We start from the raw sequence: 72,089 nt of genomic DNA, 5'->3' as shown, positions 1-72,089 counted from the left end.
TTAGGAAAATGAGAAATTCCCTCCAATGCCTGGACAGAAAACATGTACTCCAGAATGCGCTTCTCAACAAGGTTTTGATGGCACCCTTGAGCACCACTAAAAAGCATCTGGAAATACACAGGAACAGTGGGCAAAGAGAGTACCAGATGTAGGCAAATTAACAAAATATAAATTCTACACTACTGAAAATTCCAATCCCCCCCAAAAAGAAAAAAAAAGGTAAAACTAGATCCTAGAAATATTGAAAGAAGTGGAACAACGCAAGATGACAACTCACGCAAGCACATCAGGGGAAAGCAGTAACTCCAGAATGTGAAAAATAGCAGCATGAAGAAAGAAAAGTATCACCCAAGGAATTTTCCACGCTCCCTACAGGCAGGGACAAAGTGATCACACCACACCGCGATGATCGCCCCATTTCAAAAGTTATAAGAGAGAAAACAGATTTCAGAAAGAAGGTATGATTGTACTTTTTACAATTTTTCCAATGCCATTGGCAAATGTTTCAATAAAACAAACGTAAGTATGGAGAATTTCTGAACCACTGTGTTCTTGGTTGTATCTAACTTTTTATACTTGACAATAGTATGAACTCTCATTTTTCGTTCTGTTAGCTGCAGTGATCTCTTGTGTTTGTTTCTGGCTTGATACATTTTTTTTTAATGTTCATACCCTTTGGAAAAATCAATCCTAGTGAACTCAGTTTTGCCATCCAAACAGTGCTGAGTGTCTCGGACACTCAGTTTGTCTCTGAAGCCAGATGAGTGGCTCATTGGTGAAATAAGATAACAGCTTGATTGCATGTACAGTACTTTTCAAGGTTTCTGAGCATTTCTATAATTAAATGTGTGTGAGAAATTGCATCTTTTTCCAATTGTGTTTGCTTTTTCCATCAGACCATTGAGTGTAACTTTCAAGCAATGAAAAAATTCATGGACTTGGGGAAAAAGGTTTTCCAAATAAACCATTACACAGCTGGTGTTATCATGATTGGAAAAAGAGAGCTCATAGCTAGACAATGTTTGTCCAAGTATATAAAACACACATTTTGATGGATTACATTAGTGAGGGGCAAACATTATCTTACGCAAACAGATAAGTTGTATCAATAAAGCAACAAGGAGACCTACAAGTAATCAAAACAGCTCACAACTCTGCCCATGGTGCTGCATTAAAAAAAATAACTTCATAGTTATTTGTCAGGTCAACTTTGACAACCCACTTCCAATTCAGCTTGACGTTGTCTTCTGGCTCCCACAAGTGGGAGATACACCCCGGATGGGACACCAATCCATTGCAGGGCAGGCACAAACAGACCACAGCCAATTTTCCCAGAAGCTAACTAGCCCTTTGGACTATGGGAGGAAACACATGTGAACATACAAAATCCACGCACATAGCTTTTCAGATCCAGTACTGAACCCAGGGCGCCAATGCTAACCACCTTGTCACTATACTGCCCCATTGGTACAGTATCTGCACTTCATTTCCATTTAACAGTAGTTCAAAAGATAGAAAGCATTTTTTTTATTTCTCATTTCTCAGATGTTCCATATTTACTTCACAAAGTAACACAATGTGATCCCAACCACAGCAGCTGCGGAATGAAGAATGTTTAATTTCATCAGCAGGAGAGCCATTTCAGAAGACTGCACACAAAGTAAACCAAATATTAACTCTAGTGGGACTCTGGTGGTCTGTGGCTTGGAAACAATGTAAATGCTGTGTTTTGTAGGTATCACCACCAGCCAGGAGTGCATTTGAGCAGCTCCAAAGGAGCAAACAGATGGACAGAAGAGCATTGCCACTGATTATCTAGCCCACTTGAATGTTACAGCAGTGAAACACTACAGGATGCCAATACATGACATCTACTCAACCATTGAAATAATTGAAGGCTTCGCAGTAGAAGGACCTCAGTGTCACTATTATCTTAAACTTATGCAAGCATCTGAACATATTACTCAAACTAATTTTGCATTAGAATCGCTAAGCTGCGTTAACTATTATACATAGGGAACAAGAGGGTATTAAAGCCAAGGAATTTTGAACAGTCTACCGTTCTAGTGTTGGTGATGGTGTTGCTTCATACAATGGACTCATTTTCTGTACCAATGTTTAAAAACCCTGGAGTGGTTTAGAGCACCACTTCACATGCCATTTCTATTTCCACACTTTGTGTATGAATGGTCTCCCCAACTGCTTCCAAACACCAGATCTGTTTTGGGGTTTGAGTGTAAAGAAGTTGCATACATTTCATTTTAATGAGTTTTGTAAACTCCTCTTTGGTGCTTGAGATCTGACCATCAGACACTGGAGGGGAGATTCCCACAGAATTGTTCAGACAGCCAGTGTGAAACCTGTTTTCAGCTCAAACACAAACACCCTTGGTCTGCAAAGCTGTAACCAGCCCCTCCACATCACCAAAGCTTCCCAACAAATCTTTAGGAACATATAAATATAAACAGAGGAATTAGCCGAGTAAAATAACTCTTTGTGGCTTGGACAGGTCTGAATCAAACTGGCCCCCTGCGGCATGAAAAATAGGGCCTTCAGTCTGGAAGTTATAAAACCGAACTTGGGGACTTGTGGGACAAGGAATTTGTGAAATGACGCTGTAACATATGAGGGGAGTTTCCCCCCATTGCTTCATAAACAAAATGTTTCATGATTCACATATCTATCCTCTGACCACTTTCAAGTGATCCATTGATGTAAGCAGTAGTCCACATCTAAGGTGTCGAGGCCTTACAGCAGTCTTCATTTACATATATACATTTTAATAATTTCAAGTTAGCCACATACAAGTATGTGATTCAGACAAGGGTTGCAGTTTTGGGTCATGTCAGGGAAGTGAGTGGAGAATGCAGATGGCATAGCAAATTTTGTATCTTAAGTAAAATATCCAAGCAATCATACAGGTTCTCCAGTTCTTAAATTTGTGATCTTCACTACAGCCCCTTGTAGTTATCTAGAGAACCAGTGTTTGCCAGTTATCACAGCCGAAGTCCAGGAATGATCTGAAAGCCACTTGGCAAATCAGCCTCTCGCCCAACCCCCCCCTGACCTCATCTCATGGTTTCTTAGAAGCAAGACCAAGTATTCCACTGAAGTAAGCACCCTGAAGTCAAGGTGTTCAAGCCTTAATTTAGATCTTGTAAACCACTACAGATATCAATTGTGGAGATCACAGCAATCTTAACATGTAGGATTTTCTTGTGTGCGGGACAGCAACTATAATCATAAAAGAACCTGGCAGCTCAACTGAAACAAGGCGCACCCTTGAAGTGTGCGAGAAGGATCAAAAGTTTGACTTTAAATAAACTGATCCTATCATGCATGCTTCTCCAAATGGTAATTAGGAGGGGTGGCTTAAAGTTAGTTATCACTGCCGAAATCCAGGAATGATCAGCCTCTAGCCTAATCCACACTGACCTCATCTCATGGTTTCTTAGAAGCATGACCAATTAGGTAACAGTAATTAAGAGGGGTGGTTATCAAGTATTAAAGAGGCTTTTGAACTATGGAAAACAGAGAAAACTACTGTCAGTCTGATTTCCATAAGACCTCTAGGTGACAGAATATACATCATTTCAAATTTTTACTGAACTGCATTGCAACTTCTTACATCTGTACAATTTGTTCTTCAGATTACACCTTTACAAGGTCCTTTATGTTAGTCAAAAGTATTTTAACAAACCAGAACTCATTTTGAGCAATTCATGCAGAAACTTAAGTTTATACACACTTGTAAGTATTGAGTAGACAGCAGTAGCTAGGGCTCTGGACTGGAGTTCACAACCATTTTACATAGAACCATTGAGGCTTAGCTCTTTTAACTTGGATACCTGCATTTCTGAAAGTTAATATTGTGATATTAAATAACATCCTGCTGACAGGGGAATCATAGAGTCTCAGCTGGCTCACAATGCAGGAACAGGGATATAAGATTTACTATTTAGCCTAAACATTGATTTGCTTCCCCCCATGGAGCTAAAACACAAGAAGGCTCACAGTCTCAGCCATGTGAAAAGTTCATTATTAAAACTGCTGTACTCCTTAGGGTATGAATAAAGATAGCAGAACTTTCTATAGTCTTGGAACAGAACAGAAAAGCATAGATCTACTGTTTACAGCATATTATGAAGCAAAAAAAAAAGCCTAGCCAACTCACTTCCTACTTAACTCAACAGAACTCACAGATCAGCAGAGCTTTAAATATTTTGTATGCTTCTTCTGATCTGTTTTTTTTTAAATAGTTAACCCCTGACTTGCTTTGAAAAAGATTATAGCTTAAACATTGCTTGTTATCCACTACCTAACAGAAAAAATGATTTCTGAACAAGTAACATGAAACAATCCACAGACACCCCATTGCAATTGTACATTGAATTAGCTCAAGCCATATTTACTTCCTATGCACACAGCAGGTTACATTAATTAAGTTATACTTTTAAGTGTAAAACAAGCTATAAAACAGCATACAGGATATTTCTGCAAACCTCTAATTCTTGAGAACTGCTGTTGAGACAAAAGGCTACCTTTAATTAATACTTGTTTCTTCCCTACAAAAAGAGACAAAATCCCTAAACACCATTGTTTTTATTTTTAAGGTTTTTCCCTACTATTTACTCTTGACTCTCAAACTAGAGTAGCACTAAGTCTTGGAGCAGGCCTTATATACCCATAGAGGGGAACGCCCTACACGTTTTCACGTGAAATTACCGGGTTAAATTGGTTTGCTTCTACTGGGCCATTTGTCTCCCTCTGGTGGCTAGAATTGGAACTGCGTCTGTTTATACAATTGGCTTTCTATGAAGCTAGAACTTTTTCATTTTGTGCTTCGAAATGCAGTACATAATTGTACATGAATGTAGTACAAAACGTATAACCTTCAGTAGGTGATAAAAACATCCTACATCTTTTTCTCACAGTACTTTAATTTTAATTTTGTTGTTTATTATGTAATGCTTTGCATTGATTTATGTAATATAATTTCAGCCATATCTGCAGTATCAAAAGCACATACAAATATTTTAATATCAATAAAAAAAACAAGCCCTCAACTAGTGTGCTACAGTTTCAAAAAGTCTAAGAAAATTACTTTGTCTTTAAAATATGTGTTCCCCAATGCAGAACAGCAATTAGGCACATTTGTTTCAGGGTAAATGTGAAGGAGACAATTTTGATAACAATGACTATTTTCATGGTTTTTTAAGTATTGAAAATGTTAAATTACTGATGAATAATGAATAGAGGGTGATTTGCAGAATTTGGGAAATGATTATTATCCTCCTGTTACCTCTAATACAGTTATAGAGTATCGTGATGAATGGAACCAAACAAAGCTCTCAACTAATGTGTTGTATTTCCAGAAAATTCAAAGAAAATTACTTAATTAATCTGTGAAGGAGCAGCAATTCTGCACATTTGTATCAGAGTAAATGTGAAAGAGACAATTTTGATTATTAAGGGGTCTTTCAATAAAATATTGAAAATGTTAAATTTCTGACTTCTTCAAGAATAGAAGGTGATTTGTAGGAGATATTGTCTTCCTTTGAACAATAGACTCAGGTCTTATAAAAATATTTTCATAACATAAGGCAAAGAATTCCAGGAAGTGGAATTTCTAAACGTGGTACATGGTAAACATTTTTATTCATTTTAAATGATCAACAACAGGATAAAGCAAAAAGACAGCAGTTTAACAGAATAAAGAAGGTGGTAAATTAAGGAATGTGGTTATACAGAACTATTACTGGCAATGTACAGATGCCATTCAAAGCGCGTGAGGTACACCACGGTACCACGCAGTGGGCGTGTCGCACCCTAACATGGCATGACGCAGTATCACACGTCATATGACGTCATATCGGAAAATATCCGGAATCACCTTGCAAACCGCCAGGAGGAGCCAATAAAGCTTAACCTCTCATGTACAGCATTTGAGCTTTTAAATTTAAACTGTGTATTACAGCATGTTAATCATCAGTCATTAAAAAGTTGGTATATTTTATGAAAGCATTACTGCTCAGTTGGGCAAAAGTGCACAACCTACCTTTATCATAAATATTTTAATTATGCAGAAATATTTTATGCATCAAAGCCTTTACCGAAGATATTACTAATAGTATTAATAATGAATGACCTTGGACAAGCATTGCGCTTTTCCACATTATTTGTAATCGTCATTTTAAATGAAAAGACTTTATTTTTTCATCGACAAAAAGTAACACCACAGCATTTTGTTGATCTAACTAACAAGGATGGGACATTAGCTAGACAATAGGATAAAGGAATAACTTACTTTTTTTGTTTATTTCTTTAGCACATTTATTTGAACATTTCCATCGATTGGACAAGCACTGAAAAACTGTCCAGTCTCTAGTTCATCGGGCATTTTCTTTTAGTATAACAGACATAAAAACTCCTTTGCTTTAATCATTCAACCAGAGCTCAAAACATCACAAGGATCCTCAAGAGCACAACAAAGACTGTATTAAAAGATGCTTGTATCAGATACGTTAGAATCCAAGCTTTTTTATCTACGCTTTCTTATCTACGCTAAGAATTAGTCTTTAAAATTTATCACACAGTAAAAAGTCAAATTTCAGGGGCGTCCGTATACCAGAGATTATGGTACCGCTTCAGAACTGTGTCAGCTAGTCAGATTCCAGGACCAGAATTATCTGTTTTATAATCGAGAATATGTAATCACGTATCTAAGGAAATTAATAATGATATTAATTTAAGGATCTAAATATCTAAATATATGTATCTATATAGCTGGTAGTATTACTGTATTTCACTTTCTTTGTCAACACGTTTTGTTAACACCTGAATCGCAGGTGGATTCTGTTTTTTGGTCTGTTATGGTCTGTAGCTCAAATCCTGCTTAACTAAAAATTAGACACAAGAAGAGTATTATTGGACAATGTTGTGAGGCTCTGGCGGAATTTCTCTGTAAACTGAAGAGTTATAGAGGAGACAGGTTGTGTATCGCTTCTTTTGATACTTGTAAAAAAAACATTCCAATGTTAATGCGACACGGAAGATAATGTGGTGTATTGGTCGTTAGTGAAAAGATTTTATCATTTAATCTCTTTACTGTGCACATTTTAATCTGCTTAGTATTGAATATTTATATGGAATTTTACCACTAAAGGGAAATTTTAGTAGTTAAGCATAAAATGCAGAGGAGCATAACGAAGATTATAAAGGTCATAAACGATATTAATTTAGGAACATAAACATATTATGTAAACAATATGTTGCTGTTATTAGTATTTTAAAGAAAAAATACACACCAATACTCAATTTTGACATTTTTAATATTTCAAAATAACACGTTTGTACTGTACTGTATGTACAGTACACAGCAGTACCGCAGGTTGAACTGTAGGGCGCAAATCCACCCGAACCCAAAAGCCCAACATATTAATGTGCATTCGCCTGGCGCTGCGCGGTTTTCATCACTCTCTGCGGGAGTGCTGGCTGTGACTATTTAAACCGGTTTCACAGGTATTTTCAAAGAAGAAGGCGGCGAGTCTTCCAGCGAAAGACACCTCCCCCCCTCCAAAACTCCTTTTTTTTGCTTACAGTACTAGTACTTAAGTACAGTACAGTAAGTACAGTAAGTACTTACTGTACAGTACTTACGGTAGTACTTCTCGCATTAAGAAAGCTAGGTGTTAGCATAAACTGTTAGTAATCAATAATATTAAATTTAGCACTGTTATAAATTGTGCTAATAATAAATTCTATTCTTCTCTGAGAATCTAGGGGGGAGGAAGAATGCCCGTGGTCTTTTCACTGGTAAACTTGTGTCAAACTGTCAACAAAAACCAGCTGTCAGTTTTTGTTGAAAGTTTTTTTTTTTAAAGTCAAATGTGTGTCCATAATATTGCTATTTTGATATTGCTAATTGCTATTGCTACTGAGTCTCTGTGTAATGTAAATACATTTTGTCTCCAAATCCACCACCACTTGTTTGAATCATAGCCCTGCCAAACTATGCAAATTCCGCTGCAATGGTTGTGTGCAGGAATTATTCAGTATGGCATCTCCATGTTCAAGTAAACACTGCTCTGTGTGCAATGCAAATGCATTTAAAAAAAGTTTTTTTTTAAAAAAAGCTACCTTTAAAGGCTCTATGTAAAATAAAGTTTATTATTATTATTAATATCGATGATATTCTTCCTCCTAGGACTTGTAAAATTGTTGTTGTTATTGTTTTTATCCCGTAAAGCACTTTGAGAAGCATACTGTCCAGCATATTGTATTTCATTGCACTTTGACAGATCGTCTTATAATCACTTGTTGTTAGAATATCCCCCAAGAGGATATTCCCCCCAAGAGGATATAGATGATATCCCCCAAGAGGTATCCAGGTAACAGTGAAACGGGCGTACAGTCTGGGGAGATCGCCCGTTTTCCATGTAAATAGTTCCCTGGTTACGCACCCCTTGGTGTCTCTCTCTCTCTGTCTCTCTCTCTCTGTCTTTCTCTGTCTGTCTCTCTCTGTCTGTCTCTCTCTCTCGGGCCTGCGCTCTCGGCGGGCTTGTCTTGTGTCTCTCTTTCGTCTGGGCGCGGGAGTGCTGCTGGCGGGTGGTGACGGAGAAGAAATAAAGTGCAGTTTTTAACTCCACAAGTCTGAGTCTCTGTGTTCGTCCTCAACGAACCCAAATTCATTATATTGGTGTCAGAAGCGGGAGGATGGACAGCGAACGGCCGATGATGTCGGAATCAGAGAACTGCCGGTTCCCCCAGCCCCGGGGACTCCTGAGGCCGTCAGGAAATGGGAGCGGTGCGGCCTAAAGGGGGGAAGGCCGCCCTTGAACGATGTTACCCCCACTCCTGAAAGCCAGAAGGAGCGCTTCACCCCGCCTGCTGCTGTGGGAAGGGTTGGCCACAGCAGGGGCTTATTCCTTCCCTGCCTCACCGAGGGCAGACCCTGCCAGGCCCTCGTCGACACCAGTTCGACCATCACCCTGCTGCGGCCTGGTGTCCTGCGGGGCACAGAGGCAGCCGGACCCCCAGGGCGCTCACCATGCACTTTGGGGCTGCGAGGGTGAAACACCCCTTCTACCTTGCCCCAGTCCGCGAGGACTGTATCCTGGGGTTGGACTGGTTGCAGCAAGTGGGTAGTTGCCTTGACTTGGTCCGGCGAGAGTTGGGCAGAGAGTTGGTGGGGCAGGGGGAATGAATCAGTCTAGCGGTGGGCGGGGCGGGAGGTGTCCGGGGTGTGTGGGTTGACCGGAGCGGGAAGCGGAGGTGGCAGCGGCGGGTGTCACCTGGGCCTGTCGGAGCCGCGGGTGTCGGGGCGAGCATGCCAGAGCTGACTCCCAGGACGGTGAGATAAGCTTGCCCATACCCGAAGTCTGTAAGGCACTCTGTGCACTGTGGGAGGCCTTGGAGGTGAGGGACGGGGTGCTGCACCGGGGGTGGAAGGTGCCCTCCAGCGGCTAGGTCACTGCTTGGCGGCCTTCGGCTGGCCGTGCACTGCTTGGAGAACTGCCCCACGGAGCGACCGCGACACCACAAACTGCCACCTGACCTCACCGCTGGAGGGCACCTGCCACCCCCAGCGCAGCACCCCGTCCCTCACACCCAAGTCAAGGCAGCCACCCACTTGCTGCAACCAGTCCAACCCCAGGATACAGTCCTCGCGGACTGGGGCAAGGTAGAAGGGGTGTTTCACCCTCGCAGCCCCAAAGTGCACAGTGAGCGCCCTGGGGGTCCAGCTGCCTCGGTGCCCGGCAGGACACCAGGCCGCAGCAGGGTGATGGTCGGAACCGGTGTCGACGAGGGCCTGGCAGGATCTGCCAGGCAGGGAAGAAATAAGCCCCGGCTGTGGCCAACCCTTCCCACAGCAGGCGGGGTGAAGCGCTCCTTCTGGCTTTCTGGAGCGGGGGTAGCGTCGCTCAAGGGCGGCCTTCCCCCCTTTAGGCCGCCCCGCTCCCATTTCCTGACGGCCTCCGGAGTCCCCAGGGCTCTGGCGCCTGGCACTCCCAGACGATGTGCCCCCTCTCCCCACAGCGGTGGCAGATGACCCGCCATCGTCACTCCCCCGGTGTCGCCGCGCTGGCCGTCTCCTCCTCCCCATCTGATTCCCCGTGCGGTGACCACCAGTCTCCTCGAATACAGCATCAGCCTGCTCAGCCAGAGCCAGGGCCTGCTGCAAGAGGACTGGCGCGGCCAGCATCACGTGCACCTCGGTTGGCGCCAGGGCCCTGAGGAACGCCTGGAGCGCTATCTCCCGGTGGGCCTCCTCTGAGAGAGTAGGGTAACCCTGGCGGGCTAAGTAGGCCACGTCTGAGGCGACTGGACCCAGTGGCTCTCCCGCTAGGCAGCAGCGTTGGGCCAACCTTGCCCGCAGCAGTCCCGGCGCCTCCTCTCTCCTGCCAAAAAGTCTCCGAAGGGCCGACGCCAACGCCGTATAGTTGTACCGCTGGTCCCCGGGTACATCCAGCAACGCCTGGCAGGCCTTCCCCTCCAGGACGGCGGCGAGGTGGCCCACCATCTCCACCTGAGACCAGCCGTTTGCCCAGTCCGCCATCTGGAACTGGGCCTCAAACATCTGCCATGGGATCTCCCCATTATAACGGCTCGGTCTCACCAGCGCAGGCTGGAGCAGGGGTGGCAGGATGGACCCCGCTGGTCTGGCGTCTCCTTCCTGCCACACGGCCTGAGGTGACCCGGGAAAGGGCCCCCCTTCCGCTGAGTAGGTCACTGTGGGGTAGCCCTGATAAGGGCTGTGGCCACTGGCAGTGCTGAGGGGTCGTCCCGGCCCCTGGCGGCTGCTGCTCGCCCCCAAAAGGCACTTTAGGGGGTCACTCAGCGCTTCTCTGATTCCGACATCATCGGCCGTTCACTGTCCATCCTCCCGCTTCTGACACCAATGTAATGAATTTGGGTTCGTTGAGGACGAACACAGAGACCCAGACTTGTGGAGTTAAAAACTGCGCTTTATTTCTTCTCCGTCACCACCCGCCAGCAGCACTCCCGTGCCCAGACAAGAGAGAGACACAAGACAAGCCTGCCAAGAGTGCAGGCCCGAGAGAGAGAGACAGAGAGATAGAGACAGACAGAGAAAGACAGAGAGAGAGACACCAAGGGGTGCGTAACCAGGGAACTATTTACATGGAAAACGGGCGATCTCCCCAGACTGTACGCCCGTTTCACTGTTACCTGGATACCTCTTGGGGGATATCCTCTATGTCCTCTTGGGGGGAATATCCTCTTGGGGGATATTCTAACAACAAGTGATTATAAGACGATCTGTCAAAGTGCAATGAAATACAATATGCTGGACAGTATGCTTCTCAAAGTGCTTTACGGGATAACAACAATAACAACAACAATTTTACAAGTCCTGGGAGGAAGAATATCATCAATATTAATAATAATAAACTTTATTTTATATAGCGCCTTTAAAGGTGGCTTTTTTTAAAAAAAAACTTTTTTTAAATGCATTTGCATTTGCACACAGAGCAGTGTTTACTTGAACATGGAGATGCCATACTGAATAATTCCTGCACACAACCATTGCAGCGGAATTTGCATTGTTTGGCAAGCTATGATTCATACAAGTGGTGGTGGATTTGGAGACAAAATGTATTTACATTGGGTTGCTGTAAGTGGAGCACTAATAAGCCCAAAGCTCTACTTATTATTTTACAAGAGAATGCACCTGACAAGCTGGACAGTATGCTTCTCAAAGCGCTTTACAGGATAACAACAACAATAACAACAACAATTTACAAGTTCTGACAGGAAAAATATGATCAATATTAATAATAATAATAAACGTTATTTTATATAGCACCTTTAAAGGTGGCTCCTCAAAGCGCTTTACAGGATAACAACCGATGAAACAACAGTGGCTGGGAGTTGAAAATGCCTGTGAAACCGGTTTGTTTAAAATGTACTGTAGACACAGAGTGTTACACCAACGCATTAGCATGTTAAAGCCATTCCATTGAGGAGCCAGGCGCGATAATTGTTTTGTTCCTTGATATCTGATCTGCAAGGCCATTTGGCTGCAGCGAATGTGAATTCTGTCTGAAAAAAATAAAAGTACTTTAATCAAGATTCCCTTATAAAATTAACGTGAAACAAAACAAAAATAATAATTATAATAAGATACAATCTACAGACATTCACAACATAAACATATCTGAAAACATTTACATATATTGTTAAAGTATTACTTTAGATATATACTTTAGGTTACTTGAAACAGCAAGTTAATAAAATTGTTGCAATTTTGTTCTTGTGTGGAGGTGGGGATATTCTGACAACAATTGATTTAAAGACAATCTGTCAAAGTGCAATGAAATACAATATTACGGGGGTACTTTTAAAGCGGAGATGACGAAAATAAAGTTTATTATTAATTTGCTGGACAGAGAGGTGAACATTATTATGCAGAAGACAAAGATAACAATTTACATTGCATTGCCAGATTGTGAATCAATAAAAATATTAAATTAAACACGGGTGTGCGATTTATAGTGGACATAAAAACAAGAGTTTGCTGCGGCGTTATTGGAAACACAATTTTAACACAAATCGCATTATATCCTAGAAGACACAGAAAGAAAATGCAGATGAACTAGGGATTGGACAGTTTCCAAGTGCTTGTACAATCGATGGAAATGTTCGAATAAATGTGCAAAAGAAATTAAAAACATCATTTATTCCTTTATCATATTGGCTAGCTAATGTCCTCTCTTTGCTAGTTACCTGTGGCTATGTTTCTGCGTTGCGTAGCATCGAGTGACTATAATCTCAGGCGGAGGAACGCAAACAGGTTAATTTTCGTGTTAAATATTTTTTTTAATTAAAATTCAATCTATACAGCAATCGCATATGTGGGCACCGTTTCATAAAACTTTGATGCTTAAAATTTTTAGGGAGAAATTGAAGACTGCTGTGTATTTTTTCTTTAAACTACCAAGACCAGCCATATACAGTACAGTTTACATACAGTAATATGTTTATGTTCCTAAATTAATATCGTTTTTGACCTTCAGATGCGTTATGCTCCTCTTCTTTTTATGCTCAGCTACTAAAATTTCCCTTTAGTGGTAAAATTCCATATAAATATTCAATACTAAGCGGATTAAAACGTGCACAGTAAAGAGATTAAATGATTAAATCTTTTCACTACCGACCAATGCACCACGAGTGCCCCTGTCGGTCATTTTGGCCAGCCAATCACTTACTATGGTAGACTACGGTGGCTTGTGGGTAGTTGCCCGCAGTAAGGGTTTGTACCGTGCATTTTGAATGGCTGCATCTGTATTAATCTCCCATATTCTACAAAAGACTTTTCTTGTAGAATATGGGAGATTAACTCTTTGCCAGCACCTGTATTACAGGATGAAATGATCTGTGACAGGGGGAAGGATTTGGACAAAACATGCTGCTTTATAACAACAGATCATGTTTATAATAAAGAGCTGATTATTAACAGTCCTTATGCAAGAAAAGAAAGCTCTGTTAAAACCAGTGAGTAAAAAACAGTTTCAGTATTCAGTCAATATTGTATATACTGTGTGTATGATTTACACAATACTGTTATACAATCAATCATAAAAAACATTGGACTATACTAGCTATTGATCCAGAACTGATTTTATTAGTATCCTCTTTTCAAATATAGTGTAGCGGCAAGGCTTATTAAAAATACAGGAATTAAGTTTGCTGCTCCCTTGCCAGTCTCTCTCTCCCTCATCTCAGTGGTGCTGGATATAGAGAGGCCATTCCATTTGGTTCACATTAAAGGTGTTTTTCTATCTGATAGAGTTTCCTGATAAGAAACAGCTCCCAAAGCTGAGACTCACCAGCCACCCTAATAAATGGTCATCTCTGGCGCCTTACTGTCTGGGAGATTCCAAGGGACAGTCTTATCCCAAGATTTACAACCCTAAAGTCAGAGTGCATTGTTACTCATCATCAGCCAATCAGGAACTGGTAGGGCAGGTTAACCCCACGTGGGTCTCAGATGCCCATGAAACTTTCAACCAATGAACAACCGTAGTTCCTCCAGGTAAAACAGGCAGCACAGGGCTTCCTTGGTGCGCCTCCTGGACATTCTCGACTCAGCGCCTCCTGGACATCCTCAGCCTCAGCTCAGACCACCACGTAACGGCCAGTGTGTCCGAGTGCCAGGACTTTCCTTTGTTCTAAGAGTCGAGAACGGAGGTCGCCAGCGCGTAACCAAAGGATCCACCCGAGGTTAGCCCAGCAGCAAGCCTCGTGAACCCACCGCGAAAGCTCACCTGATCAACGGGTGAACTTTGGTTGGAACTGTCGATAGCTGATTCTCAGTATTCAGGACTAGCGCTACATCGGGAACGAACCGGTCTTCTTCCCGTCTAAAGAATGGGACTTGCTTGGACCCGCAGTCACTTTCCATGTGCATAAACTCTCACTAGTTCAGCCAGGACTAAATAGCCGGTCTTTAGAGAGCCCACTGCCAGCGCATCGCAGCAGAAATCTCTCCCTCCTTCTCCCCCACTCCACGCCGAACCAGGACTGCCTGGCACCGGGCCAGAGGACGCCAATTGGACGCAGCAACAGCCTGTCTCTGTTCCCTTGTGTCCACGGGAGATCTGAATCCACACAGATTGGATGAGTATTCAACATTCTGCATTACAGCTCGAGAATTCAATTATTACCTCAACCTCAGTTGATATCAATTTAATTCCTATGAGTGATGTACTTGCCTTTGAGTATCTAGTGTAGTTGGAATCAAAGTTCATTTACGAAACAGTATAAATGAATGGTATACTGAATGTATGTCCCTCTTGGTTTGTAACTCTTCGTGATTGAATATATACCTTTTGTATTCTGCTAACCCTCACTCTTAAGATCTGTAATGTTTATATGCACATTTTATGTATTAATAAATGTATTCTCGTGTATTAGTATCCGTGCGTGTGCGTTTCTGAGTTATCCCGCAAGGTCAGTTTTCTAAAAGCCATCAAAGAATCATTTTGTGACTTACTGCTACAATTAATAATTGTCCCAGTAAATGCACAAAACCCCTACAATAGTAATTTGAGGGAATAACGACTTCATGGTAATTTGATCCATGAACTGTAAATTGAATTTACTATACAGTAATATTGTTCTTTTGTGTAGTTCAGGCAAAACAAACAACAGCATTCAAATAAATTCAGCTGTGAAATGCCTTAGTGCATTAAAATGGAAAAATCATATGGTTTAAAGCCAGTTCCATTTAAACTGTTCTCTATGTTTGTGTCACTATGTCAGTGGAAATACACACAAGAGAAAGCAATAATAGTCTAAATGCCCTGATCAAATGTATATACATATATTCTGCATTTTAAGTAAACCTCATATGCTTTTTCAATAAAGTAAATTGAAAGGAAACCAATAACTAAATGTGTGGCCTACACCTGTCATATTGACAATATTTAGGCACCTAAGAGGTCTAGACGAGATTTTTAATTCATCATATCCCACTGAAGAAAACAGGTTGTGTGCATAACACACAGATTTCGGTTGTTCAGATTCATCAGCAAACTTGCCCATGTTCAGTGTCTGTATGAAATGCCACCAGGTCAAGCAAAAGGAGACTAGAAAGCCTGCAGAACTGCACAGCTTCTCAAACTGTATGTGCTGGAACAGACAGAACAGAAGAGAAAGTATATATAGTTCTCATTTCCCCTGTTAGCATCACTGAGTCAGGGGAGTGTGAAATGCTTGCCAGTTACATAATCTTGGAATGTTCCTGTGTACACTATTACATGCATCACCGAGTCAGGTTATGTAATTAATGTGCCTGTGAAATATGTGCAATGCCAAATAAATTTCCACATTTGAAGTACAGGCTGTCTTTTTAAAATGGCCACAGCATAGTGAAGAAAATATTGTGTTTGGTACTTACAGAACCATTGGAATTTTGTTATAAAATTAGGGAGGGGAAAGTGACCGAGTTCAAGATGTTGATATAGAAAATGTTTATGAAGAAGGTGAAATACTGTACCATGTTTTTTTTATATTTTAGCTACCACTACCTACTATATATGTACATTATTTTTCTTTATTTATTATTCATACATTAATATTATATTGTTAATGATATACAGAGACATTATACTTCTGTTGTTTTGATTTTTATCTACAAAAAAGTCCCTTTAGTTACAAAATTCTATATTAATATTCCAAGTTAAGTGGATTTAAAGATGATCAACAGTAGGGAAACAGATTACACGACGCAATCGTTTCACTAACATCTAACGCACCACAAGGGCCACCTATTGATCGTCTATTGATCTGCCAGTGAATCACACAGCTGATATACACTGCACTGTGCTGCAGAGCCTGTAACACAGCAATGAGTGTTAATAATAACGTAACGCTACGGTGTTCACGTGGGCACCCTCGCCGCTGCCGCATCAGGTCGGCCCCCCACCGTCGGGTACTCGAACCCAGGCCTCCAGCATCACTCAACAGGGACCCAGCCTCTTGAGCCAAAGGGAAATCTCCCGTCAGTCCTGCGGCTGCGGTCCCTGCTATACACAGGGAAGGGCGGTGACGTCACCGCTCTGGTAAGCCGGCTCTCACAAACAATGGTGGCCGTATGCATTACAATAATACCTTACACTTACTGTATATAGCACTTTTCTGGACACTCCACTCAAAACATTTTACAGGTAATGGGGACTCCCCTCAATATAGTATAGTGTCCCTGTCAATATACTGGGGCATTAGGACTCACATGGACTGCAGGGTGAGCACCTCCTGCTGGCCCCATTAACACCTCTTCCAACAGCAACCTTAGCTTTCCCAAGAAGTCTCCCATCCAGGTACTGACCAGGCTCACACCTACTCAGCTTCAGTGGGCTGTCAGGTATGAGTTTCAGGGTGATATAGCTGCTTTTTATTTCTTAAAAGAAAGAATCACTGTTGTCTAATGTTGTTCATTCTGTTAATATATAATTTCCTTAAGGTAAAACCTGCTTTTGTACAAAAATAAAATCTTACAAAATATTCTACCAAAAATTAAGCACTGAATAAAATCAACAGATCTAGGGATCTGTGGTATTTATTTACACATACAGTATTAATGCCAAAGACTTCCTCTGCCATGACAAAGAGCGTTCATGTGTACAAAGCTCCTCAAAAGATTCGTAGCGTTAAAGCATCTTGGTAAAGTGAAATATTTTCATTTCTGAATACGATGAGGAATTCAGGTGGGTAGCTGCGGCAGCATGCGTAGGCTGCAAAGGAACCATGTTGAAAAGAGAAGAAAGAAAAGATTTCTTCGGATGTCCAAAAAAAAGAGCTGTGTTGTTGAAAGGAACCCAATAAAACAGCCACCTAGCAGGGGATGTGTCACAGATGGCAAACCCTAAATACGGGATAATTTTAGCTTTTTTAGCTGACTACATCGCCACCTAGCTATTTCAAGGGTGCTAGGACCTGCAACAGGTTCTTTATATCTCCAAAGGCCACAGATGCACTCAAATAGACAAGAGAGCTCACCTACTGTATATAATTGCCCTTTGTATTCTCTAGCAATGACAACATTCTGCCAATCAAAGAAAACCCACAGTATTCACCAGACACATACCATGTCCCAATTCTCATACTGCACCCTGAGCCCTTCCTCCAAGTCTGCACTTCAGTGATGTAGCTCAGGTGTGGACTTCAAGTGCGCAAGGATTCAAGGTGCATCGTTATAAAAAAGGTAATGAGTCACTCGTTTGTTACACAGCTAAGGATCAAAATGCTGTTTGTTGTCAATGCTTCTTTTCCAGTGGCTAAGTGTATTAAAAAAAAATCATTCTCGCCTCGTAGTTTGATGAAATTGCATTTCATCTCGTCGATCCCTGCACAAAAGTAGTGACACATCCCGTTCTTTCATGTTGACTCCAAACGGGCGAAGTAAACTAAGGAACTTGGCAATACTACTGTGTGTTTATTCTAAACTTTGTACTACTGAATACATTTCATGTCATCTGTCCCAATACCATTGCTGTTCTCCAGAAACCACTCATTGTTTCCTTCCACCACAGCAAAGAAACTCTGTTGTCCTTCAGTGGTCTTAAGGACTTGCTGTCCGAAACAAAGTAGTTGATCTGGTTTTGGGTAGGATGGAGGAAGAAGATGCCGGGGCCTTCCTCCACTACTCTCTGAGGAGTCCCTGGTGCTGGAGTCCTCTCCTGGGTCCATCACAGCTATCTATTTCTCCCTCAATTCTTCCCTCTCAGATCCTTTTCCAAAGCCTCTTGACTGGGGCTTATGAAGGACCCCTAGCTAGGGTTCAGAACCAGTTTTAGTATGTACAGTATGGAGGTGACCCATTGATATTGTGGGTGTGAGCAGCGCTAACTTCTTGATCCTCATTAATAAACTTCTGTATGCAGATGGTCAGGTCTAACAATGCATTGTCTTACTGATCAAGGGGAAGCTTGAAGAACAAAAATGAATGCACCAGACCTAAGGAAACACTGGCCATTCTGTGACTTAAAGTCAGCTGAGTCCCTGACACCTGTTGTGCACACACACTTATGTTTTTTTTAATTCTGTGACCCAGATTTGACCCAGATAATAGATATCAGATATTAGATCAGGTAAGGAAACTCGTTGTGTTTAATGTATTATTACAAAATTCCAGATCACTGGCTCCAGAATTGGCTGCCAATTCAATATGATCACCCACATCCTGAATGTTCAAAATCTCCACGGTTTGAGTTAAATGATGAGAAAGTACTTGCTTTTGTTCCTCACATTGTTTTTCTTATAATGATAAATTATCACAGGCATCCGTTGCCTGTTTCTGCACCGTAATGTCTCTGTAGCAGACTTTTTTATTGTATTAAGTAGCGGAATTTCACATAAATATTGAATTCTCTTAATATATTCATAGATATATTCATATAAGTCAGCTTTGGGTTCATTTTCATATTACAAAATATAATTTTAAACAGTTTTATATAGTTTTCAATAACTTTGAAAAATGAAAAAAATCCCCTCCAGCCATTAGGCTAAAGCAGTTATGTAAGGTTAAATTTATCACCATATTTTTTCTAACACTAAATACATCTTTATGTGTATTTCACTGTTACGTGTTATTTAATATATTGTGTCATTCAGTTTTATATTATTTGTTCATAAAAATGTCTTGACAAATATGACTCCAACTTTACTAGTATTTCTCTAGCACTATGCACAATATTGAAGGACTCACATGCCTCAAAATCAGGTTTATTCATTTCCTGCTGCTCCCTCCTTACATTTGTATCAATATTTTAATGGTAGGTAACAAACACATTTTTTCTTCAATGTGCTGTGACCATTTTCTTCAGAGCTGTTTCAAAAAAGATCAATATGAAAAATATATTAGACATTGATTTTTCAATGGACAAGTCCAACAGAGGGTTAAAGAAACAGAAAAATAATAAATTGCATTACATAAAAACACCTAAATTGCATTGAAAATATACTGTTTTTTTAATTATGTTTGCACTATTTTGGAACTTATGAGAACATATTGGTATATAATCTCGAAGAGATGCAAACACAAAGAGATACACAACAGAGAATATATGTCAATATATATCGTTCGGTTACCAAATCGCTAATCAGTGTTATTACCCACTGTTACTCTAAACTCGGAAGTAAATACATTACTCATGAATTAAATTGATAACAACTTGTGTTGAGGTACAATTGAATTCTCGAGACGCAATGTAGAACATGGGGTTTACTTATCCACTGTGTATGGATTTGGAATTTCCCGGCACGAACACCAAACCAGCTGACAGGCTTTGTTGCAGCCTCTGTTCCAGCGGTTGTCCAATGGGTGCTGTCCCGGCGTCCTCTGGCTACCGGCCAACCAGTCGAGGTCCAGCTCGGAGTAGGACGGGCGGAGGAATCTAACTGCGGCGCGCAGGGCAATCGTTGCTCCTAGGGGATCTACCAGCAGTCTGGCTGGCTAGTAGAAAGTCTCTATGCACAGAGTGTGACCGTGGGTCCTCGCAAGTCACTCTTTTACTCGGGAAGAAGCTGGTTCATTCCCGGTCCAGCGGTGCTTCTGAATAAGCTATTCAGGTTGTCGACGAGGGTCCAACTGTAGGCTGCCGTTGATCAAGCAGAGCATTCATGTTGGTAGAATTCTGAGTACGTATGGGATCCTCGGCCTCGCGCAAAGTCCAAGTCCCAGTGCAGACAACAGCAGTTGTCACGTGATTGTCTCTGAGGATGCGCGAAAATGGCCAAGGAGAGCCCCGATCTGAGCTTGCGCTCCCTTTTTGACCAAGACACAGATGTGTGCTGATTGGTTGAGAGTTTGGCGGGCATTGGAGACCCACGTGGTGTTCTCACGCCCTGCTAGTCCCTGATTGGTTGATCAAGGTGAGATATGAGTCACTTACTCCTGACACTTAGGAATGCAGTCCAGATGTCCATTTGGCACTCCATAGACAGATAGGCGCCAATGGATGACCGTTGATCATGATAGCCAGGCTTAGCTAAGTGCATCCCCGTTTGGGAGCTGTCCCTTATCAAAAGAAAACATCTTAAATCAGCCTGCATGAATACTTTCTCTGTGGCTGCACCACAGAGATGGAGAGTGAGATGGGGCCTCATTTAGGAAAGCACAGCAACGCTTAATTCTGTCTTATTAACAAGCATTGCCGCTACACATGTATTTATTTAAAGCAATATAGTAAGGTTTCCTATTACATCTCCTGCTGCATGGAGTTCTGAAGTTCTGTTTCAGAGGTTATTGTTATTCTGTTCCTGTTCCTGTTGGTAGATCCGTCTATAGCTATTGTGGTGGTTAATGTAGAGAGATATCAAATAGTTGATCCATCCATCATCTAAAAACGTCTTCCAATACGGGGTCATGAGGAAGTTGGACTCTATCCCAGCAATGGGCGTAAGGCGAGATACCCTGGAAGAGATTGAAGTAAGATGTGAAGACGGGGTAAGATTTAAGTACTTTCTGCATGAAGATTAGACTTCTAAGGCTGGAGTTTATGGCAGGAAGGGGGTTAACTGATAAGGATTCCAGATGCAAGCTAGGAGAACTAGGGAACCCCCTGGAAACTAATCCCTGACCATTTGGCCAAAAAGCTGTAAACTGGTCAAACACTTGACTTCCCCCCTTTACCATAATAATGAATGACGAATCAGAGCATCAAGGAAGGACTATATAAACTTAAGTTTGTACCGGCACTTTGAACAATACTTCGGTTTTGTTGTTTCTTGCGGGAAACAAGATTTCGGCTTTATTGTTCCTTGCATGCAATAAACTCATCTGTTTAACTTCATCTCGGGATCCAGAACCTTATTGTTTCTGTTACTACAAGATGCAAGTACATAGTAAGACACACACAGATACAAAGACAGACACACACTCACACCAGGGCCAATTTTCCCAGGAGCCCAATTAAGTAACCAATATGTTTTTGGGTATGGCAGGAAACCAGACTGGGAGCACAAATCCACACAAACAGCACCCCAAGTCTGGAATTGGACCTAGGGTCCCAGCATTGCAAGTCACCAATGTTAACCAGTACACCTCCATTCTGCCCAGTTCAGTGTGCTTGAATTACTCCTCAGGGTGTAAGCAAGCTATGTCTATCATTGTTTAAACTGGATAACTTTTTGTCATAGGGTGACAGATTGGGTGGAGCCAGAGGAATAAAAACAGTGACATCTGTTTCCTCCTAGGTCATTCTTAAGCACTTGTTGAAGGTGAAGGTTGAGGTGAGTTTTGTCTGTGTGTGTGTCCTGTATTCATTATGTATTTACTTCAAAAGTTGGTTCATGAGGAGAGTTTATGCCTTACAAATCTGATTTTTTTTTTTGTAGTTTCTAATGTTTACACACAGATTGTAAAAGATTGTATGTATATTTTAACACACAAGCTCATATGTTTACCACATATACAGTGTGTACACATGAGCTTGTGTGTCCTGATGTACATTCAATCTTTAACAATCTAGTGTTATATTGTTCTAATACATAAGGTAAACTAAAGTTACACACTAATCAGCTAGGGTTTTTATTATCTTTTCTTTGTGTTATCTGAATATATTGCTAAAACACAAACACCTTGCTAGGTGAGCAAAGTTTCTCTTTCTGTTTTTGTGTTTGTGATTTTACAGTGCCTGGTTAAAAACTTGTGTCTGACATACTGCAGGTTCAGTTCAGAGAACTGGCTTTCTGTCATGAAAGACCAGCCTGCTTCTCCACTTGTGACATTTTAGGTTGAGATTTGTTTTTTTTTAATTATCCAAGGCACTCTAGCAAAGAAAGTGGTTGCAGATACACTAGAATTTGAGTCTAAAACATTAACGTAATAAATTTTCTTTTTAACGTTGAAGTTTCCTTTTAATGTTGAACTTATTTTCAGTTCTAGCTTGTAAGAATAATCTTTAATGCTGTCCATATCTGATGTTTAGAGACCAGACTGTAACAAGAGACATGTATATTTTAAAATTTTAAATATTTCCTGTGTTTATGTCAGCACTACTCAAAAGATGAGTCACTTCTTATGTAGTTTGAGTCACCAAAACTAAAGGCTGTAAATCACAATACACACAATACTAAATAGCCTTTAGAGCACAGCCAGTGAATCTACCACATGAAACTGGGTATTACAATACAAATAATTAAATGAAAAAACAGTGGGCACTAAATATAAAAAAAACTAAAAAATAACTAAATGTTTGCATAGTTTCAAAATAACAAATTCACAAATAGATCAACAAAGTATTTTTTTTTATTTTATAAATAATAAAAACAGAGAAACAAATGATTGTAGATCACAAGTGATGTTGCTGAGCATCACAAAACCTGTTGCTGTTATCCTTCTTGGCTATTTTGAAGAATTTTAGTTTTTTTAATTGACACGTTCATTGCCAAAATCCAAGAATGAAATATGTTTTCGTTTTATTTAATTTAATGTTTTTAAAAACATAGTATGTAAATGAAGCAATTTGGGCCTCCAATAAATGAGCGATGGATGACATTTTGTGTAAAAAGTTTAGTTTTTCCTGTTTGCAACTTCACATGAGAACCAAAGAGAGAAACTGCTTTTACTTATGTTGGTGGTATTAATACTTCTGTTGGTTTTTGCTTCTTTTTTTGTTTCTTAATTCAGAAAATGGAGAAAGAGAATGAAAAGACCAAAACTGTACCACCAGACTGGGAGTTAAATCCCTTTGATTTACAGGACAAGCTATCCATGTTTAACATGGACATGTTTAAAGTTGTGCCTGACATGGAAAAAGAATTTGAAGAAATACGAGCCCAGAGGCCCAAGGGCAGTAATCATGAGATGAGGAATGAAATCAAGAGACTGGAAACATTTGACACCTTTAAAACCTACTCATCTTGGTCCCCTGATGAAATGGCCAACAGTGGGTTCTACTTCACAGGTATTAAAAACAGCATTCAGTGCTTTTGCTGTGGGCTGGTAATGTGCACAATCAGTCTCGAAAAAACGCCACACGTCAAACACCAGGAGCTGAAGCCAGAGTGTGACTTTTTGAAAGGAAAGGAAGTGGGCAACATTTCTAAATATGAATTGAAAGTCCAGAGGAATTCCATTATGCTTTCTGAAAGACGAGAATTTTACAAGGCTGAGGAGACACGCCTGGAATCCTTCCATGACTGGCCAACCTATGCCAAAGCTGACGTTGCTGCTCTAGCGAGTGCTGGGTTCTTCTTCACAGGTACAACACCTACTTATTACACAGTCCATAAGAGTCATCCAAGTGTCTTCAATAAATAAGCAGTTGAGTGTGTCTACCTTGCAAAGCTCAAAAGCATCATTATGAAGAAACAGATAATGTCCATTTCATAGTTTTAAGGGTTGGCTGAAATTGGTTGGTTTAGGGAGCATGAGGCATGCCTATGTTATTTTCACTGGGCAGAACAAACCCCTGTTTCTCACGCTACCTAAAACCGGTGGAACCAGTCAAACATGTTGTGCAAGCCCAACATGCCGTCACAACCTAAAAGTGACCTCTTACGAGACAAAAGTGGAGGGCTGAGGCTGCTAAGCATTCCCCGACCTTGTGGAACACATACTATACAGTACCTAGCCTCTTCAGTATGTTTGCTGCTTGCAGAGGCCAGGCACAGTATAAGGTGGAGTAAAAACGAAATGTAAAATTTGCAGGCATAGAAAAGAGATTATAGGAAAAAAAGGATCCATCTAAAGTATGCAAATGTTTTTGTTGGCTGGGTACAAGAATGCTTCTTAACATCCAATACCGGCTTTGTCTCTGACCTCTACAGATGATACATTGATGACTGCATCAGTGCCGCCACATGCTCTAACGACCAACTTGAGCATTTCCTGCAACATTTTCACTAACTTCCACCCATCCCTTAAGTATACAGTTAAAATATCTTCCATTGACATTCCATTTCTGGACATACAGTAAACGTCTCCATTAACCATCCACAACTCCCTACTTCTGTCTATTACAAACCCAATGATTAATACAGTAAATATTAAAAACTCCCTCCCTTTTTCACAGTTCCTCAGGCTCCAGCACTATGCAGTGATGACATGGACTTCCATAAACCCTCATTCATTCTTTTTTCATTGACAGAGGATACCCAACATGAATTGTTGACAGGAACCTCATCTGAACTAAAAATAGCCCTCGGACCATCAACCCAAATATGAACTCCCAACGGATTCACAACTACATTTCATTGGTGCTTCCCTACCACCACAATACCTTTTCTATTCCCAGGACCATTAATGACAACTTACCCATCTTATAAGATGACCCCTCTACTGCAACCTTCATGTGCACACAGAGAGGTTTCAGGACTCCTATTGCAGAAAGACATCTAAAACAAAAACCCTCTTTCCTGACTGTCCCATCATCTTGTTTTACTGACTATCTAATCTACACAACCTTCGTGTTCACAGCTCTTAGCTGCTGATAACAATCATCCACACCAGGCACTTTCCTCTGCAACACAACTCGTTTTCTCACCTGCAGTATATGCAATATTACACACATTCAAGGCAATATCATATCAATATCATACATTAATATCATCATCAATGTCATGCAATATCATACATATCATGTATTTCCAGCAACCTAATTTACTGCATCTCATGTAGGAATGCTCAGCTATTTACATTGCTGAGATTGTGAGACAGGACGTAGACTGGCACACCATTTCAGGGAACATGTCAAAGCTCTCAGAACCGATAGTTCCCCATTTCACCTCTAACAGCCGTGATCTTTCTAATCTCTCCATATGTGTCCTCACAGAGGAGTTTCAGAACTCCTGTTGAAGAAAAATGTCCAAAACCAATATTATCCTTCAACTTTGATCACACCTTCACCTTTCCTTAACAACAGACTCTTCTCCTTCTCAATTCTCTCCATTCATTTGTAGATTTCGGCTTTCCACACCTCTCTGTTTCCTGTTCTCCTTTAGTTTGGATACTTATTCTTACCTGCTTTATTCCCATTTCCTCCTCTGGTCCCAGACTCTTCTTATCTACTCTTACATACTGTGTCTTTTGTTGTCCTAAGCTTTATTTATTACTTTAACTCTCTCACTCACAGCCAAAGAAGTCTCCACAGGAAAAGTGTTTTTTTACCTTTCAGCAAGGGATGAACCTGTTCCTTTGCAGTCTATGCATACTGATGCAGTTCCCTACTTGAACATTTTCCATAAAAAAGATTGCACCGTAGAAAATTGAAGATAAAGCTTGAGAGCTACGAGTGAAAACCTTTTTTAATCTTCCTTTTTATAACTCATTGTCCAGTGAATGTGCTGATGCTGTATTTCAGCCAGGTATAGCCTTCATTTATCAATATTAATTCCGTTACAGTTTTTCAAGGAAACTGAAAAACACGTAATGTTTCTGAAATGTCGTTCTAACACTTAACCCATTTTGAATGACACTGCACACTGCACATTTTGAACTGTTACTCTATTTAGTCAATCCAGCGATGACTTCTGTATTCTCTCTTTGTGCAGGTGAGAAGGATATTGTGCAGTGTTTCTGCTGTGCAGGGAGTCTTGCTTTTTGGGAAACAGAAGATGATCCTTGGAAAGAACATGCCAAATGGTTTCCAGAGTAAGAAGAAATAATCCCTGTACACATTGGAAAGCACCTTGTTTACTTTAGAAGACAAAAAAATCTAAAAAAATGAGCAAATTAAAAAAAAAAAAATATAAGGTCAAGTGGGGCAGCATGGTGGTGTGGTGGTTAGCATTTCTGCCATGCAGCACTGGAGCCCTGGGTTCAGTTCCTGGGCTGCTATCCGCATGGAATTTGTACATTCATCCTGTGTTCACATGGGTTCACAAAGTTCTTGCTCCCGGATGAGAGGCTTTATTAAATGCGTACAAGGATCATCACAATAGTACGGATGTTCAGAGAATACAAAGCAAGCAGTTACCTTTATACAGCTCGGTAACGTCAAGATTTCCATGGTTACAAAGAATTTGACAGGGTATATGGTTAAGATCATGTTCAGAACAATCAGCTATTAAAAGAAGTTTGTAGTTAGCTGACTGACCAGAATTCCAGAGATCACTGTCACGGAAGCCGGGTCAGACTCCCATGGGGTTTGTTGTAAAGGCCCTATGCATGACGGTATAATCCGGAACAGACTGGAAAACGGACCTCAGGAAAAGTCACAGCAGGGTTAGTTCAGGTTGACAGATAGGGGGCAGTAATCCAGTGCTCGAGGGAAAAGCGCAGGCAACCAATCCAGGCAAGTCCAAAACAGGAAGTCAGGGTGCAGTCCGAAATCCAAAAGCTGGGAGATCCATCCAAGACAAAGACAGTTGAAAACCAGGGAAGGGTGAACTAGGACCAGGAACATGAGCCCCAGGCTCAGAGGCCAGAAGTCAGGGGATAAGGCCAATGTCCTCAATGTACTCCTGAGCCTAGTGATCGGCGGGCCTTCAGACGTCCATAATTCAATGCTGAGCCCAGAACTATGGAGACGTCAGGCTTACATAACAAAAAAGGGAGGAAACACAGCTTACAGTACTAAACTAAAATCAATACAAAAAAGGTAGGAGCGTCCTCTAGAGGAGGGATGACGACCGTGACAATCACGGTGCCTTCCCTCCCTTACAGCCTTGAGATAAGCTAAAGTTTCAAAGATAAACAAAATTCCACAGGATTAACAAAAAGTTTTATCAAGTCCAAAGACTTACAGGATGGTTAGTTGGCCTTGTGAGAAAATTATCCCTTGTGTGAGTGCATCCGTGTTTATGTCTGTGTCTACCCTGTGATTGACTGGCAACCCCACACCTTGTGTCCATTGTGTATCCCTGCCATGCGCCTGTTACTTGCTGGGATAGGCTCAGGCACCCCTGCTAACCTGCATTGGATAAAGAGGTACTGAAATCCTGAGGGTGGGGGTTGGGGTTGCACACTGAAAGCTCAGGTTAGAGTTACCTACAAAACAATTATTATTATATTATAGTGGTACCGTAGCCAGTCTGAGTGGTTGAGCATCCAGCTCATGATCTGCCAAGCTGAAACATCAGAATGTGAGCCACAGTCTGTTGGACCTCCAGAGCTCCTTAGTTATTGCAAAAGCACACAGGATATTAGCTTATCCTGTCTCACTATAATACTGTTCTCTCAGATTTGCTGTTCTAACTTTGACAAAAAGTGCAAAACATTTTTTTTTCCTTTTTAGCTATGAAGCTTTCCATTCTTTTGTACAAGAAATGCATAAAGGAATGAAATGGAACCAAGATATTGTGGCATGATTTCTTCATGCATCATATGAGTGACAATAATGATGTTTGCTGAGGGGACATGTTTTTAATGTTGTCAAGAAATTGATCCAACTCTGTCTTTAATGCTGAAAGCAGACTCCAACCACCTTACTGTACTTCTAATACTAGACATTTATTTCCCAATTTGATATCAGTCAGCTACTTTGACTTGTCTTCTCCTCAGTTTGTGTCATTTATGAAAGATGCACGTATCTGCGTGGCAAGAAATCGAGTCAGGAAATTGCAAAATATGCAGAGAGCTACAATGGATTTCCAGGTGTCACGGTAAAGGATTCTTAACTTACTTTCCATTTATTTGAACTGTGCTTGTACAGTACTTCCACTGTTATATTTTGTTTTAAAAGCAGTTGCACTATAGCTGAGAGGAGTATTGTAACCTAATAATGTGCTGCACAAATGGTTTTCCAGGCTACACATTACTTCTCAGATTATTGGAAGGATGATGAAAAGCTGATCCAAGCCTCCAAAGCATCAGGTAAATACTATAATAATAACAATAATACTAATAATAATCAATTATTATTATTATTATCATTATTATTAAAATGCCACTATCTAACTTATTGTATAATCCAGTGTGGAATATCCATTATGATTCAGCCAGACTCATTGTTTAATCATTTGAAATCACTCACTTGTTGCTAGGTCTCACCTCTTGGGAATCCAGCATGTCCATATTCCCATTAAATATACACACTCTGAGCTGTACAAGTCACATGTCACCCAGCATTTCTTAGTGGTCACTGTTCTGCATCATGGTGAGGAAACCCCCGGGGGACCCAAGCTTTCTCAATGACAGTGATACTTGGAAAACTGTGGACTGACACTTCTGGTATCTGACCAGAATTCTGGCCAAAGTTGTCTAACGGCATGGCCTTGGGCTCAAACTATTAGTCTGGATCTGAGTGATTCATCAGCTCTTTGGGCAGATGTGCTTAATGGATACATTGCTTGGTCCGTTGCTTTTAAATCTTTGTTCCTAGCACTGTAGAACACTTGCAACTTGCAAACAATATTGTTTTTTTTCTCTCATTAGATAAAAGAAGGCAGCACACAGCATTGCAGTTTGTTACTATAAAAGGGCAACTTGGATCGTAATTAAAAATTATTTAAAAATTAATTTAAAAATATTTAATGGCAGGTCCCCTTATGCTTGACAAAACCTTTCTTTTCTTTGGTATGACCTGCTTTTGCACTTCCCAAGAACTGAAGATGTAATCAGGTTCTCTTCGAGCTCAGTAAAACTTTCCTGAAATGTTTATGGAAAACATACACTCCTTTTTCCCATCTGGAATAGTCTACTGCTTAATAATGTAGCCCAACCAGCATCAGAGCCTTCAAACTTCAGGACCTTGTACATCTGCCTTAAAATGTCAATTTGTCCAAAGCAAGCTAGAGCACAGTGACACCGGTGATAATACTGGTGTTCTGCAGATGATCGGCTGGCCATAGTGGCTGCAGATTACTGGATGGCAAACCAAGGCTGACTTGGGTGAACACTTGCATGCTGACACTAGGGGCATCACGGGTAAAGCTTGCTAAAGATGAAGCTCAGATTGTTGGGCTTATAGGGCTTAGCCTGTACTTTGAATATCACTAAGGCACTAGGATCCTCTTGAAAGTTAAAGTGTATGCACAACTCTCATGTTTTTGGATACCATAGCAGGATACAGTAAAGCACTTGAATACTTGCTTTTCCAAAGATGCCCTTGGTTTGTTGAATAACAAATCTTGTCTACCCATATTTGTTAAGTGTCAATAAAAACTACAGAGAGAAGGCCTTCTGCCCATGTAAGGAACTCCTCCAGCTATTTCTGGAAGGATGTCTGAGCAGGAAATCTGAGTATCCTATCCTAAATCTCATATACCCTCCCTGTGTGTTTGTCTGTGTCCTCTGGTTAGTGTTCCGTTTTAACAGTTTGGATTAACACATGTATCCTTATGGGCCTCCCCACTTATGACTGTGAAGCAGTGAAGGCAGGATGGCCTAAAGTGTCTTTCTGCATGAATAATCTAAAATAATATCCTCTGGAAATACCAGGAAGAATTGAAGATATAGGATTATAGTATGAGACTTCAGCCACCATTATATCAGACAGCCTGTGTGTGTCTGTGCAGTACATCTTAAGTGTGATGTATTATTATGCTGCATCAGGGACTTCTTCTGAAGTTACAACCACCATTTTCCAATATGAAGACTGCCGACTGGATTCGTTTCAAAAGTGGCCTGATGGGACAAACACAGAGCCCCAAATGCTTGCAGAAGCAGGATTTTTCTACACAGGTAACCTTGTTTTTTTTTTAAGAAAAACAACATGACAATCACTAGCAGGAAAGATCTTTGATACCAAAGAAAACTCAGTGTTCATTATTTTTCAAGAAGATCCCAAAACAAATAATATTTTACTAATTTGTTTGTCTAATGCTGTTATCCAAAGCACCTTATATTTGCATCATATACAACGAAATTGGAGCCATTCAGGTGAAGTACCTCTTTCAGGGATAGAGCAGGAGTATTTTACTTGGGATTTAAACGGACAATCCTCTTGTTACAAGTCCATAAGACTAGCCACTGCACCACACTACTACTCTTTATATGAGCCATTTATCTCAACAGTATCTTATTACTTTATTTAAGAAGCATTCTGATGTAGTGCCCAACTATCTCATTATTCAGTGCTCATGCAGTACCTTTCTTTGAAGTATTATTACAGATGCAGCCATTCAAAGTGCGCGTTACAGACACATACTGCAGGTGGCGTCGCGCATTGTGACGCAAGATGACGCGAGGCACCGCAGTACGTGATTGGTTGACCAACAGGGGCACTCGTGGTCCGTTGGTCTGTCGTAGAAAGACTTACAGTAAACGTCTTTGCTGTGCCCGTTGTAGATATTGAATTTTACCACTGAAAGGAAATCTTAGTAGCTGAGCATAAAAAGAATAGGAGCATACTGTAACGCGTGTGAAGGCCATAAACGATATTAATTTTGGAACATAAACATACAGTATATAGCTGGTCTTGGTACTTTAAAGAAAAAATACACACCAGTATTCCATTTCTCCCTAAACATTTTAAGCATCGAAGTCTTTAAAGAGATACCGGAGTCAACAGGCATACTTTTAGAATTTGATTAAAAGGGAATATAATATTGAATCGCGTATATATTTTATGAAAGCAAGATTGCTCAGCTGGACAAAAGTACACAACCTACCTTTATCAGAAATATTTATGCATCAAAGCCTTTACCGAAGATATTACTAATAGTATAAATAATGAATGACTTTGGACAAGCTGTATACTCAAAGTATAATTTCTTTAGCACATTTGTACAAGCACTTGGAATCTGTCCAAGCCATACTTTGTCAGGCATTTTGTTTTACTTCAACGGGCATAAAAACTCCCTTGCTTTTAACAGGGCGTTTCATAATTTCTAACTACGAAAATGATTTAAAATGACTTATCATTCAACTAGAGCTCAAAACATCACAAGGATCCTCAAGAGCACAGCAAAGACTGTATTAAAAGATACTTGTATGAGATACATGAGAATCCAGGCTTTTTTTATCAATGCTTTCTTTTCCGTATACCAGATTTTATGGAACCACTTCAGAAGGGTGTCAGCCAGTCAGATTCCAGGAATCGGTACTTTAAAGGAAAAATACACACCGGTATTCCATTTCTCCCTAAACATTTCAAGCATCGAAGTATTTAACTAGCATGTGAAATAGCGTGTGAAAAAGTGGTAGTTTTAAGCTTTTCCGCTAATATAATATGGAATCGCGTATCTAAGGAATTTAATAATGATATGATTATATTCGTGTACTGCGACAGGGCTGTGTAGGGCTGTTTCGTCTCCCTGTTCATGTGAGTTGTCTTGTAGCCTACTGGTCTACGTGCCTGATTAACAACTTGCAGGTTGTGTGTTCAAATCCAGCTGGTGCTGGACTTTTCTTTTAACAAACATTTCTTCGAAAAAATAGAATAGCGATATTATGGACAATCAATTGACTTTTATATTTCAAAATATCGCAACATGATCGATTCTAAGTCATTTTTGATAACAATGAATAGTCACCTTCTTCCCTTCTGACAACGGTCCCTGCTTCTGCTTCCTGCTTCTATTGTGTGTGTGTGTGTAATAGAGTAAATTTTTATAGAGAAATGGAGGCTGGACAGTATGCGATACAATATAAACATTTATATTGATTTAAATCGTGTTTTGATTTAAATCGCAAACGCGTGTTTAATTATATGTGGTTTTTTAATCATAATCAGGCTAATGCAACATAAATTGATACAGTATCTCTGTCTTATTTTTAGTAAATAAAGTGCATTTTTGCACACTATATGTGCAAACGTTTTATGATATGTCGCTGTTGTGAATGTCTGTGGACATGTGCTGGCTGGACAGGAGGCTCCACTGTACACAGAGAGCTTAGAAGACAAAGATATCAATTTATTTTAGTCAAAAATTTATATATCACCTTTAAAAGTGGAATCTCAAAGCAAAGTAAATACCCAACACTGATTGAACCCATCTGCCATGCTAATAAAACACCTTGAATTGAATTGAATTGAGGGAAAGAGGGGGGGAGGGCGCGCGGCAAATAAGATACACTCCGCAGGCATCCACAACAGCAACATATGAAACGTTTGCACATATAGTTAAGTTATTACTTGGTTTTCAAAGTCGGAAGACATAAGAGGCTTGCCACACCCGGACTGTTAAACCAACGCATTAGCACGTCAAAGCCCATTGAGGACCCAGGCTCAATAATTGTTTTGTCCCTTGATTTACTGATCTGCATTAATTATGGAAATCAAGTTCCTGCTCTGTGCAGACGACCTGGTCCCGCTGTCGCCCACAGAACAGAGGCTGCGCCAGAACCTGGGCGCCGACAGTCAATCTGGACAAGACCAGTTATGGTTTTCCAGAAAAAAAGCCAGACCCCAGGGAAACAGCTACAAATTCACACTTAACAACACATTAACACCTAACAACGGGAGCAGGGACGAATTAGGCCAGTACCCACTATTGTTAAACATACAGAAAAGGATATTAAAGTATTGAATATTAGTATTGACTTTAGTATTAGCCATACAGAACATTAAAGTGCCCCTTTTCCATTCAGCGGGTGCCTGAGCCGCTGTGTCCTATCTTCTGACAGTCGCCGTTGTGAACAAACATTTCTTTGAAAAAATGAGACGTTTCCCTTGGTCAGAGATATAAATATATAATATATAAATAAATTAAATTTAACTAACGTGAAATAGCGTGTGAAAAAGTGGTAGTTTAAGCTTTTCTGCTAATATAATATGGAATCGCGTATCTAAAGAATTTAATAACGATATGATTATATTCGTGTACTGCGACAGGGCTGTGTAGGGCTGTTTCGCCTGTCTCTTCATGCGACTGTACCAGGAAGAGGATTTCTTTCTATTTGAAACGTGTATTTTAAAAGTTTAAGAAGTAAAAACCTTACAGCGTACACAGATTTCTAAACTGATCAGGATCGTTATCTTTGTCTTATGCATAATAATGTTCACCGCTCTGTCCAGCAAATTAATAATAAACTTTATTTTATATAGCGTTTTAAACTAATAAGTAATTAGATTGCTCATAAACCTAATCACTTGCTTTTTCTTTTTATTTACAGATGCAGCCATTCAAAATGCGTGCGTTATTTTGCGGCATACCCCGGTGGGCGTGGCGCGGCATCTCGCAGTGTCACGCAGTGTGACGTGTTAATCGCGCGTCATTTGACGCTCTGCCGGAAACTATCCGGCGTCACCTTGTAAAACCGCCAGGGGGAGCTTAACCTCTCATGTACAGCATTTGAGCCTTTAATTTTGAACAGTGTATTACAGCATGTTAATCTTCAGTCATTAAAATGTTGGTATATTTTATGAAAGCAAGATTGCTCAGTTGGACAAAAGTACACAACCTACCTTTATCAGAAATATTTATGCATCAAAGCCTTTACCGGAGATATTACTAATAGTATTAATAATGGATGACTTTGGACAAGCTGTATACTCAAAGTATAATTTCTTTAGCACATTTGTACAAGCACTTGGAATCTGTCCAAGCCATACTTTGTCAGGCATTTTGTTTTACTTCAACGGGCATAAAAACTTCCTTGCTTTTAACAGGGCGTTTCATAATTTCTAACTACGAAAATGATTTAAAATGCGACACCTATCATTCAACTAGAGCTTAAAATATCACAAGGAAAAATACACACCGGTATTCCATTTCTCCCTAAACATTGTAAGCTTCGAAGTCTTTAACTAACGTGATACCGGAGTCAACAAGCATACTTTTAGAATTTGATTAAAAGGGAATATAATATGGAATCGCGTATCTCAAGAATTTAATAACGGTATGATTATATCCGTGTACTGCGGCAGGGCTGTGTAGGGCTGTTTCGCCTGCCTGCTCATGCGAGCTGACTGTAGCCGACTGGTCTAGGTGCGTGCCTGCCAACGGGCAGGTTGTGTGCTCGAATCCAGCTGGTGCTGAACCTTCCAGTTTTATTTATTTATTTTTTAATCGCGTAACATATTACCGTATGCAAACTGTACTGTATACAGTATGTATATGTATATTTAATGTCTTAATTGTGCCCGTTTAATTGAATTTTAAAAAATTATTTAACACGAACATTAAGCTGTTTACATCTTCCGCCTGAGAACAGTCACCCGTTGCTACCCAACGCAGAATGGTGATTGGCTGACACCATCTGACACCCCTCTGATTGGAGAAAAAAGACGTGCTAGTTTGCTATACATACTGTAACAGGAAGAGGATTTCTTTCTATTCAAAACGTGTACTTTAAAAGTTTAAGAAGTAAAAACCTTACAGCGTACACAGATTTCTAAACTGATCAGGATCGTTATCTTTGTCTTATGCATAACAATATTCACCGCTCTGTGCAGCAAATTAATAATAAACTTTATTTTATATAGCGTTTTAAACGAATAAGTAATTAGATTGCTCATAAACCTAATCACTTGCTTTTTCTTTTTATTTAGGCTCAGATTTCAACTATAGATCGTATTATTAATACCCTTGGTGATACCCCTTGGTGTTTCTCTCGCTCTCTCTCGGGTCACCTGATCATTAGCTCGAAAGATTTGAGTGCTTTGTGTATATTCTAATGGTAGTGGGGGCAGGGTGTGTGGGAACAGGTTTGGTTGAAATTGCATTGGAGATCTATGTTCTTCACACCTGAAACATTTTCTCTGAAAGCATTTTCTTCGCTGTTTAACCGATCTTGTTACAGCATGTTACAGTTTACTATTATTAACCATATTAATTTTAAGTGCTTAATGTAAAATCTTGTAAAAATATATTTTCATTGTTCAAATATACATTAAGTCTGACTATCATATAATAAGTTAAATACAAAACTAAAGAAAAAATAGGGTTAAATATAATTCAAAATATTTTGCTAACAATGTTAACTGTTTATGAATAATAAAATGTATTAGCTAAGGCGTAGGATGGCACAGTTGTTAGTATGTTTTTTGTTTTGTTTCTTTTTCATAAATACAACAGTAGTACCTGATGTCTCAGTGGCTTTCAAAATTAAATTATGCATGCAAACCTGTGAACTAGAAAGATAACTAAGATATCCATCCATTTATAATGGTGGCAAAGTGGTTAGCATTGCTATCTTGCAGCACTGGGGTCCTAGGTTCAATTCCTGCCATCCTGTGTGTGTGGGGTTTACATGTTCTCTCTGGGTTACATGGTTTTTCTCCATATGTGTGATATGACTCCCTCTCGCACTCCAAAACATACTGGTAAGTTAATTAGTTTATGGGAAACCTGGCCCTGGTCTGTGTGTGTTTGTGTCTGTCTGTCCTGTGATGGACTGGCGCTATGTCCAGGGTGTATTCTGCCTTGTGTCCGTTGCTTACTGGGATAGGCTCCAAATCCTCTGTACTGGATAAAGAGATTAGAAATGGAAGTAAAGGCACTGTGTGGATGGAACTATACACAGTGTTAGAAACCCACTATGAAATGGCAGCATCTCACTGAGAATAAAATATTTTTTACTGCTGGCTTAAGGAAACAGCCTTTCCACCTCTCTTGCACATCAGTATCCATACCTAGTTATTTAAACAAATTGCCTCTAATTATAAACATCTTAATATGCTGGCTCTGTGGATCCGCATCAGCTATGTTTGCCCATTCCTTCAATTCATGTGCATCCAACACACAGTTCAATGCCAGCAACTACACATAATCTAAAATACAATCCTTATTTCAGTATCTATGTAAACATATAGTCTGTTAACTTCATCATCTTCATCAAAAGTATGCCTAACCCCATTAGGAAGTGTTCTTGTTATAAGTGTATTCCTCAGCTTTCCCCAAACTATCTTCTTCTTGCCAACATCTCTAGTCTTTTATCCTGCAATAACTCAGCCAACACTTAAATCTCCAAAAGCTGCTTGTGTTAATTTCTTTAAATCACAAATATCATGTGTAAATACTGGCCATGTAATACTCTGCATTGTGGAATAATAGTTTATTTTAAAGGGAACTAGAGAAACTAAGAACTAGAGAAATCAAGAAAGGCTTTTTTTCTAGAATTAATAAATGCACATCCTGTTCACTGGGGAAATTAAATCCACACTGAGCAATCTTCAATATGTTCAGAATATGACAGCAAGAATCCTATCAGGGATGCATTACACCTGTTTTCAAGTCCTTGCACTGGTTACCTATCAGATTTCGAGTCAACTTCAAAATCCTTATCCTCCTTATATACTGTCCTACAACTGGTATTATTGTTCTCCGAATTATTGTACTTGACATGACTTCATTCAGCCTTTCCTGAACGTCTATGACAGGCAGAGTGAGTGCTGTTTCTGGTGCGATCTTTTACAGCTGACATTTCACTGTTTTAAACGAACAAGAAATTAGATTGCTCATAAATCACTTATTCTATATAAACACAGCGTAATTGCCCTCCGAAAATCTTCTTTTTCTTGTTCGTTTTAGAGACCTTGATCGAAACTGATTTTAGATGTCAGAAAGAATTTATTTTCTCTGTATTTCCTACATTGCTTTGTCAAGATTTTAACTTTATATCTAACTTTATATCTAGGCTCAGATTTCAACTATAAATCGTACAGTAATTAATAGCAGTAAATACTGATGTTTATACATAAAAAAGTCATGCCTTGGAGTATAGACCCCCAAAGGAATGCCATAGACTCAAACTGCAAAATAAACACATACAGAAAGAAAGTATTTGTATTGTAATTGCAAATCCTGGTACTGTATGAGTGATTGGTATGACTTTCCTCATTACAAATCTCTTATTAGAATTTAAATTTCTCTGTAACTCCAGGTCAGAACAGAGAAAATGTAACTGCCTTAAGGAGTTTACGATTATGAAAAATAGAAGGATAAGCATGATACGCATGTCTTCTGTCATTTTCTAAGTCATGTTACTGAGCACCAAATCTTATTGAGAATATGAATCCATTTAAGGTTTATACCATTAAAGTAACAGTTTATTCCATGCTGAAAATGTTTGTACCAGACTTTTTTGAGGCCTGTTTAATTGTGTCTGAAGTCTGATGTTGTAAATTTTATTGTTAAAAAGATCCATGAAAATGTCACTACTAAAGTTAGCTGGTACTGTTGGTACTGTAAGTGGCAAGTAGAGCTCATATTTTAGATTTTGTGTAGTTGCTAGCGTTGAACTGTGTGTTGGATGCACATGAATGAAGCGACGGACACAAGGCAGAATACACCCTGGACATAGCGCCAGTCCATCACAGGACAGACACAAACACACACACACCAGGGCCACTTTAAATCTAACCTCAGAACCTTTCTTTTCAGAAGACTTAGTGTCTGTATCTGCTTCATTTTCTAATTTTGGTAGCACCTCTACCTGCTTGTCTTTCTTATATGCATTTACTTTGTAATCTGTGGTCCTTTTATCTGTTTTTACATCTACTGTATTGCTTTGAGATGCCACCTTTAATGGTGATATATCAAATAAAGTTTTTTATTATTGTTATAGGGAAACATGATCAGATTGTCCCTGGTTCAGAAAAAAAAGATCTAAAGTATACTAGTTTGTCACTCTTCTAATTCCCTTTGCTAAATGACTTTTCATACTAATCTGATCAATCTAACTGCCAGTTTTCTGTGCTTTCTCTATCCTGCTAGATTTGCAATTATTCTGAAAATTTTCATCTTGAAATAACTAATTTCTAAATACCTTTTTCACTGTTAACATCTTGCAGCAACTCTGCGACAAAATATACACTCTGACAGTTCATCCTGCTACCAACATTAAATAAAACAAATCTTAAGATTTCTATATTTATGTCTTTATTTAGTGGTTTCATTAGTGACAAAGGCTAAACTTTCTTGGAAAAATGTCTTTTATGTGTTGCGGAAAAAACTGACTTGCTTTAACAAAATATGTTTACAAATCCTTTCACTTGGCATTTTCGTAGTTAGAAATTATGGAGCGCTCTATTAAAAGCAAGGGAGTTTTTATGTCCGTTGCAGTTCTTTTGCAACATGAATATAATTATATCGTTATTAATTTCTTGAGATACGCGATTCCATATTATATTCCCTTTTAATCAAATTCTAAAAGTATGCTTGTTGACTCCGGTATCGCGGTAGTTAAAGACTTCGATGCTTAAAATGTTTAGGGAGAAATGGAATACTGGTGTGTATGTTTTCTTTAAAGTACCGATACCAGCCATATACTGTATGTTTAAGTTCCAAAATTAATATCGTTTATGGACTTCACACGCGTTGCAGTATGCTCCTATTCTTTTTATGCTCAGGCACAAAGTAAAAGGGGATGCTTCATATTGCTTGACTAATTTTAAAAACTAAGTTAGAAATGCAGACGCTCCCTCGGTGCGCTGCTCTGGTGCGCCGGCTCTTACACAGTGCCTGTCTGCCGTAAGCGTTACAATATACATACCCAACACTGCTTGTACCCATCTGTCATGCAAATAAAACACCTTGAATTGAATTGAATTGAGGGGAGAGGGGGGGAATACTAAAGCCAATACTGGCTCAATACCCTCGATGGGCTTTGACGTGCTAATGCGTTGGTTTAAGAGTCCGGGTGTGGCAGGCTTCCAATGTCAACTCGACTCGATTGGAAGACAATGAACATATTTTGTGATATTTAGAAATATAAATTTGTTTGGTGCGAGTGAGGTTTTATTTAATCTCTGACCAAGGGAAACGTTTCATTTTTTCAAAGAAATGTTTGTTAAAAAAATAAGTCATAGTTCTATGGGATTCAATCACAGACCATGTGACATGGGAGTCACGAAACTACTGTAACACACAGCGCCACCAGATTTAATAACGCAATAAAAACGCTATAAAATAATGTGACTAGGCACAGAAAAAGTTTACAGCACAGTACGATAATAAATGCTGACCATGACTTTAGAAGCATAAATTACCTTACACTCAATTTAAACACAAGCTGTCTTTCTGTATGAACCTCTAAGCTGGTTCATACAGAAAATGTAGGAATGCGTTAGCCTGATTATGATTAAAAAACACATAATTAAACACGCGTTTGCGATTTAAATCAGAACACGATTTAAATCAATATAAATGTTTATATTGTAACGCATACTGTCCAGCCTCCATTTCTCTATAAAAATTTACTCTGTTGCACACACACACACAATAGAAGGAGGAACCGCTGTCAGAAGGGAAGATATGTTCAAAATATCGCAAATATCGATCATGTTGCGATATTTTGAAATATAAAAGTCAATTGATTGTCCATAATATCGCTATTCTATTTTTTCGAAGAAATGTTTGTTAAAAGAAAAGTCCGGTACCAGCTGGATTTGAACACACAACCTACCAGTTGCTAGGCACGCACCTAGACCAGTCGGCTACAACACAGCTCGCATGACCAGGCAGGCGAAACAGCCCTACACAGCCCTGTCGCAGCACACGAATACCATTATTAAATTCCTTAGATACGCGATTCCATATTATATTCCCTTTTAATCAAATTCTAAAAGTATGCTTGTTGACTCCGGTATCACATTAGTTAAAGACTTCAAAGCTTAAAATGTTTAGGGAGAAATGGAATACTGGTGTGTATTTTTTTCTTTAAAGTACCAAGACCAGCTATATACTGTATGTTTATGTTCCAAAATTAATATCGTTTATGGCCTTCACACGCGTTACAGTATGCTCCTATTCTTTTTATGCTCAGCTACTAAGATTTCCCTTCATTGGTAAATTCAATATCTACAACGGGCACAGCAAAGACGTTTTTACTGTAAGTCTTTCTACGACAGACCAACGGACCACGAGTGCCCCTGTCGGTCAACCAATCACTTACTGCGGTGCCGCGCGTCATCTTGCGTCATACTGAGCGACGTCACCTGCGGTACGTGTCTGTGACGCACACTTTGAATGGCTGCATCTGTAGGCTCAGATTTCAACTATAGATCGTATTATTAATAACCATAATAACAACCAACCAACAAAAACAATCATATAAACATAATACCAACCAAAAACATAGATAACGACCACAATACAAAATCAAATATATCAAAACCATTATACTCTCGCAAATTCCTCCAATTATCATAATCCCACCCCTTATGCAAAACCAAACCCTCCTCCCATCCCAGTTTCTCCTCTTTATCATAAACAAAATCCACCTCAATTTTCAACATAAAGCCTTGCTGCTTACTGGGTTTTTGAGGGGGGGAGGTGTCTTTCGCTGGAAATCTCGCCTGCTTCTACTTTACGAGTACAACCCCCTCTCTGCAGGAGTGCTGGCTGTGATGAATTAAACCGGTTTCACAAGTATTTTTAAAGTAGGAAGTACAGTGTTAACTGGTAGCTGGGCACCTCAATTAAGTCGCTTTAACATGCTAATGCGTTGGTGTAACAGTCCGGGAGTGGCAAGCTTCTAATGTCAACTCGACTCGATTGGAAGACAATGAACGTATTTTAGCCCTAAATGAATTAATAGCAAACATGGTTTACATAAAACACATTTTTCCAAGAAAGTTTATAATAATGCGATCTATAGTTGAAATCTGAGCCTAAATATAAAGGAAAAGCATTTTCAGAGAGCAATCACGCTGTGTTTATGTAGAAAAAGCGATTAGATTTATGAGCAATCTAATTACCTATTCGCCTAAAACGCTATATAAAATAAAGTTTATTTAGAGATGAATGATCAGTGTCGCAGTTTAAATAATTTTCGTAGGAGGGCTTGGACAGATTCCAAGTGCATTTTTGCAATTTACGTTGTAATACAGTTTAGAATACAGTTAGTCTAAGCTTTATCAGCTTTATTTATGGGTTGCAATTTAGAAAAAGTCAAAAACCGCACTCAAAATGCAATTTAGAGCTTTCTGGCAAGGAGAGACACCCAAATTATAATGTAACATGCCACTGTTTGTGCATTAACAAAGTTATACTGCAATTTTCCTTAGATACGCGATTAAAAAAAATAAATTTTTTGAATCCCCGGCGGAACACACTCCATAAGAATCAGCGCTTTTATACAGTATATCGCCTTTAAACACATATATTTAAACACGCGTTTACGATTTAAATCAAAACGCGATTCAAATCAATATAAATGTTTATTTTGTAACGCATAGGTGACTATTCATTGTTATTAAAAAGACTTAAATTCGATCATGTTGTGATATTTAGAAATATAAATTTGTTTGGTGCGAGTGAGGTTTTATTTAATCTCTGACCAAGGGAAACGTTTCATTTTTTCAAAGAAATGTTTGTTAAAAAATAAAGTGATACTGTACAGTAGTTCCATGGGATTCAATCACAGACCATGTGACATGGGAGTCAGGAAACTAACACACAGCGCCACCAGATTTGATAACGCTATAAAAACGCTATAAAATAATGTGACTAGGCACAGAACAAGTTTACAGCACAGTACAATAATAAATGCTGACCATGACTTTAGAAGCAGAAATTACCTTACACTCAATTTAAACACAAGCTGTCTTTAGCCCTCTAAGCTGGTTCATACAGAAATGTACAGAACCTGTGTAATTGTTGACAGATGATGTTCTCGTAACATTTTTACAAGACAAACTACAACATTTAAAAAATGACTTGTATGTACTTGATATCTCTAATCAATCCACGGCGATATAGTTAAAGCAGTCCCTGCACAAAACGAAACTAAAACGCCCTGGGCATACTGTTTCGCGCTTCTTATCAGTTGCTCAAAAGTAATTTGACCGTATGAAATGCATAATATAAACCTAGAAACATATACAGTATGTGAGCAGTACTTACGTAGTATCGGTGTCAAGACATACCTCTCAAATACTGTAAATCAAGTTAAAAATATCTCAAGACCGATTCTGGTCATAATGAAACCATGTTTCGTGTATGTTTTCTTTAAAGTACCGAGACCAGCCATATACTGTATGTTTATGTTCCAAAATTAATATCTTCGTTAAAGACTTTGATGGCTACAGCTCAAACATGAGAGGTTGAGCTTTATCAGCTCCACCTTGCGGAAATTCTGGATACTATTATTTTGCTAGCGGTATTTACCGGTAACTTGCGGTATTTAATGGTAACTTGCGGTAGACTGCGTACAGCGTACCGGAAAATAATGCGGTATCGCCCGCGCATTTTGAATGGCTGCATTTGTATATGCAATTGAAGGGTTTCAGGAAAGCAGAGAAATGAGAGATTAAAAGTGTTATGAATGAATAACTCAAGTGAGAAAGCATAAATGAGGACTGTAAGAAACCAGACAGCAGGAACAAGTTTCTTTGAGTATCAAAACATTATTCAGAGAAGCAAGGTCAGAGACACTGGAAAATTACAGAATGTGCCTCCTCCCTTAACTAACCCGAGAAACATAGCTGTGGAAAACTTGCAATCTCCTGCGTTGTCTTAGAGTCCTTGTGAAGTGTTCAAGTTTGAGAGCAATTCTACTGAGCCATCATCTCTCCAGGGCGAAAGCCAGTTGAACTGTCTCTGAAATACTGTAGCTGTAGTATATAAAATTAAACCTGTTCCTGATTCCTGTTGTCCCTTTTACCACTACAGTAATAAGCAAGTTTCGTTATACTGTAGGTATCGCAGATGCCGTCCAGTGCTTCAAATGTGGCATAGTCTTAAGTCACTGGGAGCCAGGTGATGTTCCCTGGGTGGAACATGCCAAACATAATCCTAGGTCAGTACTTTGAACTTTTATCATCCTTGAGATATATTCTGAAGACTTCTCTTCCTTCTTCTTAACACATTGGGCACCAAATCTTTGGAAAGGGCCTCACTGTTGTTTAACAGTGTGTTAACAAAGCGGTATGGGCATTGTGTTCCTTCGAAAAGAAAAAATACATCTTTTAACCACACAACAATATCAAGTGCTTTGAGAGGTCACCTTTAAAGGTGCTATATAAAATAAAATGTATAATTGTTATCTGCTAGTTATTTTTGCAACTTGCCTTTATCAACTTCACCATTTACTTTTCCCACTTAAGATTTAACTGGGCCAATTTAACTATCCTGAACAGATCTGAAGAAATTATGATTTAAGGAGACCCTGCTGGACTGCTGCCCTCCATAGTTAAAATTAGGAAGCCCTGCTTTGGTGGGGTTCCCTTAACATAAAAACACAAGAACAGCAACAAATAGAGGAGGTAATTCAGCACATCCAGGGCATTTGGTAGCTAGTAGTTAATTCATCCAACCTTTCCTTAAAAGAAACCAGGTGATCTGCTTTAACAACTTGTTCGGGCAGCTTTTTCCATATTCCTACCACTCTTTGGGTAAAGAAGTGTCTCCAAGATTTCAGCTATTGAGGGAAGGATCTTTTTGAAGCTACTGGTTGAGTAAATTCATGCTACAGTTTGCCAAGTAATATAAACTTTCTCTTTCAATTCCAGTTGTCCTTTAGTCATACCTATGAAAAACAGAACTGAGTCCCCAAAAGATGAAACACCAGTGAATAATGTAAGAGTGAGCCCATCACTGACTTTCTCTAGATAACAGTATTTTGGGTGATATAAATATTAATGTATTAATGTAATACTTTGGCATTAGGAGCAAGTCTGATCATTAATCACATTATTTGTTATAATATTCTATTATCACATTTCACATATGCACTCTATAATAATGTTCTAAATTAATTTTCTTTATAAAACATTCATGAATACCATTTCTGAGTGACAAACAAATATCTACGGTCCCAACCTGTATTTTACAGCCCCTGCAGTGAATGATTGTCACTGTTCATTGAGTTACAAATATAAATTCTAAACACCAGAGCAGGCTATCAATGTTGCCATGACATAACTTTAGGACAGACAGACATTTGAGTATCAATGAACATTAAATAGGGATGAAGCAGTTCAATTAGGTAGCTGCGTCAGCATGCGTAGGCTGCAAAGGAACAAGTAATAGGTTTATTCCATACTGAAAAGAGAAGAAAGGAAAAACCCAAAAGGAGGCTCCACGGCCAAAACATTGTGTTTCCTTTCTTCTTTTTTCACCATGGAATAAACTTTTACTTGTTCCTTAAATAAGGATGTGATGTCACTCCTGTGTACCAGGAAGGCTATGCAGCTCCAATTTTGTTCACATACACTTAGAATGATTTACAGTACAAGTTAACACCCAACACCTTTTCATTTTTTCAAATAATCTGATGCAGGTCTGCACTACTTTGTAATACCGCCGGGTTGTGCAGTGAATGCTTAGCATGGCATGTCTAACATATTGTACATTAAATCTTATTCTACAAATAAAACTTAAATGGGTATTAACTCATTAGTGCTTTCCTGAACTAGTAATTCTGTACATAACACTAATAGATGTATTTTTACTTTTTAAGATAAATACAGTATCTAGTATGTGTAGAGATATAGTAATTAGAAAACATAATTTTATTTAAAATTTTGATTGTAAAATATATAATATTGTATTGTGTTGTCCCTGTTTGGGATGAAACGGAACTTGGCAGACTTCATATGCAATTAATTTTGGACTTGCATCTGCTGTGTTTATTTCCCTGTCCACAGTGGGCCTTCCACTATTTGGCAAGACACATCTCTTCCACAAACGGCAACTGTTACAGGGCCATCAAGCTAATTCAACTCCAAACCTTGTGGGTGTCATTAAAGATAGCTCTCACATGGCAAAATGGTGCTCCTGAGTGAACCAAATTGGTTGCTGGATCACCATTTTTTTCAGACTTCAAACTACCATTTTCTTGCAACTATTGCACCAAATTGCCTGGAAACTTGCAAAGAAACAGGTCTCACTTCGGCTCCAGAAACTTCACATAGTGCATTTTATACTAGGTCATAGCAAACTTGGCCCTGTAACCCTTGATCTCTTCTTTAAAAACTCCATCATTTAAAAGTATCAACCTAATAAATCTGTGAGCTAATGGAGAACTTGTTTAAGAGAACTTGGTCACTTGATCGTCATTTTTATTTTCTTTTTTGTTGATGTAATCTTAAAGAACCAAAAATTTAACACCTGTTGTTTTAGAAAGTGTTTATTCTCTAAACTTGACGGAAATAAATTTTACATTTCAATTTAGTTAACTTAAGTTCATTCACACTAAAAAACTACTTACTTAGAAGCTTTAAACACTGCTTTTGGGTTTTCAAGTTTATTTTTCACACATACGCTATCTCATACTATATACTCTAAAGTTCACAAATGAAGACAAAAAGCCTAAATGCATCAGTGTTACATGGACGTCATTCTTTTTAGGCATCATGTTTGCACAATTCTAGGAAGCTGAGAAGATAATAAAATCTTCTTCTATTTAAGATTCAGATTTCCCGTGTTTTTACAGGGACGAAGCAGGGATGAAGACAATATCATCTCAAATGTTCCCGAAGAAAGGAGCTGTTCATGTACGTACATTTGTAACTCAAAAGAACTCAATCTTTTCTCATAAGTCAGTTAACTATCCAGTACATCTTTGGACTGCGAGAGGAAAACAAACACAGGGAGAGGGTACAAACTCCACACAAGTAGCACCCCAGGAACTGAACCCAGGGCTCCAGCGCTGCGAGGCAACAATGCTAAACACTGCAATTACCAATTACAATATTTTGTAATATTTCATAATTTTATAATATTTTGTTTCTGTCTAAAATAGATTTTTCTGGCTAAAATATCTATTTAACCCAGGTGTTTACCGCAGATCATTAAATAAAAGAGGTAAACTTACAGGTAAAAGGAAGTGTCTGCATTACATTCAAACTTCGGAATTTGTTCATCAGATAAATGAATTGTCTACTGCTAAATAACACCTCATGTGGGGAAACAGATATGATTTTTCTCATAAAGCATGAGAATACTGAATGTAAAAGGCATTTCAATTCCACAGGATGTTCGTCCAGTGTTAATGTCTGTAGCAGGTCGCATGGTTCACGTGCCTTTAAAGTATGGATTGACATTTTTTATTGTTGAAAATGGTAGACAAAGATTATTTGGAGTCTTTGTTCACCTTCTTTCATTTTTGTTTTTTCCAGTACCAAGCAGGAATGTGAAGCAAAGAGATTGGATCTCTGAAGCAAGACATTTGTCCTCGTGGTTGAGAAAGGCATATCGTGCCTTAGACTTCAGGAGAATTCCTTCGTTTTCCGACACAGCACATGCTGCAGTGGACTTGCATTCTACCTTCGCATGTCTGGCTTTGTCTTTCCAGAACAGGAACAATGAACCAGAGCGAGCAATTTCTCTGCCATCACTACTAAGACAACTTGGTAAAATTACTGTCATCGAAGGAGAAATAGGCAGTGGGAAAACAGCCCTGCTCAGGAAAATCGCAATCTTGTGGGCTTCTGGAGGTTGCCCTGTGTTGCAGAGATTCAAGCTGGTATTTTATGTTTCCCTTAAGACTGTGAAGACAGACCAGTCCTTGGCAGAAATGATTGAAGAATCACTGCAAGACTCTAACATGTGTCTCAATGAAGAGTCATTCAGGAAAATGATCTATGGTCTGAGAAACCAAGTTTTGTTCCTGTGGGATGATTACGGCATAACAGGATCGCCTCCAGGTTCTGTCAATGAACTGGTCTTGAAAAATCACATGAGCCAAACTGCTGTTGTCATTGGGGTCCAGATGAACAGAACTGCACAAGTGCGTCGGTGTGCCTCATTGGTTGTTACCGTCAAAACCTTTCCTGTATACAGCACTGTATTTCTTTTGAAGAATCTTTTCTCTCACAACAAGAAGCTGGTGAAGAACTTCTTTATCAACCTGGGCCTTTCACAGGAACTGGAAGGCATTTTTAAAACACCACTTTTTGCCTTAACTCTGTGTGCTCTCTGGGTGCAGGACCCCAGTGCCAATATGGATGAGAGGAAGATTTTTGAAGCATACCTCCATTACACTCTACAAAAGCCAAGGCAGGAGTCTGTTAAGGTGGCAGCTGTCATATCATCTTGTGGAGACCTTGCCTTAGAGGGGCTTTTTACCAAGCAGTTTGAGTTCACTGAGGAGAGCCTCTGGGACGCAGGGATTGACAGTGGAGACGTTCTTGCTCTGGGGCTGATGAGCAAGTTCACCACTCAAATGCTCTTTCCTGTCTACAAGTTCTTTCACGTTTCCTTTCAAGAGTACCTGGCAGCCAAGCGCCTGAGTGACCACTTTGAATCTGATACTGAGGAGCAGCTGAAAAGAGGCTGGTGCTATCTGGCTCAAATTAACACGTACTTCAAAGTAATGTTTGACTATCAATCCTTTTTGAGCTATGCATGTAGTTTCTCTGCAACAACCACAGAAAAGATTGTCCGCCACTTGTTTTCCGCCTCAGAAAGTCAAGACTTTTTTGAATCCAGGACAGAAAATATGAAGCTCTTAGAGAAACATCCACAACATCTACACAATGCACAAATGGTTAGAAAGTTTCTACACACAAGCGCTTCAAGAGAAATTTGGAGGGAACATTTTTTTACAATAAAGATATCTCTTCACAGCAGTTGTTTGCCCAGCTGTGCTCCCCATATCCTCCAATACCTTTCTGGGAAAAGTCAATTTGCAGAAATGGGAGGTGGGAATGCAATAGAAATGTTTTTCAATTTATACCCACAATCCCTTTCTTTGCTGAGTGATGTAGTCATTTTAATTACAGGGTTTGAAAAAACTGATGCAAACCATTTTTTGAAAATTGAAAATGCCCTAAAGTCTCCCTGCCAGCCTTCGGTTGAGGAAGACTATGCTCCAGCTTTCCATCTACTGAGAGATGTGGCAGAAATGAATATCGCAAATGAACGGAAAATCGATCATATTCAATCAATGAGGCTCTGTCATCTGAGTGAAACCACAGTTAGCACCCTTGTGAGGGTGGGACAGGGACATACTCTCCCTCTCCTTAAAATAAAAGTTTCGTACCTGCACAGACTGGCAGATGGAGATCGAGTAAAGTTACAGTGCTTGTTCACTGTTTTTCACAGTGTTGAACTCATTTTGGAAAGTGCTGAAGGTTTCCTGGAGAGTATTCAAGACGTAATTGAACAAAATTGGGCTAACTTTAGAAGACTTGCGTTTTCTGGAAGTCACTTAACCAGACAAGAGGAAGATCTTGTGTTATCAATGTCATCCCTGGAGCACCTCGATTTATTCTCTAAGAAAACCCCAGGTATGCAAAAGTACTAGTTAATTGTTGCTTTAACATTTGATTGGTTCCATTTCATAGAGTGAGAATTAGTAGATTCGAGATGAATGTATTCCTGATTCACTGTATTGCTAGAACTGTAACAGGGTTACAAATGAATTCTGAAAAAAAGGGTTTTGCTTCTTTTGTGATGAGATGCATGTCCTCTGGGAATGTAAGCCAGCAGCATTAAGGTTATACTGCATGTGGCCTCACAAAATATTTCCATTGACCATTTTGTCTTTATTTTGTCTTCTTTTTGGGGAACCTAGGGTATCTCTTTACAATTACTATTTTAGATGCTGAGGTTATGATGCTATTTATGATGCTTGGCAAAACACAAACACTCTTTTTGTATTTCCTTTGTTATCCAGAAAGTAGCCTTGGAAGTGGCTTTCTGTCTTTTCCCCATTACAACATTAATAGAGTTTTTAAACAGAAGTCTGAGAGACCAAATCCCTCCTCCCAAGCTCCCCTTTCTTGTAATCTTTTCTACACCCCTCCCTCCACTCCAACTTCATTTTTTACTGCTGCCTCTCTGGTTTATTCCTCATAAGTGAGCAGGATTTTGGCAAATTTGACTTTTCACGCAGGGCTGTCATTTCTTCAGGCAGGCAAATTAAAGCAAAATAATAAAACTAAAACACAAATTCCTTTTTATTAATTGCCTTATCTCAATTAAAATGTGACCAAGCTATTGGATTATTGTTTGATTGGTTTATTGAAGTTTACATTCTAGGTGACTATACAACACCTAGAATAAAAGCTTTATCCTTTGAAAGCGAATCATAAAAGAATCCTTTTTTTTCCTGTTGCCAAAGAGCTCTGATCTCTAATAATTGATTTTGGTTTGATGTTGTACAATGCAGGGAGTGGGTGAGTGGCAATCAATATACATTAATGAGACACTTTTTTTGCCTCTAGAGTTTTTGATCTCAAATCTGGACAAGCTATCTCGTCTCAAAGAACTGAAAGTCACAAGTGAGTCAAAAGTACTTGATAGCATATCAGATGGATTCAAACATCTTCAGAATTTGGATGCATTCACTCTTAAACTTTTTGATTCTGAAGATGACACAAGCAAACTTGGTATGTCTGTTTTTTTTTATTTCTAACTTTTAAACACATCAGATTCTCTCATGCTTTCATCAGAGCATTCTAAAAAAGTCTTAACAATACTGTGTCCATTGTCACTTACTTTTCATGATAACATGTATCCTTGCAGCTTTATAAGAACTTTTGTGTTCTGCAAAAAAACATCAGCACAAGCCCATGGTTTAGAAAAATCTCTGTCACTGCAGAGCTCTTTTATTTTCAAAAAGTTAAACAAAGTGAAATCCAAAATGATTCTCAAAATATTAGTCATCAGCATCCTAGCTGCTTCAATAGCTTGTTGTTGCTTTGTTCACCTTTATACTATAGCTCTTTCATCTTCTCTCAGTCATCTGCTTCTTGTAAGCCTGTGTTGGCTCACTGTCAGAGCTCCAGTGTGTGTTATACTTCTAGTTAGACCTCATGTACTAACTAAAGAGAGCACTGGTTTAGGAAAGACCACAGCTGCAGTCTGTAAAGGATAGCAGCTAGTGGAAGCTGTGTCTCTCCCAGACAAATGCTAGCAGATGGTCTATCACATTGTTATTAATTTGTTAGCTTATTAGAAGGGAAGCATAGTAGCATGGCTGTTAGAATTGCTACCTCATAGTTGCAGAGACTTGTATCGCATTCTGGCATTGGGCTTCTGTCTGTGTGAAGATTGCATGTATATCTTTGTATCCATTGAGGTTTTTATGAGGAACCCCCGTTTGTCTACAATAGCAAAGAATTTTAAGCTGGATGGCCTATTTTAAAATTCCCTTTAATCCAATAGCCCTGCGATCAACTGAAGTCCTGTCCACTAGAAGAGAACACGTGCAATCTCAGCTGTTTTTCTAGTTCTGTGCTTCCAGGATATGTTCCAGCTTGTCACGACCCTCATCAGGATAAGCACTTTCATAATGTATACAAATACTCAAGAAAAATGTTCTTTTGTTAATAGACATGTGTTGGTATGTAGCTGGATCCTTTAAAAAAATCTCAATTAATAAAGCTTCTCGCATTGGAAACCATACAGTATTTTATGCACACACTAGTCTACAAAAACAAAACTTTTATGCCATTTAATTACCCAAATGGAAGGTATTGTTGATACATTGTTATTGAGGTCTGTGTTATTTATTAAAAGTCCATTCTGTTTTACATAAACATATCTAAACCTACAGCTAGACCTCCTGTTGCTGTTGCTGATGTTGTTTTTATTTCCAGCCTTCCTTCTGCGACATTTTCCCAATCTCAAACACATAAGTCTCAGGTTGCCCAGGTGTCCAAATTTCAATGAAGTCACCGCAGTGCTTTCCACCTGTAGAAAACTTGAACATATTCACTTTGAGCACTTCCTTCATTTTGACAGAGGTGTATCAGAATTAGGTAAGCATGTTGAATTGTCCATAGAAACCGTGAAAGCTTAGAACTCTTGGTCACCCTTTTGTTTACGTATCCTTTGTAACTGTAGAGGTTCAAGTGGTGTCAGCTTGAACTGTGTCTGTGTGTGCTGTCTGCTAAGGAGCAAGTAAAGGCTAATTCCACACTGAAACATAGCAAGGCAAAATACAGCATTCTGGCTGATGAGCCTTCTTCAGGTGTGAGAAAGAGAGGAAGATAGCAGTAATACAAAGCACACAAGAACAAAGAGCAGAGTATGTGAGAATAGGTACACAGGTGAGAGGTGAGGTGTATATGAACCCCAGTGTGTAGTTGATGAGTGTCAGCCCTGCTCTGAGTGTGTGAAGTTTGTGTGAACATGAAAGTGTCAGTGATGAGTGTCAGCTTTGCTCTGTCTGTACTTGTTTCCAAGTATTGTGTCACTTTGTTTCCAAGTGACATTTAGTATGGATTGACACTCTGCAATGTTGCTCACGTCATTCTGTCCAGTGTGGATGCACCTTCACTCAAAAAAATCAGATGATTTGAAAGAAAACTGTCCTGAAACAGAATAGTGGTTATTGGACTATTGCTCGACTGAGTTAATGTTGTTTTATTTCATAACAGCATCTGCACTGCCCAAATTTGAAAATGTGAAAGTCTTAAATCTAGAAACCCAGGATATTCAGGATAAAGAATCTGCCCGGATATTTGGTAAGGCTCTTTTTTCTTCCATTCCTCACAATAACATATTGCTGTGCCTCACTGTCAGAAGTGAATTTATTGCACAGACGAACACCTTGTGAAACTGCCTTCCTCCCTGTTTCAAGCTCAGGCCCTAGGATCACTGGTGAATTTGCAAGAGCTGCATCTTCCTTTAGGCAACAGAATGAAAGCCGCCTTGCCCACTGTGCTAGAGCAGCTACAACATATCAGGCAGCTGCAAGTTCTGACCATTGGGGTCATACTGGAGGATCACAGCCTTTACCAGTTGGGTAAGTGTGCAGGGGTCGTCCCCAAGGGAGGTGGGATGGAGCAGGAGGTCACAACAGTGCCAGAGAATAACAATTGGGAATGGCTGAATTAAGAAATGCAATAAACAATATCGAGGTTACTTGAAATGCACGCAACTCTGTGAAATATGGGTCTGTTTGTGCCCTGTGACGGACTAGTGTCCTGTCCAGGGTATATTCAGGCTCACACTGGTTCCTTGCCACCGTGACCTTGTATTGGAAAAAGCTGTTTGAAAATGGATGGAAAAACATTAGAAAGTCCCAGATCATAGTGAGTCCGAATATCTATTATTATACAAATTTTACTTATTCTCCCTCTTAATACATGTACTTTTTATTTTCAGCCAAACTGTCAAAAGAGAGCTTTCTTCAGTCCGTTCAGAAACTGGACCTCGAGATCAATCATGGGGTCACAGACGCAGGCTGGAGGGATTTTTTCCAAACCCTGGACAACCTGCCCCATTTAAAAGACCTCCTTGTTTCCCGACACTACAGTCAGACCCTGAAACCCCACGCCTCCACGGTCAGGGCCTTTGTGCAGTGTGTGTCCCGGCTGCCCAGCCTGATGCTCATTGTCATGTATGGTTGGCTGCTGGACTCCGAAGACCTGAACATGTTTAACCAGATGAAAAGGCAACACCCTCAATCTCAATGTTTAAAACTCATCTGGCAGTGGGTGCTGCCCTTCTCACCGCAGATCCTGAGAGAAACATTTTAACATAGGGAGTAAAAAGTTTAGGAAAGGAGCTGCGGTATCTTAAGGGATGTTTGCTTGTGGTGCTTAGTTCTTTTAAGATGTTTAGTTTGTCTTAATAAGGTGGGTAGATTTGTTCAATCCATGACTTACCTTATCAATTGACACAATGACGGTTTACAACTAAAGGAAGATTGTTTGGCATGAATAGATAAATAGACACATAAACAGTGTTTTATTGTTTTCAGATTCTGTTTCATAAGGTGTAATCATACCTGCCTGGAGGCTTCTATATGGTTATTTTTTTAGTGATGACTAAATGATTAGTTTAAGAGTAACAGGTCTTGTGAAAGGTGTTGTATTTTTGCAGATATCACTGCTATAAAGGCAAAATTACCAAGAAATTCTGAACTCTGTGTTCTTTGTTAAGTTTTAGGTAATAAACTCTCAGTAATGTTATGAGGTGGAACTGTCTGAACTTGATTTTTGTGGTGTTTGAGGTTGGTGATTGTGATTGGGGATAGTATAAACAAGGCACTATAATATTAAATATGCAGCGCCCTCCAGATACTCATACCCATGATGAAATAGAAACAAAAACATCATACAGTAGCAGAATATATCCAATCCAATTATGAATTTGATAAGGTGTGTTAGTGTTCAGTTTAAAGCTAAAAATCTTATGCTGTTCAGTAGTTGTAATAGCATTTCACAAAGTCATGTCTGTCCTAAATATTTATTTGGATTCCAGAAAACATAAGGGTCACATTTATTCCTTCTAATACAAATCACAAAAATAAATCTACATTATATTTCAGGTTTCTGTAAGATGGAAACCACTGGAATTATCTAGAGCAGTGGTTCTCAAACTGTGGTACGCGTACCGGCAGTGGTACGCGGCGTGCCGCCAGGTGGTACGCCAAATGACCCTGGAACTGTGTCGTGTGCGCTGAAAAATCGGGACGGGTTTTCATATTTTGTATTTTAATACGTGTCGAATAAGCAGCCTACGTACTACGATACAGTGCGCACTAATACTTCAGTGGACACAAGAGATACTCTGTAATTCTATACCACTCTATAGGAATGCGTGCTACGGATGCAAGTGACCAATTGTATTTAAAAAAAGCTACTGTATCTCCAGCAAATAGGGAGAAAGGAGAATGTGCGTGATTTTGGAACAATGCCAACGTTGTAAACACTGGAATGCATAGAAATACGTGCTACGAACGCAGGTAATCTTGTGAGCACACGAAAGTGTGATAACAGAAAAATATTTAAGAACTGTTCTAATTTGAGAAAAATACACCGAGCGCCTCTGTGTTTCGCTCCCATGCGCATGAAATAAAAACTTTAAATAAATACGGAAATAAAAACGGAAACGCGGAAAAATGCAAACTTGCGGATAGCTAAAGCAAGTAAGCTACACTATTTTTGAAGAACCTTATTTACCGTTGGCAAAAGAGCTGACACGTATTATGTGTAGAGAAAAAGCTGCTAAACAGCTTGACCTGCTGCCCCCCTCCCCCTGAAAGACACAGTCATTCATAGAATTATTGAAATGAAGGATTATATCAAAAGTACACTGATAGAGCGCGTTAAGATGAGCAGATGTTTTTCACTGCAATTAGATGAGTCTGTACTCGATTTGGCCAATTTGCTCGTTTATGTTAGATACAAGTTTGAGGGTATGTCCCATGAGGCCTTTCTGTTCTGTAAACCACTACCAACAGGAACTACAGGAGAGCACATATTTCAGCTTCTGAATGAATTTATCGAAGAGAATGGCCTCGACTGGATAAAATGCGTCTGAGTTTGTACAGACGGTGCTAGAGCAATGACAAACCGACATAACGGTGTAGTTGCACGAATTAGATAGGTTGCTCCAGAAATTAATGTACGCATTACAACATCCACCGAGAGACCTTTGCCGTCAAGAAAATGCCTGACGATTTAATATCTGTTAGACTCTGTTGTGAATTGTATCAAGGCTCGAAAAATTAATTCACATCTGCTTTGCTCAACTAAACAGGCTCACCCCTCTCACTGAAATGGTGCTTTTTTATTAGTTGTTGTTAATGTTTTTTTTCTGTAAAACACTTTGAGAAGCCACCTTTAAAGGCGCTATATCAAATCAAGTTTATTATTATAATATTTATTATATGTGTGTGTGCACGCGCGCTCATGTTGGTCATTGAGAATTTCTGGGGTTCCTATGAGATGATGACTTGTAGGTGGTACTTGGATGCTTTGGTTGGATTAGGGGTGGTACTTGGTCCAAAAAGTTTGAGAACCACTGATCTAGAGGCTTCTGAAGGTGTCTTATTACCCTGGGGTAACAAAAGGGGTAACATACACAGAGGACTGTCAGCAATTATCGTATCATCATGGTTGTCAGCTCTCTGAAGACTGCAGGCACAAGGTCACTGACCTCCACGTGTTTGAAGATGGCTGTAAAAGAATCCACCAACGTTCTTCTAAACTCTTGATCCAATACAGGGTGAATAATAATAATAATAATATCCCTGGCACTATACTGGGGCATTAGGACCCACATAGACCACAGGGTGAGTGCCCCTTGCTGGCCCCACTAACACCTCTTCCAGCAGCACCCTTAGTTTTTCCCAGGAGTCTCCCATCCAGGTACTGACCAGGCTCACACCTGCTGAGCTTCAGTGGGTTGTCAATGTGAGGTACAGGGTGATATAGTTGATGGCTGTTTTTTTTTCTGTTGTAGCACAGACAAATGTTTCAGGTCTGATTGACTAAATCTCACATGTGCCAGATCTTTACAAACAGCTGACAAACGATAAGCTTATAGGACCTGCTGGATACTGTCTTTCTAGAATTTCGGTTGACAACCCCGGTATATTTATTTTATTTTTTCATATTCATTCATTAATGTTAAGAAATATGTAATTTATTTTCAGATCAATAACATTGATCACTTGGACTGATAAATGCCAGGAATAATGAACAAGAAGTGACCATTATTATTGCCTGCATTGCATGGCAATAATTCAAAAGTACAGGCAAAAGTATGATTTCTATCTTCATTCAGCATATTAATTTTAACTTTTGTCGCTGGGAATTTCAAAGACATATGGTCCTCCTGTTCTGTCATAATTCCACTACAGAGTCATTGACTCTAAAGGCACAGATGGGTCTTCAGGAGGTACCTTCTGATGCCAGAGCTGGAGGTGAGTATTTGAATCGACCACAGGGAACCTGTGGTGTTTGCTGCTTCCCTTTGAAGTGGAGCTTCTTTCTCTCACTGTCTTCATCTATGCAATAGATCTTGCCATAGTAATATTGTAAATACAGTAGAGTAGGAAAATTAAAGTTGACTGTATTACATATAACCTCCTCTAAATAAACATGCAGCTTTTCAGGCTCAGAAGCTCAGTTGTACACAGTTTCCCAATCAGGCACTGAATCCATGTTAACACCCCTTCCCCCTTTTCAGGCTCTCGTGCTGTGCCGAGTTAATGAAATATGAATGGAGAATTCTATTTATATCAAATACATGTAGCATTCAGACAAGCAGAGTGCTGCAGCTACAAAAGCACTAGCTGACTTGACCGGCATGCTTTTGTCAGAAAAGTGTGAGTGAAGATTTTTCACAGTTGTATTTTGTGAGTGTTATTTGAGTTTCAATTAGCAGTGTATTCATATCATATTGGACAAAAATTGGCCTTTTGTTAAACATTATTCTTTTTGTGTAGCAACATGAAGATTTTATGTTGTACACAAGGATAGAGTGATTAAAATTAAAAATATGTTTCAGTATTTTAAAGTGTTTAAAACATGTTAATCTCTTTGCTATTTTTTGGTATCTATTTCTCTGGCTCTGTGAATCTCTGTTAATTTACAGTAGCTATCCATCCCCTCATTTCTGTTTTATCTCTCTTTTTATCTCTCTATTGCCTTATCCACCTCATCTCCCTGTAAATCTAGATCTATCCTCTCTATCTCTATAAATCTCTTCATCTCTCTATCCCTGTTTCTGTCTGTCTATCTCTATCTTTATCTTTCCCTCTATTCCCTCTTTCTCCCTCTGTCTCTCCATCTCTCTTCCTCCTTTCTCTCTGTCATTCTGGATTTGATCTCTCTATCCCCCTATCCTTTTCTATATCTTAATCTTTCTCTTTATACAGCCCTCTATCTAGCTCCTATTTCTCTATCTGTCTATTTCTCCATCTCTATTCCCCCTTCGTTCTCTGTCAGACTGGATCTTTATCTCTCTATCTAGCTCTCTCTATCCCCTCTTTCTCTCCCTCTATCTCTCCATCTCTCTCCCCCCTTTCTCTCTAGCAGTCTGACTGTCTCTGTACCCCATATCCTTCTATCTGTATCAATCTAGCTCTTTATCTCTTTATCTCTCATCTCTCTATCTCTACCTACAGTAGCTCTTTCTCTCTATATAGCTCTCTGTCTTCCTACAGTATCTCTATCTCTCTCTATCATTATCTCCATCTCTATGTGATAAAAATGAACAGCTCCCCTCCCCCCCCCCAGCTCCTTCTCTCTCACACATGTGCTCTGTACTCCCGAGTGAATCCTGGTGAATTTTAAGCACACATCACCACCCCTTGCCCCCCCTCCCTCTGTGTGCTTAGTCTCTGCAAGCTGCTTCATCTTTTCTTCATCTTTTCTTCCATACATTCCATCTGTCAGCTCTCTCGATGATTTGTTTCCTCTTTCTGTTCATTTAACTCATATGCCACACACATACGTATATTGGGCTGATTTTCTGTCGTGCGTGCCTTTTCTGGGATGGATTGCTCACAAAGAAGTTTAATACTCCTTCTTTTTGGTAAGTACCGTGATGGATCTGTCCACCCACCTGCCTGTCTTTCTGTCAGTGTTTCATTGTGTTCTCCACACATCCTATTTCCATGTGTCGGTCTGTATTGCTTTGTGATTATACAGCTAGTTCTTAATGGTTGTCTACAAAATAAATATGTGAGAGAGACACACTTTGGACAATTAACACAGAACAGCATTACTTTATCACAGGGAATGAATAAAGCAACACTAATTCTCCAACAATAATATCTCCTTGTATAACAGTCCTTCTTAATTACACTGGTACTTTCCCATTGCAACCTTTTTTATGGGTGCTCCAAGCACACCAATCCACCTCTGCTAAGTCCTTAGTTTTCTCTTTCTGGCTTAGGGATTGTAAAAAGGCTGTGCCATTGTAAAAAAGTATTTGAGTGGTTGTAATACTATTGCAGTTAGGCATTGCAGGAGAGGGGACTAAGTGAAAGCCAATCTGTGTGCTGTTCATCAGCCCCAGTATAGACGCAAATGTTCTCTCTCTCAGATTCTGGGCTTTGCTAATGTTCTGGTGCGATATCATTTGTACAGTCTGTACTCCCCCTCCCTCTCTCTCAACTCCCAGGCTTGATCCAATGTTAACGTGTTGGATTATTGCTTTGAATTCTCCACACTTCCCTGAGATCTGCTGTTCCTCTGGTAAACCACATTGTTTCTCATCTTCCCAGTCACGTAAGGCACTTGTCTGTATTAATCCTCTCTCTTTCTCAATCTCTGTTAGCGTGCTCCGTCTTCCCATCTCTGGGTGCTTCGGTGGAGGGGCGCAGGGAGGTACACTGTAATGGCATTTACCGTGGTTTCTCTGAGTGTCTCCTACGCCTGGGAGACAGCATGAGCCGCTACGTCGAGGAGGAGCTGGTGGAGGAGCAGGACATAGACAACGTGTGTGCGTGAGTCGCCCGGATTCTCTGCATGCACGCGCATGTGTGTGGCTTGTAGTGTATTTTCGATTGCTCATGCACCTCCTAGCTTAGCCTTCGTGAAGCATGGTTATCTAAATGGAGTTGCACACACTGTCGTTAGATTACTACAAAGGAAGTGATGGAGTTAAGAGAATGTGAATAAAGAACAGAGAAGATGGCTTCCTGCATTGTGTGTGCTCCATATTACTTCTATTACTGTATTGCTAAATGCGTACTATACAGTATGTGTAGAGGTACTATAGAACATGGCTGTGTACTTTTCAAGACTGATAATAATACACAAGATAATACACAAGATAAAACAACAAGAAAAGCAGAGGGGTGAAGAATGGAACCAGTTAAGTAGACTTTTCTGAAGAAGAGGATTTTGAGTCTGGATTTGAAGGAGTTTAGAGAAGGTGACTCTCTGATATCCTTGAGGAGAGAGTTCCACAGCTTGGGGGCATAACAGGAGAAGGCCCTGTCACCCATACAATGTAGACGGGCTTGGGGGACAGTAAGGAGAGCAATTAGAAGAGCGAAGGTTGCGAGGTGGGGAGTAGGGCGATAATAGTTCAAACAGGTACTGAGGTGCCAAGCCATGCAGAGCCTTGTAGGTGAGGATTTTAAAGTCTACACGGAATTTGACCAGAAACCAGTGCAAGGACTCCAGGATAGGAGTAATGTGAACATTTGCACTAGACCTGGTCAGGATTCTGGCTGCTCAATTTTGGACATACTGCAGTTTGTTCAGAGTAGATTTAGATACCACAGCAAGTAGAGCATTACACTAGTCAATTCGAGAGAACACAAATGTGTTGATCAGCTTTTCAGCCACAGTTAGTGATGGTATAGGACGTAGTCTAGTGATATTTCTGAGGTGAAAAAAAGATGTTTTGACAGTATGCTGCACATGTGGGTAGAATGTTAAGCCAGAATAGAATATAACCCCAAGGTTCTTCAATTTTGATTGAAGCTCAAGTACAGAACCATCTACAGTGATACAGTGACTTCTTTGCCTCCAGTATCTCTCTCTTTAAATACTACTGCAGAAGCTCTTTACTCAAAGGAGGATCTGATTATCTACATGTGTTTTATTGCCTTAATAATATCTTGCAGTTTTTACATTGATCAATACTACTTCCTTTATTAATTGTGTTGGAACTGTGATCACACAGGTTTGCCTACCCTGTCTAGAGCCTTGTAGCTCCTGATTTTGCCCTTGTGTGAAATGAGGAGACATGACAATTCTATCTTCACAAGTTGCTTTTTGGTAGTTCTTATTATTGTTAATAATGAAGGTGGTTAAAATCCTGAGATGGGAGAGGGAAAGGAAAAGGGAGAGTTGAGATACTTGTGGCATGATTAGTCTTATTATTAATAGAAATGAAATGTCAGAATTGAGAGAGAGAGAGAAAAGTGAATCTTTATTAACCCTTTTTTCTCTCTGTCTGCCTAGCATATTCTGTCAATCTGCTTTGTGTTGAGGTCGCATAATTTAATTTGTCTTACAACCACCTAACCTGTGCTATCATGGTTATCGTTTGATTATAGTACTGTATTTGTTTAAATTTACCATTACTTCCCACAGAATTTCCCCTGTGTTTCAGTATGTACTGCAATTTTATTGTGTTTAACTACGCTTTACTCTGCTAATCAGCATGTTTTCACCAATTCCTAACTCATCAAGAAGCGGTTAATCTTTTTCCTTTATGTTCATAGCTCAGGCATGCGATCCCTGAACACTGGATGACATGTCATGGTAAATGCCTCTAAGGCACCTTAATTTACTCATGGAGCAGTGCAGTAAAGCACAGCAATAGCGTGTTAAAATTGTTGGAAACCATGACTCAAACAGTAAAGACACTTGCTTGAGTGCAGTTTGTGGGTTCAAGCTTGGGTCATGTCACTAGCTGACTGTGACTGGATTTCACACAGTTACCTGAATGTCGATGAAAGTAGGGTGAGTTGGCTAGGGAGTTCTTGGTTCTCAGCAACACAGCACCCCCAGCGGGCTACAAGACAGTGCTATGCTGTGGCTGAGGGATGTGCCCCTCATCCAATCAGTTGTTATCTCCCAGCAGGGGGCTGGGGTTGACATGTTATGAGTCTGCCCTAACTTCCTCCCTCATATATGGTCACACAATGGGCAGGTATAACAGACAAGATGGTGATTCTAAATTTACAAGAAAAGGAAAAAAATATTGGAAATCACAATTATAATAAATTAAATGCATACAATTCAGGTCAGTTTGTATTATTTTTTTCTGTCTCTGTTGCACACTGATGGGCTAAGTCGGTTTGGTGTGGTTCAGTCAGTACATCAGTATGACTCCTCTCTTTTTCATGCCCAGCCCATTACAGCATGATTAACCCTCCTGTCTCTCTCGTAGTCACTGGGATGAGTTCCACGCCTGTGGGATGGCAGTGATTTCGGAGTGCCGTGTGGAAGTCCAGGCTGTGTGGGACTCCCTGCGCCTCCAGTCCGAGAACCTGCGTTTCCACGGCAACCTCTACGAGGTGTGCCGGGCCCGGGAGCAGTCCAGCCAGCACCGACTCACCGGATCGAGTGCAACCCGAGTCCAGACAAAGACGGGGTGCATCGCTCTCGCATTAGTCATAGGGGGCGCTCTCATTGTGAGAGCCGAATTGTAGAGGAGAAGGGGAGGCGACTCTGTCTGAAACACATACAGACAGAGATGGGGAGAGAGAACAACACAAACGTAGCCACTTGCACACTTTTTTACTGTGCTTTCATCCAATGAGGCACACTGAGAAAGGGAGAAAGATTGTAAGAGTGCAGAAAGACAAGTCAAAGTGAAAGTGAGACAGACAGAGAAACACAGGATTGTTATGGACACACTCTCAGGACACAGTCGAAACTTCTGTGTACCCAATTGAAGCCATCAGCCACCTCATTGGCGTCACTCCATAATCAAACTGATCAATGGCTCTGTTTATCTCTGAGACAACTTAGAGGTGCGCAATCTCTAATTGGCGATGCAATCAATGTGTGCAATACAGATATCAAAACTGGTAATGTGAAGATTATGTGTCTAAATGGTATCTATCAAACCGCTCAATACACTGCCTGCAACACAGGAACTTTAATAAATACACACTCTAAAACACATTGCATGATCTACACACACTGATCAATACACCACATGAGGTGCAACTGTCTGTGCACAGCTCCTATCAATAAAACACACATCAGTGTATTAGAGTCGACAGGGACTTCAGTATTTCTGTAAAGACAAACCTTTTGTCTCAGCCCAAATTGTGATGGGACCATCGCATTTTCAATATTCCATATTGACATACAGTAAGCCTTTGTGCATAAAGTGTACATGCACCTTATCTCCAATAATTGGCTTTTGAATTTTTAAATGTGGATATATGATAAGACCTTTGATTTCAGAAAAGCTATGTAAAACATTCTGATTCATTTTGTTTTTCTAAAATAAATGTCTGCGCGGTTTGAAAACTGGCAGTATGGGTTTGACAGTTGGATCAATAAGGATTCCTAATGGAAAATTAAGTGATAATTTCAAGTTCTATTTAATAACCCCCCCCCCCAAAAAAAAACAAATATTGCTAATGAGTAATGAGAAAGAAATGAGTAGCCTGAATTCTCATGTGCCAAAAGGTATTAGAATATAAACAATTTTGCAATTCCAGAAATGTAACACATACTGTATGATTTAGACATTACGTAAATATGTGTTTTAAAATTTGTTTCAACATGGTAATGTTTGGATGGGTTCTGCACTGTCAAGGTTCTGTACCATTGTTAATAATCCTGGAAACTCATACCTCTTAGTTTAACAGCTACACTGCAGTTCTGAGAACCACCCACTGTGTAGCTGCTGTACTGTTTGATTTCTTACTGTTTTGCAGATGAGACAATTGTGGAATATTACTGACATTACTGGAAAGCTCAGCACCATCATCCTATGCATTTCCTTTACTCTGTATTTTCTAAACCTGCAGTTCTGTTTTGTTATCTTTTTTTATAAAGATGGAAAAGATCCTAAAACTGTATTTGTTTTCAGATTTGACTTTCTCAAGCCTTAAGTAACTAATTATCCAAGGCAGCAGTGCAGGGTGACATTAAATTGGGCTCTGGCAAAGCACATTCAAAACTACTAAGCACTTTTCATGTAATGCATCCATCCATTCTCTTACACTAACTCTAGCCTATCCTGGCAAGCAACAGGCACAAGGCAGGATACACTGAGGGTGGGACACCAGTCTATCACAGGGCACACATAGACACAAGCATGCATATACTCACAGCACTCTAATTTTCCCAGAGGCCAATTAAATTACCAGAATGTCTATGGAAGATTGGAGCACCCTGAGGAATCCCACACAAACATACAGCACCTATGCAGGTAGCACTCCACGAATAGAACACAGCTCTGCTCGTCACTGTTCCACTGTGTCATTTAATACAGCACCTTTCATACATGAGACTCTTAATTCCTACAGAGGCAACGTAAGAGATGAGCTGCCTTCTAACTAAATACAATGCAACCTGCAGTTAAATCTCTCTCTCTGCACCCTGGATGCCACAAAATAAATGGGAGCCTGTATCCCTATCCATAAAAATGCGACCTAAGCATTTCTAACTGAAGTATCTTTTACCCAGCAAACCCTAGTTGCCTAAAAACACAGAATAGCAAGCTCTCTATAACAAGGTTCAAATACTTAGCTCCAGTCAGGTTTTGTTTAGATGATCATGAAGTAGGGGTACTTGCCTTCAAGTCCCAACTCCTGCGGACTCCCCTATCTTCTCTGCTTCTTCTCTCATTCCTTTCTTCTTGTCTTTGTTCTTCTTGTCTCTCTGTGCTCTTAATGTGATCTTATATTGATTGTGTATACTGCTCCTTTGCAATCATTAACCCCCAACTTACCTAGGTATACTAAGATAAACTTTACAATTGTTTCTGCTCAAGGAACCCCCCCAGACCTCAGCAAACATCCTCTTTGCTTTGAAGCTAGAAGTGTTTACTCTTCCAAGTGTCACAAACTTTATCTAAGAGACACTTCTCAGTCACCTAATGCTGTAACTTGAACTTGAACTTTATTGCCATACTGTATGTAACCGGCACATGTACGTATACAATGGAATTCTTACTTACAGAAAGTATCTCGATTGTTAAAAAAAGTGTAAAACACAAAGTGCAGACAGTGTATTAAGACAATATACAAACACAAGACAATGTATAAGTAAACAGTTCAAATGTAAACAATGCATACATGTAAACAATGACTGTAGATGTGCAATAAATAAAATTATAATGAGGTAGATGGTGTAGGAGGGGCATGGCCAAATGTGTTAGCCAATTGCACTGCTTTAGGGTAGAAGCTATTGAGGAATCTGGTGGTACTGTAAGATAAGATAACTTTATTAGCCCTATACAATTTCTTGCATTAGGAATTTATCTTTTCACATACCCCAGCTTGCTCTCCATGAGACACACAGACAAGGAGAGAGAAGCCTGGGGTTAGAGCACAGGGTCAGCCATTGTACAGTGCCCCTGGAGTCGGGATTAAGGGCTTAGCTCAGGGGCCCAGTGGAGTAGGATTTCTCTGCCAGCTGTGGGATTTGAACTGGCAAACTTCCACAGGTCACAGGCCCAGATCCTTAGCCACAGATCCACCGCTCCGCCCCAATAAGTGTCCGTATGCTCTTGTATCTCTTGCCTGAGGTCAGGGGGGTGAAGAGCTCCTCTGTGATGGCCAGAATTCTACCTTGGCAGCGATCCTCATAGAGCTGTTTAATCTCTGTGAGACCACAGCCGATGATCTTCTGCGCCACATTCACTGTTCTCTGCAGTGCCTTTCTTAACAATATTATATATAAGAGGACGTGTTTTAAAATCCGATGGACTAAGATTGGCAATAATTAGGTCGGGACCCAGTGACTCAGAAGAATATGTGCTTTTAGGATGGAGAATAACTACATTGTTGATTGCTTTTAATCTTTCAAACAATGCCTGGATGTGATCCTCTGATCCATAGGTGTCATGGGATCTGTGTCAGCTTCTCATTGAGTGTGCTGTTAAGACCCTATGTGTGATGGTTTAATCCGGAAGAGGCAGGAGACGGACTTCAAGGGAAGACACACCAGGGTTTATTCAGTGATGACAGACAGTGAGTGTTGGCAGTAGTGATCCAGTGCACAGGGAAAAGCAAAGGCAACCAAGTCCAGGCAGGTCCAAAAGGGGTAGTCAGGGCACAGTCCATATTCCATGAGCCGGGGGATCCATCCGAGACAACGACGATTACAATTCCCGGGAAGGGGAACCAAGACCAGGAACACAGAGAGATAAAAGCATTACAGGACCAGGCGCTCTGAGCCCCGGGCTCAGAGGTCAGGATGTCTGGGATGAAGGCATCTGCCCTCAGGCTTCCTCCAATCCTGGTCGTAGGTGGGCCTTCAGACGTCCGTCTTCCAAAGCTCAGCCAGGAGCTACGGAGATGCTAGGCTTATAAAGCCAAACATAAACAAGACACACCAGGAAATAATTGAACTAAAATCAACAGAAAGAGGTAGGAGTGCCCTCTAGAGGAGAGATTTCAACCGTGACAGTAACCAAAATGTGCAAAATAGTCTCCTGTCTGTAACCTTCTAATACTCTCAAGTTGAATCAGGATTTTCAAATTCCACTTGACTCACAGTCTTGAAAGTCTGGGAGTGTAAGTATCCCGTTTGCGTATAGTCTGGATTTGGGACAACACAGCCCCCAACACTTTGTGTTTCTTTGAAAGGAATATATGATCGAAGATGATCTGTAAAGTGAAAAGCAAGTACAGTAAGAAAGGCTGCAAACGGTTCAGCTCATCTCACTTGTTTGGTTCTCAGTAGCTAACTGATCCAAGGAGCTCATCCAGACTTTTAATTAAAGAAACCAGGGTATTAACAATAATAAGTAGTTGTGGGCAGCTTGTCTCAGGTTCCCGCAACTCTTTGTGTTAAGACGCACCTCCTGCTTTGAGTTTTAAATGCACTTCCCAGAGTTTCTATGTTTGCTCTCTGGTTTGTGCAGTCCAGATTAATCACACCAGGCAATTTGTTTGCTGGCAAAATTGGCTAGCAATGACTGCAGGAGAAGATTTTGAGCAGTTTTCAGCCATTGATGGTTTTAAGGGGGCTATTCAAGCCCCCTGGCTGTTCTCTGAGACTACTTACTTCTTCTACTGAACTTCTTGGGGATGCTCTGACACCATCCCTCTAGCCTCCTGGTATTCCTGGATCTCAGCAAGTGAATGAGCCGCTGTGTTGTACAGTTCTGTTGACAGATGGGCTGCTTAACTGATCTGCAGAGATGCAGAACGTGCTTGAGCAGCTAAGCTTTTAAAGCTGGCTGAGAGAGACATAAAAAGATCAGGCAACTGGGTTTTAACATGAGGAGCTGGCAGGAGACCCTTCTGTCATATACTGGATATACTAACAGCAGCCAGTCTCCTGAGAGAATGAGCTGCAGCTTCTGACACTGGTAGGCCAATACTGGCAGCTGAATCTTTGGACACTAGTGAGACACAGTCATTTAAACATTTTCACAAATTGTCAATGTCATGTTAAGGACTCTGTGATGTCGGCTAGGTCTTTCACCATCAGCCATCATAATTGGTGTCTTCTGTCCTTACCTTCTCTTCGATCCCTTTGTGTCATGATTTGGTTCCTCATAAATAAATACGCAGGTCTAATCTAGTGCTGTGGGATTGCTCCCTCTAATTATCTTCTCCAGATTTTGCAAGATTTACCTTAAAGTTGCTCAGAAGAAACCGACACATCTTAGCACAAAAGAAAATAAATACGTCAAGTATTTATTAAACTGGCCCACTGTCTCAGAAGCAGATGAAACTTGTCATGTCTCAAAATGTTGAAACTTGCTCAGCATGGTTGTTTTGGGCCTTCCAGCACTCCCTAACGCAATCAAGATCCATGCTCTTGTGTTCCCATTCTTCCTGTGTACACAGAAGTGAATTAAATAAAAAATAACAGGATCATTCAGTACTGATCCTGCTTCAGATGGTGACATCGCCACTGTGCATCCTGAAGTCCTGTGTTGTTTGACAAGCGCTCCGAAGTGGTTCTGAAGCTAGAGGTGCACGTGGGGCAGAGCTGCGCTTGTTACATTATCAAGTGCATTAACACATGAAAAAGAAGAGAGCCAGCACAGGTATGTATCTGAGGAGATGATGAACATTACAGTAAAGGATCATGTTGAGGAGACACCTCCCTCCTCCTATTTTCCACTAGCAGAGAAAAGCTACAGTATTCCTCTCTTAAGCTCCACGGTAAAAAAAAACACTTTTGCGTTAAGCATTTAAGATGAGAAGACACTGATAGGTGGTACTGCCAGCTGTGCTAAGTCAGTAGCTAAAGCCTCCAGTAATGACAAACAGTTAAAGCTTCTGCCCTGTGTGCAGTTTGGGTCCTACAGTCCAGAGATGAAAGACCAGTGATTCCAGTCAGAGCTAAATATCCAGCTTACTGCAATTCCTTACCCCATAGGATGAAGTGGTCAAAGATCAGCCAGTGATTTCACAGTGTCCTGCACAAGCTCTAACAATGAGGCATTAGGGAACCTGCACAATTTTTATCTAAGGCAAAATTATATTTAAATGTAAGCAAATTTAAGAATGCATGAAGGAAAGTGGGCTTGGAGTTTTGAATTTTAATGCTTGCTGTTATCATTGATCTTGTTAGGAGTATACCGCAATATTTTGAATATCAGAGAACTTACATTTGCTGAATACTACCTCTCATATTAATTCACATATTGCACATGCTGTCATGCCAAAATCATTTCCCTATTTCTTCTGTCCCAAAAGAGCGGTATCACACCATACAACATATTTACTTTATGCTAGTTCACCACACCACCAACAAGTATTGTAAAACCTGTGAGCTGTGCATTTGTGATTTTAATGAAAATCAAATAAAACTTTTGTTTCATTTAATTAAACAAGTACATTTCAAGGTGAGAAAAATGGTTTGTAACAAAACTGAAAAAAAACATCTTAGCACAGATATACAGTAAAAAAATGATGGCAGAAATAGGAAGTTTAATTGTTTATATATCTAGATATTTTTCCACAAAAGTCATTTCTTGCTCATTATAACCAGTATATTCCCCATGCCTTTGACCATAAATTAGCATGAGTCTCTATAGCATGGTCTCTGCGTGGAGCTTGCGTGTTCTCTTTAGGCCAATGTGAGTTTCCTACAGCTGCTGGGGTTCCAACACTCAGTCCAAGGATGTGCTGTCATTGGTTAGCTGGTGTTCTAAATTGTCACCTGTATACATGAGTGATGTGCGTTTGTGTGTTCCAGACTTGAAAGAGTTATACCAGTGTGTAAGTTTTGTTGTGTGTGTAGGTGTGTGTAGATGAAATACCATTATTTGCATACAGGGAGTAAAGGAGAGCTGAGGAACACCTGTGCTGAGGGTGAGAGGCTTAGAGAGGGTATGCTTTAGCTTCACCACCTGCTTCATATCAGAAAGGAAATCCGGTAGCCAGTAACACAGAGGCTGATTAATACCCCTCTCTGCTAGCTTTTTTTTGAGAGGGATGATTGTGTTAAAAGCAGAATTATAGTCACTAAAGAGGATCCGAGCACATGTTCTGGGTGATATATATGTTGAAATATATCATGGAGCCCCAGGGAGACTGCATCTTCCACTAACCTGTTTACTCTATAGCTAAGCTAACATAACAGCTGACCATTGTTTTAGAGTTCTATAAGTGGTTTATGTGCTTTGAATCTCTGTCTATATCTTGGGACAAGAAATACTACATAATGGTCTAAATGGCTGAGAGGGGCATACACCGACACCTGGTTTCCTTAGAGTTAGTGCAGTAGCAAAGGTCCCGAGATTTTTGCCGCTAATTGTTGGGTAGCAAAAGCTGATGAAATATAAACAGCCACTAGTACAACTGAGGCAAATACTCTGGGCAAATATGCAATTTATGATAAGGTTTCTAACTCTGGAGAGGAGTATTTTAAAAGTACTGTACCTTAGGATCTGAACAACATTAATTCATATTCATGTAAAACCAGACACCTCCATTTCTAAGCTTAAGTGAATGATCTGCTGTCCGGTCTGCCCACCAATAGTCGAAAGAATGCTCCTGCACACTGTGACCTTGGATTGGCCTGAGCAGTTATTTAAAATGGATGGCTAGTCCTATGCTCTATTTCTAAGCACAGCAGTTTCAGCTGAAATAAAGCCCTTAACAGCACACCTTTGAAACTGACAAATGCAGAATCCTGTCTTTCAACAGATAGAACAAAGGCTGAATGCTGCTGCTGAGATCCATGCAGGCGAAAGACATGAGACTGACATAACACTTGAACATAGTGGTCGAGAAATATGCCTGGAATGGGAAAAGAGCCACAGGGGGGAGGTAATTAAACACTGTAACGGCCAGAATCAAAAGAACCATCTTGAAGGCCTTCTTCTTCATGGGGTGCAACTCGTCTTTCCCCGGTCCAGATCTCCTCAGAGCCCAAAGGATTGAGGTGTTACAGAAGACCATGAATGAAAAGGAAGCCAGGATGGTGACATTGAATATCTTCTCAAGGTTTTCAATCCCCCCGATAGCTTTGGCTATGGCATAGGCTAAGGTGATCCCCCACATTGCTGCAGATAAAGCGATGCGCTGTTTGCGACCCTTGAATTTCAAGAATGCGATGGGATGCATCACTGCCATGTACCGGTCCAAGCAAATACTTGAGAGAAAGAGAGGAGAACAATCCTTTATGCCATAGACAAAAAGCTGGACGTGCAAAATGCTCTGGTTATTCAGAAATAATATGTTACTCAGATCAAGGGGGGCCATTAGACAAAAAAAAGCATCCAAGAAGGACAAGTTCAGTATGAAGATGTCAGAAACGGAGGAGTCGCTTGTGCTTGTCAGCAAAAGCCACAGTGCCATCATGTTAGCCGGCAGACCAAGAACGACGTTGATGCTCTGTGCTATTAGGTAAAACATTACACCACCAAATCTGCCTTCACAGTCTGCGTACACACTCCATGGCCGGGCAGTGATATTGGGCAAGCTGCTATTGAGGAGCAGAGTTGTGTTCCTGTAGGATGTACCCATCCTTACTCATGCAATGCAGGAATGCAGGTGTTGAAGGTGGTGATTCTGGATTTCTAATTTAAGGACAAAAGAAAACAAAAAAAGGTTAGTCCATATTTTTCAAGCAAGGTAAGAGACAGAGAGTGAAGGAAGTCTAATGTAAGCTTCTGCTGAGTGCTCATGTGTTTTGAGGGCCAGAGCAGCTGTAAGAGCTTTTTTTATTATTTTTAAAATTACCTCCACAATACAAAGTCCCCTGTGGTTAATTGACCTAAATCTCTTACATAATCAGTAGAAACATGAGCGTTTTTTCACAAGCATTTGAAAATAAATACTTTGTTTCTTTTCCTGCTTCCCTTAACTTTGTAGGTATGAACAACTTCACAAGTACCCCAAAACAAATTAGACTGTGACCATCTGAGCCGTGATACGTGACAGCTGTGCTACTCTCTAAACATGAGCTCCCTTTGCAAAAGGTGTGTGATATACTCCTTGTTGTGACACCACGAACCAGGGCTCTGTGAAAGAACACAGACTGAGAGACAAGGAGAGGTGGAGACAGGGGGACAGAGGGAGAGAAAGAGGGACTGACTTGAACCTGTGACAAATAAGCCTAAAGAACATTGTGATGAAAATATCATGAGAATGAAACTGAGGAATGGTCTGAGGGATTGAAAACCTATTTGTAAAATGTAGTTTTATTTCCTTTTAAAATGAAAACAGTTGTGGTTACTCTGTGACCAAGCTATTAGTTGTCCCCATTCCGAGATATCATTTCTCCAGCCTGTAACACAGATGTTTAAACACAGTATGTGTTTAAACACAGTATGAAATAATGGTCTAAAGTGATGTTAATACATGTTTCAGTGAATTGAATGAATCACAATAAAGCAGAACAACCAAAAAGCTGGTTGAGAGGAGGCTATCTGGCCCAGATTGCTTGTTCACAAGCTCACAGCTTAATGATTCAATTCAGTCATGGATTGACAAACATGGGTAGGAGCTTTACTCCAGACTCCTAGTGCTCTCTGCATAAAGATAAAGACATCCTGTTTCCTATCCTGAATATCTTTGAATTTAATTTCCCCTCACAACATATGATATTTATTGAGGGGAAGATAAATTTAAAGACAACAAAATAATAAAAAAATGTGTGATAGGTGTTGATGGAACGTAATCCCTTTAGTCTTGAATGAATGAGGTGGTGAGGAGACTGCAAGCAAAAGAAAATCCTAAAGGGCAAATCACCTCAAATCAAGTGGAAATGAAGAAGACGTATGTGTATATCTTCCTTGTGTTTGAAGAACATTCTCAACAATGTTCCCACCTGGACAGGGTCAGCAGCACAGTGGGGATTATGGTTTTTGACTTATCCAGTGCTTTTTAATGCTATCTCAGCCCTTATTGCTAGGAAGGAAACTGGAAGAGATGCAAGTGGGCACCTCCATGATCTCATGGATCACTGACTATCTGATAGGCAGACCACAGTTTGTGAGGCTGCAGAACTGTGTGTCTGAACAGGTGGTGAGTAACACAGGGGCTCCTCAGGGGACGGTTCTTTCTCTGTTCCTCTTTACCCTCTATACTTCGGATTTTAAGTACAACTCGAGTCGTGCGATTATGGGATGTATTAAGGGTGGGCAGGAGGCAGAGTACGGAGGACTGGTTAACGGCTTAACCAGTCAAATTAACGTGGCAAAGACCAAGGAGTTGGTGGTGGCCTTCAGGAGGAAGAGAGTCCAACCTACTCCTGTCTATATCCATGGGAGTGATGTGGAGATGGTAGATTCATACAAGTATCTGCGCGTTTACATAGATGATAGACTGGGATGGACTACCAACACTGAACCTATCTACATGAAGGCCCAGAGCCGACTTTATTTCTTGAGGAGGCTCAGGTCCTTCAATGTTTGTAGTAAGATGCTTGATATGTTCTATCAATCTGTTGTGGTGAGTGTCATTTTCTACACAGTGGTGTGCCGGGGCTCTGGGATTAGAGCAGGGGATACTAAAACATTGAACATGCGCATCGAAAAAGCTAATTTTGTCACTGGGTCTGATTTAGACCCTTTGGATGTAGTGGCTGAGGAGAATGGTATCCAAATTAATGACCATCGTGGACAACGTCTCCCACCCCCTCTATGACATGCTTGTGAGAATGAAGAGCACGTTCAGCAATTGGCGACAGGGAGCGCTACAGAAGGTCATTCTTGCTTTCTGCCATATGACTTTACAACTCTTCCATTGTGTGTCTGGGCAGTGGCAACTTTTACCTATTTTTGGATTAACCCTGAATCCTCTGTTTGCAACTGGTGTTTTATTTATAACTGGTGTGCAACATGTGGAAGTGAATTGGGCAAATTATCGATATTTACACTTTTGTAATATGCTTGTGGATTATGTAATATATTTATACTGTGCAATACATTTTCTTTGTGCACTCTACATTCTAGTTTATTTTGTATTGTATGCAATTGTTTACACTGTATTTTTAATTGCATTTCTTACTGATGGTATTTTTTGTATTGTATTATTGTATTGTTGTATTATTGTATTATTACATTGTACTGTGCTGCGTTGATTGTGCCTG

General features: G+C 40.0%; 5 protein-coding genes across 5 annotated transcripts; 4 read left to right on the top strand and 1 right to left on the bottom strand.

The window, feature by feature from the left end:
- Positions 1 to 21,744: 21,744 nt before the first annotated feature.
- On the top strand, positions 21,745 to 28,086 carry LOC148815814 (baculoviral IAP repeat-containing protein 1e-like). Its single transcript, XM_088904698.1, has 4 exons — positions 21,745 to 21,756; positions 23,156 to 23,729; positions 26,020 to 26,119; positions 27,990 to 28,086. Exons 2-4 carry the CDS (start codon positions 23,159 to 23,161, stop codon positions 28,084 to 28,086), a joined length of 768 nt encoding a protein of 255 aa, XP_088760824.1. The 5' UTR covers positions 21,745 to 21,756; positions 23,156 to 23,158.
- An 18,307-nt stretch (positions 28,087 to 46,393) lies between these two features.
- Positions 46,394 to 49,600, top strand: LOC148815813 (baculoviral IAP repeat-containing protein 1-like). Its single transcript, XM_088904696.1, has 2 exons — positions 46,394 to 48,470; positions 49,410 to 49,600. Exons 1-2 carry the CDS (start codon positions 46,757 to 46,759, stop codon positions 49,598 to 49,600), a joined length of 1,905 nt encoding a protein of 634 aa, XP_088760822.1. The 5' UTR covers positions 46,394 to 46,756.
- A 1,053-nt stretch (positions 49,601 to 50,653) lies between these two features.
- On the top strand, positions 50,654 to 52,673 carry LOC148815812 (baculoviral IAP repeat-containing protein 1a-like). Its single transcript, XM_088904695.1, has 4 exons — positions 50,654 to 50,660; positions 51,570 to 51,656; positions 51,773 to 51,954; positions 52,317 to 52,673. The coding sequence occupies exons 1-4, from the start codon at positions 50,654 to 50,656 to the stop codon at positions 52,671 to 52,673; spliced, it is 633 nt and encodes a 210-aa protein (XP_088760821.1).
- Positions 52,674 to 57,257: 4,584 nt separating this feature from the next.
- LOC148815811 (neuritin-like) lies at positions 57,258 to 62,432 on the top strand. Its single transcript, XM_088904798.1, has 3 exons — positions 57,258 to 57,465; positions 58,213 to 58,381; positions 60,787 to 62,432. The coding sequence occupies exons 1-3, from the start codon at positions 57,426 to 57,428 to the stop codon at positions 61,046 to 61,048; spliced, it is 471 nt and encodes a 156-aa protein (XP_088760924.1). The 5' UTR covers positions 57,258 to 57,425; the 3' UTR covers positions 61,049 to 62,432.
- Positions 62,433 to 68,647: 6,215 nt separating this feature from the next.
- Positions 68,648 to 69,520, bottom strand: LOC148815810 (C-C chemokine receptor type 8-like). The gene has a single exon (XM_088904694.1). It carries the CDS (start codon positions 69,518 to 69,520, stop codon positions 68,648 to 68,650), a length of 873 nt encoding a protein of 290 aa, XP_088760820.1.
- Between the last annotated feature and the right edge of the window lie 2,569 nt (positions 69,521 to 72,089).

This window comes from Atractosteus spatula, chromosome 24 (genome assembly GCF_055471065.1).
Source record: "Atractosteus spatula isolate fAtrSpa1 chromosome 24, fAtrSpa1.hap1, whole genome shotgun sequence".
NCBI classification, from domain to species: Eukaryota; Metazoa; Chordata; class Actinopteri; order Semionotiformes; family Lepisosteidae; genus Atractosteus; species Atractosteus spatula.
The sequence above is the reverse complement of the archived record's forward strand: the minus strand, read 5'-3'. Positions and strand labels throughout refer to the sequence as shown.

Coding starts and splice junctions, on each gene's coding strand:
- LOC148815814 (XM_088904698.1), top strand. CDS start 23,159: ATGGAGAAAGAGAATGAAAAGACCAAAACTGTACCACCAGACTGGGAG. Junction 23,730..26,019: donor TGCTGGGTTCTTCTTCACAG/GTACAACACCTA, acceptor CTCTTTGTGCAG/GTGAGAAGGATATTGTGCAG. Junction 26,120..27,989: donor CATGCCAAATGGTTTCCAGA/GTAAGAAGAAAT, acceptor CATTTATGAAAG/ATGCACGTATCTGCGTGGCA.
- LOC148815813 (XM_088904696.1), top strand. CDS start 46,757: ATGATTGAAGAATCACTGCAAGACTCTAACATGTGTCTCAATGAAGAG. Junction 48,471..49,409: donor ATTCTCTAAGAAAACCCCAG/GTATGCAAAAGT, acceptor TTTTGCCTCTAG/AGTTTTTGATCTCAAATCTG.
- LOC148815812 (XM_088904695.1), top strand. Junction 51,657..51,772: donor AGAATCTGCCCGGATATTTG/GTAAGGCTCTTT, acceptor CCCTGTTTCAAG/CTCAGGCCCTAGGATCACTG. Junction 51,955..52,316: donor TGGGTAAGTGTGCAGGGGTC/GTCCCCAAGGGA, acceptor CTGTCAAAAGAG/AGCTTTCTTCAGTCCGTTCA.
- LOC148815811 (XM_088904798.1), top strand. CDS start 57,426: ATGGATTGCTCACAAAGAAGTTTAATACTCCTTCTTTTTG. Junction 57,466..58,212: donor TTTAATACTCCTTCTTTTTG/GTAAGTACCGTG, acceptor AATCTCTGTTAG/CGTGCTCCGTCTTCCCATCT. Junction 58,382..60,786: donor GACATAGACAACGTGTGTGC/GTGAGTCGCCCG, acceptor TCTCTCTCGTAG/TCACTGGGATGAGTTCCACG.
- LOC148815810 (XM_088904694.1), bottom strand. CDS start 69,520: ATGGGTACATCCTACAGGAACACAACTCTGCTCCTCAATAGCAGCTTG.